This window comes from Balaenoptera musculus, chromosome 16, assembly GCF_009873245.2.
Source record: "Balaenoptera musculus isolate JJ_BM4_2016_0621 chromosome 16, mBalMus1.pri.v3, whole genome shotgun sequence".
NCBI classification, from domain to species: Eukaryota; Metazoa; Chordata; class Mammalia; order Artiodactyla; family Balaenopteridae; genus Balaenoptera; species Balaenoptera musculus.
The window spans coordinates 30,637,327-30,703,737 of record NC_045800.1 but is presented as its reverse complement, the minus strand read 5'-3'; the positions used below and the strand labels follow the sequence as shown (position 1 = coordinate 30,703,737).

Here is a 66,411-nt window from a genome sequence, read left to right as displayed (position 1 = left end):
TCCGAAATGTCTGGCGCCTAGTCTGGGAAAACTGTAAGGCTAGAACTGCTGATTGGAGTGCTTCATTGGCTTCCCAAAATGACCTGGAGCATGGTGGCCTCAGAACAGCCAGCCTTCTTTCCTGATGGCTCAGGGCTGCCTGAGTTCTGGTGAACAAGGAAGAAGCTGCATTGTCTTTGTTGACATAACTTAGAAGTCACAGTATCATTTCTGCCACTCCCTTAGTTATGATCAGCTCACAAGCCTGCCCGGAGTCAAGGGAAGGGGACTCTCTTGATGACAGGAGAATCAAAGAATTTGCAGCCGTTTTTTAAAAACCACCATAGAAGAGAACTTAGGACTCAGAGCCCGGCAGTTAGGCTCAAACCCGACTTGCTTAGTTACGGTGCTGTTGTAAGAGAAGACTGCCGCCGGAGAGGCAGGCTCCCAAAGCATTTCAACTCCACTGAAGATTCTTGTTGCTTCTCTTGATCTCCGCATACCATGATGTTGGCTATTTTGGCATCTTTCCTGATGGGTCAGGAGAAGGTTCTCTTGGCTCTCTAGTGGCTCCTGTGAACTTTGATCTTTCTGGGCCATGGCAGCAGAGAAAGAACCAGAGTCGGGGAAAATCTCCATGATTCACCACATCCTTAAGAGGCTCCAGTGGTAATGGGAGGTTAGAGACCCAAATAGTAGTGGAGGGGAGACCACATTTGCTTTTTTTGCTGTGCGGTTTGAGTGGGTCAGGTCTTGTAAAGAGTCTTTTGTGACACTGGGGAAAGTTCACGGTTAAAGTAGAGACCTAAGGGGAAAGTTCACAGTTAAAGTGGATTCGGGGACTTTAAGGCAGCTGTAGCATTTCTAATGGTCTGGAAATCTAAATTTAGTTCCTAACTTAATGTGTCTGAATCTCATTTTCTTCAACTGTCAAGTGGAGCTAATGAACGACTTGTCTCACAAGGTTTTGAGGGCTAAGGAGGTGATTCAGGTTGGACACTCAGCACAGAACATCATCTGATGGGGACCCAGTGCCCAGACCAGCCCTTGGCGTCTACTCCTCTTGCTTTAAAGCTCCCGCTGTGGGTGGAGTGGAGAGATGGTGGGGGCCCTTTCCTGGGGCCTCTTTGCATAGCTGGGTGAGAAATGGAAACAACGTACACAGGCTCCCCAAGTTCAGAACTGGGGGCCTGTGACAACCCCCCCACTCTCGGGACCTCTTGCCTGGCCCCGACCTCTGACCATTGCCACCAGATTGGGACCATTCTCTTTGCCGCCATTCAGGGGCAGTCTTCTGAGGTCCTGCCGCCTCCCAGACCAAGACTGAAGTCCAGATTTACATAGTAGGTAAAAGCCTGGATCCAGAAATCAAATATCTGAATTCCATTGTCCACTAGTTGCTTGACACTGGATAAGTCACATAACCTCCCTGTACCTCCGTTTCCTCATTTTCAAGCAGAGGTGGTTTAACAGCTCCGACCTCACAGGGCTGTTGGGGAAGAGTAAATGAGACGAGTAGCGCGCCTGGCCCATGGGGAGTGCTCTCCAGGTGTGATTCCTGTTGGGCCACTTCCACTTTTATCCGAGGCTGACGGGCAGTGGTGGAACTGACTCAAGCCATCCTGGCTCGGGTGTCCATCCTCACAGGTGAGGCCCCTTCTTTCACCTGTGAACGTGGTCCGCTGGGGTCTGCACATCCCCACCACAGGTCCCAGCAGGAGGCAGCCCCTCGAGGGTGTGGTCTCAGGGCCACCTCCCTTGGGCACCCACAGTCACTTAGCCTTAGGGGCGCAGCCTTGCCAGTCAGCGTCCTGGGTGGCTTCACACAAAGATTGGCCTCAGGGGGTACCTCTGATTCCGGATCTGGTCCTGGCCAGCTTCCACTGGGGAGGAGGGCTGAGCTGTGTCAGAGTCGAACGCCTTCACTACTGGTCCAGGCGCAGCCCGCGGCCCCTTGCCTCTGCCTCTGCCCAAAGGTGCCCAGAGCTCAGGCTGCCTCACTGCCTCATGTCTCCTGCAAAGGCCTAGGCACTCCTTGGGAGCTGGATTAACAAGTTCAAAGCCCCTCAGCGTCCCGCCTAGCTCCATTCAGAGGGGGCCCCACCCACTACTCCGGTAGCCCCTGTTCCCACAGTCTGGCGGGAGCCACGTTGGGCGCAAGCCTGGAGGCCCACGGGTGAGAGTGGGTGTCCTGGCCTGGCTCACAGAGCTCCTGTAGAGCCCCCTGCCCTGCAGCTGCAGGGAACAGGAGTCTGGGTGCCATCCCAGTGGTGTCACAAAGAGAACACTGACTGGATTGTGAGTCAGGACACCTAAGTTCTAAACTTGGCAATCATATCATCAACCAGCTGTGTGACCTAAGGCAAGTCACATACCCTCTCTGGGCCTCTGTTACCCCCTCCATAAAATGAGAAGCCTCAAGCAAATACTCGTTAAGTCCTCTTCCAGCTTAGGCATGCTTTTGTAGCATAATGCCAGGTACATAGTAGGTGTTCAGGAAATGTTTTCTAGTAATTTAACTATAAGATTCAAGGCAGGATTCTCCAGGTCCCTGTACCCATCTATTTTCTTACTGTGCATTTTACCTTTGCTGTTAGCTGATTTGGGTCAAGTGCCAGCTCAGGGCTTGGGACATAAAAGGTGTTAAACCACTGTGAGTTGAGTCTATATATGCAGTATGTTTACAGTAGCCCAGACACTGAGAACAGAATGGAATCTGACTGTGAACAGTAAGAGCTGATCGTGGGATCTCAGGGTGGGCTACACCTTCCTCCTTATTACAGGTTGCCTCCCCCTCTGGGCATATCAAATGTCATTGCATTGGGGCTCACAGTATCTATCTAGTGCCACTACTTGTTCCCTAAACAATCTAGACCCGTTTTTGCTCACACTGTTCCCTCTGCCTAGAACACCTGCCAGGGGCTGGGATTTACCCCACTTATAAGCTAAAAAGCTAGCCAGCTGTCGTTTCATAAATGCTGGCAGAAGACACAGGATTCCTGAGTCAGAGACAAAGGATTGACCGCTGTTGCCACAGCAAGCAGCATTAGCACCATTGTTACACCTCTTTCCCTTGTTCTCAAGTTTCACGGGGGCACCACAGAGGGGCCCAGGTGGATGTTAGACATGCAGCAGGTTTGCGTCACAGCTGCGGAGCACTGAGCTTGGAAAACCCACCACAGTCCCCTCCTACCTCACCACTTTTATCATAAGCAATAAGTGAGTCTGCTCTGTGTCTGGGAGAAGATGTTCCCTCATCCCTCAAAGTTGCTGGCTGCAAACAGAACACTGAGAAATGGTTGCGGAAAGAACGGTCTTGGCCTTGCATTCTTGGCATACTCAGTGATAACATCCAGGGATGCTCAGGACCTGCCTGATGGGGGACTGCCTCGTCCAAGACACCTATCTCCCACCTCTGCTTGTCAAAACTCTATCCATCCTCAAATGACACTTCGTTTTTGAATCTTTCCTCAGCCCTCCTATCACAATACTCTTTCCCTTTTGTATTTTCCTTATAATTCTCATCCATGCCTCTTTTTTGTGTCCACAACTGTCCCTCCCCTACCAGCAGAGTGCAAACACTTTGAGGGCAAGCATTGGTCCTCTTCATTCCTGCATTCCACACCCAGATTGCATCCAGCAGGTGCTTAGACCATACTTGTTGAGTTGGAGGTATCAAGATCTTTGTGCATGGTTATGCTTTTGCGGAGTCTGTGGACCATCTTTTGGAATGTCTTCAAGATTCCAGAGGCTAAAAATATCTCAAAGCCGCCAAGGGCGCTTCCTTATAAGGAGTAGGATTTGCCTTGTGAAGCCAAAAGTTTGTGTCCACCAGGTGGCGCCCCACCCCAACTCTCCTGATGCCTTATTTATTTATTTATTCTTTATTTTTTATTTATTTAATTTATTTATTTTTGGCTGCGTTGGGCTTTCGTTGCTGCACGGGCTTTCTCTAGTTGCGGCGAGCAGGGGCTACTCTTCGTTGCGGTGTGCGGGCTTCTCATTGCGGTGGCTTCTTTTGCTGCGGAGCACGGGCTCTAGGTGTGCGGGCTTCAGTAGTTGTGGCACATGGGCTCAGTATTTGCAGCTGGCGGGCTGTAGAGCACAGGCTCAGTAGTTGTGGCACACGGGCTTAGTTGCTCCGCGGCATGTGGGATCTTCCCGGATCAGGGCTTGAACCTGTGTCCCCTGCGTTGGCAGGCAGATTCTTAACCACTGTGCCACCAGGGAAGCCCCAGATGCCTTTTTAGAAGAGGGAAGGATTCTCTTGTCTGCCTCTAAATGTTTGTTGGCTTAGGTCCCCCACTTACAGAGGTAGTTTGTGTGGCATAATTCCCTGTCATCAGTGCAGCACCCAGATTCAGCGCCCAGCTGCGCATCCTAGCCCCAACCACACTCGAGACTGGCACCCTGAAGACATTGAGGATGTCTCTCCAGGGGTTGCTCAGGGATGCTGAAGGAACAGCCCTGAAATTGGGATTGGAAGACCTAGGTTTGAGTCCCCACACTGACACTTAGTAGCTGTGCTTCTTTGGGCAAGTCATGTAACCTTTCTGGGTCCCTGTGAGAGTAGCTGAGAATTCAATATGCGAAAGTATATAAAAGCGTATTGAATGTGGACCTGGAGTCAGCCACACCCAGGCTCCTATTTAAACTGTCACCCACCAGTTGTGTGAGCATGGTCCACTTCCTTACCCCTCTAAGCCTTGGTTTCCCCATCAGTGAATCAGAGTTAATACCAGTTATTTTAAAGAGTTGGTATAAGGATTAGGTAGAACAATAAAGTGCTCACTTTATATAAAGTGTATAGTAAGGATTCAATTCATAATAATCACATATATATTATGTATCCTTAGCCCCTCAAATGGTGCCTAGCACTTCCTAGGTGCTTAATATCTATTTGCTGAATGAAAAGATTTCACAGACGAGGAAACTGAGGTACAGACCCCCCCAGGTCCCAGCACCAGGGAGTGGCGAAGCAGTGAGAAGTAGCCAGGCAGTCTGCCTCCAGGGTTTACACCCTGAGCCTTTACGCCATGCTGTGCTGTCTTACCAAAAAATGCGGGTGGTATACACCACCATTTGTTCACTTAAAATATGCATTCAGAGTTTTCTCGGGTACCCATAGGTGGGGCTGAGTTGGCAGTGGGAGGCATTAGCTCCCTGAGAAGCCATGTAGTTTTTCCTCCCTCAAGGGGAGCCAGGGGCCAGCTGCCTCATCCCATGACCAAGATACGAGAAAGGAGCTCCGTAGGGTAGGATAAGCTGGGGGTCTGATGCATGCACAGTCCCCAGGACAACAGGGGTCCTCTCACTTCCGCTGCTGTCCCTGCAGCCACCCAGTCTTCCACTCCACAGACATTTACTGAGTCTCTTACGTGCCAGGCACAGGCAAAGATGGATAAGACTTGATAACCAATGGTTATGATGTAGCTGACTCAACTACTACAGAGGGAACCTCCAAGGGGGACCTAGAAGAGCCAGCAGTCAACAGCCTGGGAGGCTAAACCAAGGGGGAGGAGCATTTAAACTGGGCATTGAAGGATAAGTAGGAATTTGCCAGACGAATGGGGTCTGGGAATGAAGGGCATTCTGAGCCTATTTGGCAACCTTAAGAGGTTTGGTGGGGTTGGCATGCTGGGTGCAAGAATGGGTAAGAAAAGGAAGTGGAAAACCAGGAAATTGGAAGTCGGTTGGGGCCAGATTGTGAAACATCCCCATAGAAGAGATAGAACCCTATTCTGTGGTCAGTAGGGGAAGCAGTGTATATACAACCAGGTCTGTGTTTTAGAAGGATGCCACAGTGCACAAAGGTTGGATCAGAAGGGGAGGGAAGAGAGACCAGCAGCAGTTACCAGTTTCGTGGTCTTAATCTCTCTACGCTCCGTTTTTCTCCTCCGCAAGATGAGGAAAATAATTGTATGTATCTCGGGGGTTCTTTGAGGCTTAAATGAGAATTCCTGCAAAGCACAGTAATAGCAATAATGTAAAGCACTGTTGGGCTTTGCTGTCTCTTAGAGCTGGGTTTGTGTCCTGGTCATGCTGGGAAGCCTATTTTTAGTATGCTCGATGGCAAAGAAGTTTGGAAAAAAGAGATTGAACTAATAAGACTTCGCTTTGTGGCACGGGAGGGGCAGTGGGGCCTGGAGCAGGTGATGGTCCCTTTCACTGACAGGAGAACTCAGATGGCTGCGACAAAGTCTGAGCCCAGCTTTGGACAGAATAAGTTTGGGGTGGGCCCTGGCAGGATATGATATTCGGATGTCCAGGTGAGAAGAGATGGCAGCTTAAGCCTGGCACTGCTCTCCTCCAGGGCCAAGGAAGGGCCGGGAGGCCCCAGAGAACTATTAGGACAGGAGGGAGGAGAAAGAAAAAGGCCCAGCCTAAGACTGAGGGGACGCTCCACCTCCAGAAGACCGCTCTCCGCTTCGAGGCTGGACCGGAGCCAGGGAGCCAGGGCAGGCAGGGCGGGCAGATGTGGTAAACTTGGCCCAGTCGGACGGAGCGGAAGACCCGCGGCCGGCTGGGGTGCCCTCCGCCCTGCCCCGAGGGGGAAGGAATCTGAGCTGGGAGTTTGGCGCCGACGGGAAGGGGGGCACCAGGGTGGTGAGCGAGGCCCAAAGAGAGAAGGCAGGAAGCCTGGAGGAGCGAGTGGGGGTGGAGAAGGAGGAGGGGAAGGGAGAGGGCGGGCAGGAGGGGTGGAGAGAGAGAAACGGAGAAAGAGAGGAGGGCTGCGGGGAGGAGAGAGGGGAGGAGAGAGGGGAGGTAGAGTGGGGAGAAGGGGAGAGGAAGAGAGGAGGACTCGGAGGGGAGCGAGGAGGCCGCGGCGGGCTCAGGGGCACGTCGGCCGGGCCACCCCCGCGAGCCAGACGTCGCCATTCCGCTGCTCGGGGCGCCGCCGCCGCCGCCACCGCGCCCGGGGGCCATGCTCCCGCCGCCCCCGCGCCAGCCCCCGCCCCAGGCGCGGGCGGCCCGCGGCGCGGTGAGCCTGCAGCGGGCCTTTCTGCGCGGCCCGCTGGGCGTGCTGCGGCTGCTGCAGCTGCTGGCCGGCGCCGCCTTCTGGATCACCATCGCCACAAGCAGGTACCAGGGCCCGGTGCACTTCGCGCTCTTCGTGTCCGTGCTCTTCTGGCTGCTGACCCTGGGCCTCTACTTCCTCACGCTGCTGGGCAAGCACGAGCTGGTGCCCGTGCTGGGCTCGCGCTGGCTGGTTGTCAACGTGGCGCACGACCTGCTGGCGGCCGCGCTCTACGGCGCCGCGATGGGCATCATGATCAGCCAGACGCAGAGCCACAGCTACTGCAACCTCAAGGATTACCAGATGTCCTGCGCCTACCACGCCTTCCTGGCGGCCGCCGTCTGCGGCGGCCTCTGCCTCGGCCTCTACCTGCTCTCGGCGCTCTACGGCTGCTGCCGCCACCACCAGGGCGAGCAGGAGGTGGCGTGAGGTCGCTGCGCCGCGGGGCGGGGGACCCGTCCTTCCTGCCGCCGCCGCCCCGCGCCCGTGCGCCCCGGCTCCCTCCCCTCGCCCTGCGTTCCCGCCGCCGCCAGCGCCCCGGCGCCCGGATCGCAGTTCCCGTCCGACGGCTTCGCCGCCGTCCAGAGTCCGGACAGCTGCGCCGTCTCCTGGGACCAGGGCAGGGCCGCATCCGAGGGGCGGACGCACTCTTTCAGTCGGGCCGCCCCGAGGCGAAGCCTCGCTGTTCCTCTTCCCCTTCCCGGCCGAGAGCGAGACGTGGACAGGCGCCGCGTAGATCCGGGGGAGGCTCCCAAATTGGAACCAGTCTACTGGCGGCGCCACTGCCCCCTCCCTCCCGCTCCGCGTTCGGAAGAGCACCCCCTTGCCCTGGCCCCTCTTCCAGCCCCGAGTGCTGAAAAAGGCAGGCATGACGCCGCGGGCGTAGCTGGGGACGGGCCTCCACTGGTCCTGGGATGAGCGACGGGTGTGGTTTTAGTTTGGGATTGTGCGGGCATCCTGCGCAGTCCTTCCGGGCCATCCCTCGGTGCTTTGATGTCTTTGCGCTGGGGCCCACCTGCAAAGGTGAGGATGGATAGGGGGCTGTACCCTTGCACCTTTGGAGTCTTCTTTCTCCTCCTCCTGTTCCGCCTTTGTCCTCGCGGTTCACGGAGGCCAGTTCCTAACGCCCACTATCTTCCCTAGCCTCGCCTTCCCAGCCTTCCTCTCACAGGTTTCTGTTCCGTCCCCACCTCCCAATATCTTTTTTGCATTAGGGATACCACACCAGCGTCAAGGAATGTTAGGCGAACCCCACCCCCTTCTTTTTGCAGATGGAGACTCAGAGCTTGCTCTTGCGAACAGCCAGAAAAAGATTAGAACCCGGTCTTTGGACTCCCAGTCTAGCATTGTTTACTTTAAAGCATTGGTTGTTCCCAGGAATCCGGACTCTGGAGCTACCCTCTAATAGAGGGTTTCAAGGCCAAAAGGGTTTGTCTAAGATGCTTTCTCCCCTTCTTGAAGATTCACAATGCTCATTAGCATATGAAAGGCTCTGAGAAGTCCTGCTCTAAAAGAAGCCCAAGTAACTCAGTTTACAGTGTTAACTGCCTCTGGACCTGGACCAGTTTTTTCCACCTAAGGTTCCAAGCAGCCGTGTGTCGTCCTGGCTCTCATTTATCACGAAGGGTCCCGACCCATTGGCTGTGGTCTGTTTGAAGACAAGGGGCACTCCTTCTCTTTCCCAGGGAATTTCTATAGCAGAAGGAGGCCCCGCACCCCCTTCATTAAAGAGAAGATAGCCGGCCCTGCCAGGCCAGCGAGAGCCTGGGGAAACTGTGGATTGAACATTCCTTTACATTGTTTGGGAAATGAAGCCAAGGTTATCCTGATGGTTTCCTGGTTTCCCAGTCAAAAGGAACATCACCTGTAAGAGATGCTGGCATTGACCATGAGCAACTGGCAGGGGTGGGTCGCACCAAACAGAGAAGAAAACTCGGGATCTGGGATGAACAGCTGGCCCAGCCTCGGTAAGGTAAGATGCCTCTTGGCTTTCTGGAGAGGTCATAGGCCTTTGAATAAAAAAACCCAGAGCCCGCTCCTTTTCTAAAAGTTAAAGGGTTTTTATTCAGGAGCAAGTTGAAGGGGTGACAGTAATAACCACAATGTCCAAAGGGTTATGACAACAATTCAACCTTTTTGCTAAATCCTTCAAAAGTCTGCTCTTTGAAAAAGTTCAACCCTCTCTGGATTAGAAACTAGAATAGGGGAGGCCAGAATACGTTTTTGTGAGCGTGTTTGTAGAGTTTAGTAGGAAAAGTCTTAGGTTTCTCTGTTGTAGTGGTGAAGATCTGGGTGGGGATGTGGAGCGCTTTTGTGAGTTTTACATAGTCACCATCTTTGCATCTTTGTGCCCGGCACTGCTCAAAGCACTTATGTATTCATTTCATTCTCTCAACAACCCTATTGAGCTGGGTTCTATATTATTTCCGTATTCTGTATGAGGAAAATGAGTCACAGAGAGGTTAAGTGACTTACCTAGAGTCTCCCAGTTGGTGAGTGGTGAGTGGTGGAGCTCAGATTTGAACCCTGGCAGTCTGACCTCTTCAGAACCAGGCTGTGCTATATACAGTAGGGGGTCAATACATGTTAGATACTGTTAACATGGTTATCTTTATTTATTTATTTATTTTCATATTTTTGGCCACACCACGTGGCTTGTGGGATCTTAGTTCCCCGACCAGGGATTGAACCCACACCCTTGGCAGTGAAAGCGCAGAGTCCTAACCACTGGACCGCCAGGGAATCCCCATGGTTATCTTTGGAAAAAAAAATTTTTTTAATTGTGGTAAAATATTCATAACATACAATTGACCATCGAAACTGTCTTTAAAGGGTACAGTTCGATGGCATTAAATACATTCACATTGCTGTACAGCGATCAGCACCATCCATCTCCAGAACTTTTTCATCTTGCAAAACTGAAACACTGTATCCATTAAAATTATGGTTATTTGTGTTATTGTTGTTGCTATTGTTTTCTGTCCTCCGGGAAATCCTAGAACACTGAGCCCTTCAGCGTCTCAGTTAGACTGGGGTCCTGCTGCCATGCTCCAGGCAGGGTACCTGTTTCCTCAGCGCCCACCACTGGTGCCAGCCAGAGCCTGGGGGTGGTCTTTGCTGGGATACTGGGGGTGTCTTGCAAGCCCAGCAACTTTGGTTCTTCTGTTGCAGGTTTCCATGTTGCTGAGGCCATGGAGACTCCCAGAGCCAGTCATTCTGACCTCTCCCAGGGCCCACTTCCCTGGGCCAGCAGAGGGTTTCAGTGTCTTCACTGGCCATTTAGGGAGGTGGGGAAAGGGAACAATCTTTGCCCAGCAGCTCCTTTTCCACATCATTCAGTGGAAGAGCCAAGATGGTGAAGGTTCATTTTGCCTTAACATAGAGAAGTTCCTATTCTGCTTGCGTTATGATTTGGGCACAAGCTTCCAGATACCTGGAACTGAGCCGTGCACCCCTGAACCCTAAACAATGGCTTTTGAGCTCCAGCATGTGTTCTTTTCTCTTTTTTAGATCATCACATAAGCTGCATCCTCAGCTCAGATCCAGCCCTTTGAGGACCTCTTCTTAGCCCCCAGCCCATAGTGCTTTGTCTGTGGTTAGCTGACCTTACTCAGGAGCAGACGTCTCCTTGGCCTTCATGGTACCTTATACAGCCACATGTGCCTGAAACATTCCAGAGCTCACTGGCTCATCTAGATGTGCCTTCCCACTTGGCCTCCCGCGGCTTCTCCAGATGTGAGAAGGACATGAAGACGGCTCCCACACCCATCCTCTCCTCCCCCTCGGGGCTCTGTGCCATGGGAGTGGCTACCTGAGCTGGCCCGGAACTTTTGGATACTGGAGGCAGTCTCCTTGGCCTCCCTCTATGGACTCCAGGACTCGATCCAACCTGACACTGCTGTGGGCTGCCCCCAGCCCAAAAGTCTGGGACCACTTGTGGGCCCAGGAGAGGATTTCTCCAGTATTCTACAAAGGCCAAAGAGAGGGTGTGCATGGGAGGGTGAGGGAGGGTAGGGAGAGGGGACCGATGTGCCTCATTCAGTAGTTTAGTGGTGATTACTAATATGCTTTTCTGAATAAAGTTTGTTTGTCTGATCTGGGTGCATGTGTCTTCTCTCCTGCCCCCTGCAGTAACCCTCTGTGTCAGGTCCCCTAGCCTCCCTCCATCTTCTCATTTTGCCACACTTGTCTGCCTCCCCGACTTCCCCTTCTTTCTGGGAGGGAAAGAAAAATGAGGTCATAGATTTCCAGTACAGTTAGGGCAGGACACAGGAATCAGGAAGAAAACTGCCTGTGTCTGTCCCTGACTGAGGCTGGAGGGAATTCCAGAAGCTCCCACCCCGGCTCTCAATGGGCCCTCTGTTTGGGAAGTTCCACTGCCTGATGGGTAGGCACAGAATGACTGTGTTCTCGGAGCCAGAGGGTCCTGTTCTGGTCCAAGCCCATCATATTACAGAAGGGGAAATGAACACCAGGGTGGAGTGGCAACTTGCTTAATGTCACAGAGCTGACTGGGGCCAGAGTGGGGTCTCCTGGAGCCCAGGCTCTGGTTCTTTCCTGCAGATCATTGTTCTGGTGTTGCCTTCTAGACACACCCAATCTGGTCTCCCTTCTCTGCCTTCCAGCCTCAGCCTGCTGACTGAGGTACCCTGGAAAGGGCTGGAGGGCAGTTAACAGGCTTCTTGTCGGCTCCTCCCTCCTGTGACCTGGGCCTGAAGTCCACAGCCAGGACATAGAGTTCTACTGGCAGATCTCAAAACCCACCTAGAACGGCTCCAGGCAGAGATCTGATGCTGTATGTGCTCCACACCCACTCTCTTCAAAGCACGCTCCTCAAATACAGCACAAACTCTCTCTCTCTCTCATCCTCCTCTTCATGGTTTGCATTTCCAGGGTGGAGGAGAATGCCACCAGCTGCCCAAGATCCTCCCTTTCTCCCCTCTTCCCTCTGTGTCAATTAGTGAATATCACACGAAATAAAAAGTGGTCTTTATGCAAAGGCTGGTAAGCCACCTGCTCTACTTTAGCTCGGTGGAACATTTGCAATTGAAAATGTGCTTTTACTTGCATTACCTTATTTGATCTTGTCACCAGTCTTAGAGGTTGGCATTGTCACCCCCATTCAATAGAAGAAATAGAGCCCCAGAGAGGAGAAGGCCTTATCCATGGTCACAGAGCTGGCAAGTGGCAGGACTGGGCCTGGAAAGTAGATGTTCTCTTACTATCCTCAGCAGCCAGTTGCTAAGCCCTGTGGGCCTCTGGGCAGGCTCTGAGGTAGAGGTGGAGTTTGGTTTTCCCTCCTAGAGACCAGGTGTTCAGGAATGGTCTAATCTGACATTTCCTGTTGAATGCTGGGGGCACTTTGAAATAAGACACTGCTCCTTGGGGACATAACTGAGCCCATTTGGGTCTGGGGAATCCGAGGGATTTGTTCATTTCTATCTATTTTTCTGCTTTTCTAGGGATGGGAGTGGGATGGTCATTGGTGAGGAAGGAGAATTAAGAATTCCTTTTCAGGCATAAAAAGGAAAGGGCAGGGATATGGGAGAAAGGTCTCGTTAGCACTATTTATATTTTTATTGTTTTTGTTTGTTACAATTGTTATTTGTAGAATAAAATAGCAATATATACCCATTAAATTTTTTTACCTGTACAGAAGTGTACAAAGTAAAAAGAGAAGTCATTCGATCATCCTAACCTCACACCTGAGCAATAAGCCATTGTTCACTATTAAGCCTTCTTCCTTAATTTTTATAACTAATGAAATATCTGGATGCTCACCCACATACACACATATACATTCAGACTCTTCTACAACTTGCTTTTAAAATTTAGCAATAATATAGTTCTAAACACTTTCTAATGTTCTATAATATAATAATATAGCTCTAGTCCTTTTTATTTTATTTTATTATTTTTTTGGAGAAAGAGTTCCACTACCATAGTGGGAATTTTTATTTTATTTTATTATTTTTTAAAAATTTATGTATTTTATTTATTTATTTTTGGCTGCGTTGGGTCTTTGCTGCTGCTCGCGGGCTTTCTCTAGTTGCAGAGAGCAGGGGCTACCCTTCTCTTTGTCGCGGTGCGCGAGCTTCTCATTGCGGTGGCTTACACAGGCTTTAGGCGTGCGGGCTTCAGTAGTTGTGGCGCACGGGCTTAGTTTCTCCACGGCATGGGGGATCTTCCCGGACCAGGGATCGAACCGATGTCCCCTGCATTGGCAGGTGGATGCTTAACCACTGCACCACCAGGGAAGTCCCTCTAGCCCTTTTTAAATGTTCATATAAACAGAGACTGAAAGAATTTTGTGGGCTTTCTGGAGCCTTTATAACTTTCTCACTTTGGCTAACTCCCTTGGTTGCTTTCTATAGAGATCATAGTAAAAACTGGCCCTTTTTTTACAGATGAGGAATAGAGGCTTAGGATGGGGAGTGGCGCTCCGGGGTCTGTGCTCCTTCTACCCCCAGAGTGCCAAGAGTAGCAAGGAGGGGAGGGAGCAGAGGGGCGGCTGTATCTGGCATCACAGCCAGCCTTGGGGAGAGGAGCACCAGGGACTAGGGTTAGTGGGGGCAGCTGGAGAGAGGTGAGGAGAGCCTGACACTCTCTGGACCCTGTGGAGCAAAGGAGAGGTATGCTGGGGAGGTGGCCAGAACCCAAAGAGGGCACCTGGGCATAGCCAGCAGGAGGGCAAGGGCCACCACACCAACCTCATCAGCCTGTGGAAATTCCAGCTGGGCTCTTAATCTGAAAGCCCTTTTGCCCTCCCTGTTCCATGACCCCATTCCTTTTTGGTTTTTCCCCATTATTTATTTATTTATATATTTATTTTTATTGGGGTATCATTGTTTTACAATGTTGTGTTAGTTTCTACTGTACAGCGAAGTGGAGTTCCCTGTGCTATACAGCAGGTTCTCATCATTTTATACATATTAGTGTATATATGTATGACCCCATTCCTTTTGAACTGGGTGGCTATTTGGGATCTTGTAGGCACCAAGGCTGTGGTGTTCCTTCCCCAGCACTGAGGTGAGGGCCAGCTCCCAGAGGCAGTCCCTCTGCAGCTTGATAGCTGCATCTCCCTGGGGGTGGGAGGTAGGCTGTCCTTGCTGCCATCTCCAGGAGTCCTGAAGGGGGCTCTCTGCTGCCACAGGTAAAGTACTTCTGAGACAAAGTTGGGAAGAGGGGGGAAAGGGAACAAATATTTGGAAGTGTTGGTAATGAGCCAAGAATATGATGGATGCCTTATGTAACGTCCTTATCATTCTCACAAGCCCGTGCATAAACCCCTATTTAACAGACATGGAGACAGGTTCAGAAGGGTAAACTGATTTCCCCAGGGCACTTGACTAAGTAGCAGAAACAAGATTCAAACTCAGGTCTAAGCTACCATGCTCTGCTGTTTCAGAGGATTTCCCAGAAGTCTGTTTCTTCCAGCCATCCAGAGACTTCACCCAGATCTACGCTAGATTTTGTAATAAATATATCTTAAGCTAAGGCAGGAAGGAAAGTTTATTATATTATTACAGATCTGAATTATCTCAGCTTCTTTCTTCCTGGTTTAAAAAGAAGTTGGATAATTACCTTCAGGTTTGATCAGCTCACTGTGCTGAGGTCACTCTCCTGCTCCCTAGAGACAGTCCCTCTGTCTGCCGGATGTAAGAAGCATTTGTGAAACTGCTCCTCCACCCTGCCCTTCTCCCTCTTGAGACCCAGTGCCATAGGTGTGGCCGTCTGATCTGACTCTGAACTTTTGGATACTGAACTCTGTCTTTTGCAATCTTGCCCTGATTCTGTGTTGGAATGACAATCTCACCAGCCATGGAATGAAGCCTCTATTGGTCTTTCTTGTGTCCACATTTGAGTTTTCTTGAAAAGATGCACAGAGGTGTTAAAAATTATTGTCACTTTCCTGAAGGTCAGGACCTCCTTCTTCCCTACGGAATCTGAGGTCCATCTTTGCTCTCCTTTTTATTCCCTTTGGCAGTTCCCGGGCTGTGCCTCTGTGCTCCAAGAAGTTCTGCCTCCTTTCAACCTGAAAGGACTCACTGTTCTCATCTTGTTTCCTGGGGCTCCAGTCCATCTGGAGAGACGAACTGACCGTGAGTTTTCAGGTGTCAGTAGTGGGACATTCACAGACTCCCCTCTTTATGTGTTTGCAAGATCTTCCATGATTTCATTCAAGTCAAAATTATTCCAGGAACACAGGGCGTTGCCAGGAACAGTTACTTGCTCGGCTTCCCTAGCTGTTTCATATCTGGGCATTTCACAACATGTCTTTCCTCACATCCTGGTAAACTCTGTTGTATTTTTCAGCTTCTCAGCATCTTCTCCCAGCCATCCCTAGGAACTAGTGAACTTGCTGAGTTTGTTTTTCCTTTTAAGTTAAATTGGTGAACTACCTCAGTGAGCTTAACCTAGTGGGCCAGAAGGCTGAGGTGATGGGGTCTTTGTGTAGTGACTGTGATAGTGATGATAAAAATGATGATATTATTGTTGATAATGGCATTAATACTAATAAAGATTACACGTGTCCCAATCTCTTGTACTCACAGCTTGCAAAAATATTTTTACATTCATTATTTCATCTCATCCTTATATGAAAAGATAAACAGCATAGATAATAACCACATTTTGTAGATGAGGCTCAGAGAGGTGAAGTGTTTGCCTATCTATCTATGTATCTATCTATCTATCTATATTTATACATATACACACACAAAGATTTATTAGGGTATACTTCTATGTTAAACCACACATGGTTTAAATGTACACTTTGGGGACTTCCCTGGCGGTCCATTGGTTAAGGCTCTGTGCTCCCACTGCAGGGGGGATGGGTTCGATTCCTGGTCGGGGAACAAAGGTCCCGCATGCCACAGGACATAACCAAAAAAAAAAAAAAAAAAAAAAAAATGTACACTTTGATGAGTTTTGACGTATGTGTACACTTGTGAAGCCATCACAATTAAGACTGTGGACATATCCATTGTGCCCCAATGCTTTTTTGTGCCCCCTTGTAATTTCTTTTTCCGTTTTCCATCTCCCCACCCCAGGCAACTACTGATGCTTCCCATGACTATAGATTAGTTTATGTAAGTGGAATGTACAGTATGTGGTTTTTTTTTCACCCCCATCAGAGGGGGCAGTGTCTGGCCTCTTTTACTCAATAATTTTGAGATTCACTCATGTTGTTGTTGTACCAATAGTTCATTCATTTTTATCTATTGCTGAGTATTATTCCATCGTATGGATATACTATAATTTGTTTATCCATTCACCTGTTGATGGACATTTGTGTTGTTTCAACTTTTTGGTTCCTGCAAATAAAGCTGCTGTGAACATTCATGCACAAATATTTGTGTGGACATACACTTTCATTTTTCTTTGTTAAATACCTAGCAGTGGAGTGGCTTAGCTGTGTGGTAGGTGTATTCTTTTGCTATTTTTATTGGCTATGTTCCAGATGAAATTTGTTTATTTGTGTGTGTGCTCTTGCCTGACATTTGTATCATGGATGGTAATTTTGGACTCAGAATAAATTGGAAAGTTTTCCATCTTGTTCTGTTCTCTGGAATAGTTTAACTATATCATTTTACTGATGGGTTTAATAAAATTGTCTACAAAATAACCTGGTCCTGATGCCTGTTAGGAAGCTTTTTTTGTTTTATTGGTTTGTTTTTAGGCAAGCTGTGCGCCTTGTGGGATCTCAGTTCCCCGATGAGGGATTGAACCGGGGCCATGGAAGTGAAAGCCTGGAGTCCTATCCACTAGGCCACAAGGGAACTCCCTTTTAGGAAGTTTTTTGGTTAATTCTCTCAGTTTCGTTAATGGTAATTGGTCTATGCAGGGTTTTTTGTGGCTCACCTACTGCCTTTCCATTTGTGGCATTTTTATTCAAGTTGTCTCTCCCATTAATTCTCTCATCTAATTCTCCAATTTAGAATGAGAACTTTTTGAGGGAAGAATTCCAGGCTATTCTTCTCTATATTTCCATGAAAGGCACATAATAAGTAGTTATTTGGTGGAATGAATGAATATTGGGGTTTAGCTGCTGTAACAAACACACCTCAACATTTCAGCGGCTTAATATAACAAAAGTCTATTTGTTGTTCACATACAAATCTATTCCTGCCTCACATAGTTGTCCATTGTGGATATTCCAGGTCAGTGGGAGGTTTCCACGATGTGATGATTCAGGGACTTAGGCTCCTCCCACTTTGTGGCCTGGCCATCCCCTCTGCTTTGAGCTGGCATTTGGGAGAAAAGCGGGAGGAGTAGATTTCCGACATTTAAATGCTTTGGACTAGAAGTGACTCTCATCACTCACTTCTTTTGGGGAGTCACATGACCTAAAAATCTACATGCAAGGAGGCTGGAAGGTGTAGTCCATGGTGGGGCAATGGCTGCCCGGCTACAACTCTATACCCTGGAAGAGGGAAAAGGACTTTTGGGTGGACAGTTAACTGCTTCTTTCCTGGGAGGCCACAGGTTTTATTGCTGAGGTTTTCATTGCCTTGCTCTTCGAGACGTTTTTTGCCCCTGTGTTTGATGAATGGTTGTTTTCATGGCTGCCAAGAGCTGTTGAGTAAGAGTATAACAGCAGACATTCATTTCCTTGCTGTGTTTGTCCAACAACTCACTGTGTCACAGCTGGAAAACTCATTACTCATGAGGACTTCTTTCCCAGGTACAAAAACATAAAGATGTTATTTACTGAACACTTTTCAGACCAATGGCAGTGAGTTATTAATCCAAAAATATACCCAAATATTAAGTTTAAATACTAGAGTAAACCCAAATATTAAAGAGAATCTAAAAATACATATCAGTCAAATGTTTCTTTCATTTATTCATTCATTTAAAAAAATTGAAACAGTTCCTGTAAGATAAAATTTCATGCAGAAATTCTCCGTTTTAGAGTATACAATTCAGTGGTTTTAGTATATTCACAAAGTTGTGCAACTATCACCACTATCCAATTCCAGAACGTTTCCATCACCCCATAAAGAAACGCTGTACCTATTAGTCACTCCCAATTCCTTCCTCCCCACAGTCCCTGGCAGCCACTAATCAATCTACTTTCTGTCTCTATGGACTCGCCTATTCTGGACATTTAGTGTAAATGGAATCATACAATATGTGGTCTTTTGTGTCTACATAGCATAATGTTTTCAAGGTTCATCTATGTTGTAGCATGTATCAATACTTCGTTCCTTTTTATGATAAAAATTAATATTCCACTGAATGGATATATCACATTTTCTTTATCCATCATTCCTCCGTTTAAAATTTTTAAAAATTGTGGCAAAATACACATAACATAAAATTTACCATCTTAACCATTTAAAAAAATAAGTTTATTTAGTTATTTATTTAGGCTGCGTTGAGTCTTCGTTGCTGCACGCAGGCTTTCTCTAGTTGCAGCGAGCAGAGGCTACTCTCCGTTGCAGTGCCCTGGCTTCTCATTGTGGTGGCTTCTCTTGTTGTGGAGCACGGGCTCTAGGCGCGCGGCCTTCGGTAGTTGTGGCTCGCGGGCTCAGTAGTTGTGGCTCGCAGGCTCTAGAGCTCAGGCTCAGTAGTTGTGGCGCACGGGCTTCATTGCTCCACAGCATGTGGGGTCTTCCTGGACCAGGGATCAAACCTGTGTCCCCTGCATTGGCAGGCAGATTCTTAACCACTGCACCACCAGGGAAGTCCCCATCTTAACCATTTTTTAAATGTACAGTTCATTGGTATTAAATATGTTCACGCTGTTGGGCAACCATCTTCAGAACTCTTCTCATCTTGCAAAACTGAAAGTCTGTACTCATTAAATAATAAATCCCCATTCCCCCTCCCTCCAGCCCCTGACAACCACTATTCAATACTTTCTGTCTCTATGAATTTGACTGCTCTAGATACCTCATATAAGTGTAATCATACAGTATTTGTCTTTTTGTGACTGGCTTATTTCACTCAGCATCAATGTCCTCAAGGTTCATTCATGTTGTAGCATGTGTCAGAATTTCCTTATTTTTTAAGTAAAAATAGCCCATTGTGTATGTATACACCACATTTTGTTTATCCATTCATCATCATGATGAATGATGATCCATTCATCATCATTAATGGACACTTGGGTTGCTTCCACCTTTTGTGATTAAAACTGCTGTGAACATGGGTATACAAATATCTCTTCGAGACCCTGCTTTCAAGTCTTTTGGGTATATGCCCAGAAGTGGCATTGCTGGATCATATGGTGATTCTGTTTAATTTTTTTAGGAACTGCCATATTGTTTTCCATAGAGTGTGCACCATTTACATTCCCACCAACAGCACACAAGGTTCTTGTTTCTCCACATCCGCACCAACACTTGTTATTTTCTGTTTTACTCATTTATTTTAAAACAAGCATTCATTGAGTACCTACTATGCCAGCGCTGTGCTATATACTTGGCAGAAACTGGGACTGGCAAGATGTTAAGTCACAGTCCCCCGCTCTCAGGAATTCAGGACACAATGAGGGAAATAGTCATGTTCAAGAGAAAGATTGAGGGGCTTCCCTGGTGGCGCAGTGGTTGAGAATCTGCCTGCTAATGCAGGGGACATGGGTTCGAGCCCTGGTCTGGGAAGATCCCACATGCCGCGGAGCAACTAGGCCCGTTAGCCACAACTACTGAGCCTGCGCGTCTGGAGCTTGTGCTCCGCAACAAGAGAGGCCGCGATAGTGAGAGGCCCGCACACCGCGATGAAGAGTGGCCCCCGCTCGCCGCAACTAGAGAAAGCCCTCGCACAGAAACGAAGACCCAACACAGCCAAAAATAAATAAATAAATTTAAAAAAAATCAGCTATACTTCAATTTAAAAAAAAAAAGAGAAAGATTGAAATGCAAGGTGAGGGACTTCCCTGGCGGTCCAGTGGTTAAGACTCCGAGTTTCCACTGCAGGGGGGCATAGGAACTAAGATCCTGCATGCTGCGCGGCAAAAAAAAAAAAAAAAAAGAAAGAAAGAAAGAAAGAAAGAAAAAAGAAATGCAAGGTGATAGGTGCTTAATAGAGATGAAAGAGTTCTGTGTAAACACAGAGGAGGAAGTGAGGATTTATTTGGGGAAGTCTTTACAAAGAACCTGATATTCAAGCTGGATGTTAAAAGGTGAGCAGGGGGAGATGAGGTGGAAGGAAGGCTAATCTAAGCCGACAGAGCAGCACATAGCAGCCAGCCTCCAAGATGGCCTCCAGGATGGCCCTGATAATTCTCACCTCCTGGTAGTTATGCTGTTGTATAATCTTCCCATTATGCGTTGGAATGTTGACTAGTTCGGACCCGTAAAACCAACAGGATATTGTGAAAGTGACAGTGTGTGACTTCTGCGGATATGGCATAGAAGACCTTGTAGCTTCCTGCCTTGCTCCCTCTTGGATCTCCGCTCTGGGGGAAGTCAGCCTCCATGTCGCGAGGACACTCAAGATGCCTTCTGGAGAGTCCCAGGTGGAGAGGAACCGAAACACCTTGCCAGCCTGTCAGCACAAGAGCCAGCACCAACCGGTCTGCTGTGTGAGGAAGCCAATCCTCCAGCCCCATCAAGCCTTCAGATGACAGCAGCCCTGGCCAGCATCTGAGTACAACCTCACAAAAACCCCTGGGCCAAAACCACCCACCAAGCTGCTTGCAGTTTCCTGCAAAAACCACCCAAAAGCCAAATAATACATATTTATTATTGTTTTCAGCCACTAAGTTTTTTGTTTTTGTTTTTTTGCGGTTCTGATAAGCCAGTAAGTTTTGAAATAATTGTTACACAGCAAGAGGTAACTAATGCAGCTAGAAGCATGAGAAGAGCTGGTATATGCAAGAAATGGTGGCATGAGAGACCACCGCCAGAAACCCCAAGTTTAGAGAGGCTTCTGAACAAGTCTGTGTAAGAGTGGGTGAGAGCGCCATCTGGTGGAGAAAGCTGTGCTTAGACAGTCCCTTCTCTTCCTGCTCATATTTTTCCAGCTTGTTCTACCTAACATTTCTTGCTAATATTTCTCCAAGAGCCCCAGTGAAATTCAATTATGTGGGCCATATACACCCTTGCTTATAGATTCAAAGACTAACCTCCGAAAAATGTCATGTTAAGGTATTAATTATCCTCTTTTTCTATTTTATTTTCTCCCTTGTCTCTCCCACCTATCAGCTATCCAGGGGAAAACATCAGTGGCACCAGGATCTGAGGCAAGAAGTGAAGACTCAGAATGCTGGAGAAGGGAAAGGAGGAACCAGGAGAACTTGATTATGAAAAATCAGAGTCAGGTCCCAGAAAGCAGACTCCAGTTGACCAGTCTCTAGTTACCAGGAGAAGCCTTTGTTCATCGATGGGCCATGACTGTTGTCCCTTTCTGGTCTTTAGAGCCTTTTTGTATCCTCCAGTGTTTTCCTCAAATAATGTCTAGGAGTTCTGGAATGATATCCCTCAATTCTATAGCTGCCAGGAAAGAGAACCAATAAAACTACTAGCTACAGTCAGCCTGAGGCCAATGGTCCAGGCAGACCTAAGAAGGAGGGATTGCAAAGAAAGTGAAATCTACCTTTGGAGTAAATTACTGAAGGTGGAATTACAGGTAAAGATACTGAAGAAAAAACATTCTTCTTTCTCTGCTTCTCCTAGCCTCATCTTAAAGGAGAGGCAGAGTCCATCAGACAAGCCTGGCCCAGCCACAAAGCCAGGCCTATTCCTCTAAAAAGCAAGGGGATTTCTGAATATGGTTTAGTGGTGAGTGGCTGATTTGTATCTGTCTACCTTCTGGCTGTTTGGAGGGGGAAGTGATTACTTCCGGCTGGGGCAATCAGGGAAGGAGTGCAGACATTTGACTCCTGCCTAGATGAATGGGTTGGATTTGGACCCAAGCACAAGTGGGAGAAGGGCATTCCTCCCGGAGCTCACAGCACAAGCAATGTAAGGAGACCAGAATGCAAGGGGCACTTGAAGGTAACAATGGAGGAGTTCAGTTGGCTGAAGTTAAGAGGCTCCTGTAGGGGAGTAGCATGGGATGAGGCCAGTAAATGCAGACTAAGGTGGTGATGGTATGGTTGGGGGAACCAGGGTCAGATGACACACGAGGTTAAAATCCCAGCTCACAGTTGCATACTAGCTGACAGACACTGAAGTTCCTTGACAAATCTCAGATTCCTCATCTGTGAAATGGCGATAACCCTAATAGCGTTGTTGGAGGAGGACTAGCTAAGATAATGCCTACAGAGAGCTTAGTCCAGTGTCTAGCGCCTGGTAAGCCCTCCGTAAATAAATGTTAGTGTTATTATTAATGCAAAGGCATCGGATGCATGCTTTAAGGGCGATTAACCGGGCAACACAGTGAGAAGTGGGTTGAATTGGGAAGGGCTTGCTCAGGACCCTGTACACAGTAGCTACTCAGGAAACGCTGAACGGAATTGCATTCTCTGCTAGGCATCGGGCATGCCGGGATATGGTTTCTGCCTTTTGTAAGCTCATGGTCCCCAGGGGGTGAGGTAAGTGCCAAATTTGGTGGGGGGAGGATGCAGACGTAAATTCTTCAGATTAGCTTCTCTCCAACTGTTCCCTGCCGGAATCCAAAACGACGTGGGGGCAGCGAAGGGTGGGGTTCCCTGAGCTCCCAGGGTTTAGCGAACCACTGTCGGGCAGGACTACAGTTGAGCCCAGGATCCTGGCTGAGAAAGAAAAGGCGCGCAGGCGCAGTGCGGACGAGGGCGCTCACCTGTCCTAGAGCGGGCGGAGCTAAACCCGGGAGTCCGGCCGGAGGCGGGGCGGGAGCGATGACGTCAAGGGCACGCCGCCGCCGAGCAGTCGCGTCCCGGAAGCGGCGGCCGGGGAGGCGGCGGAGGTTCTCAGTACTGCGACTTCAGAGTGGCCTTGGGAAGAGGCGCGTCGTGGTGGGGGCGGGCCTGAGGAAACGCGCCGGGGTCCAGTGGCCCTATCAGTGCCTCCTGGCCGTCCCCGCCCCTTCCCCACCGTCGCAGCGACAGCGTAGGTGAGGTGCCACCCCCCCCTCCCCGCCACCACCACCCTGGTGTGTCCGCCGACTGTGCGGAGTTGGGCGCCAGAACGCCGCGGGGGCCGCCACCTGCTGGCCCAGCGACCTTGGGTGTGGCCTTCTGTGGTTTGGGTCTCAGGGCCCTGTCCGGCTCCCTGGGCTGCAGAGGTGATGGTCCGGCCTCTGCCGGCGCAGACCTGCTTCACCCCTTCCTGGGCTCTTACCTCGCGCCCGCCTTGGGTCCTTTCGTCCTAGCTCCGCCTGAGGGGGTCTCTGGTTTCTGGTGGCCCCTTTGTTACCCTCCCCTTCAAACACCCTCCTCCCCCCGTCGTCCCAGATCGCAGCCCCTTGCCTGGAACTGGCTTTTGTTGCTGTGGGCCAAGGGTCTGCCTCTTTATTTACTGCTTAGCGTTTGGGTCAGACTTTGAAATTAGCAGAGACGGTGAGAGTTCTGTGGCTATCCCCATCAGAGAAGAGAGAAGGGAATGGGGTTTTATGGAAGGTGGTGACTGCCCCGTTGGGTTCAAGGGGGAAAAGGGGCGGGTAATGGGCAGGGATGCTTCAGGAGGTTGTTGAGAACAGAAGGGAGAGGGAAAGTTTAGAGGATGCAGCAGGGTGGAAGAAAGCTCTGAGGTCCTGGAGGGTGGGCAATTAATTCACTCACTCAGCGAGCATTTATTACATTCCCATTGTGTGCGGAAACAGTGGTGAATGGAAGATGTAGCCTTTGACCTGCTGGAACTCAAAGTTAAGAGGGGCAGACTGGCAAGAAAGAAGGGAGTTTTGCTTTGGTGTGATAAATGCTGTTGGGGTGAGTACATGATCCTTTGGGAGCATTGGGGAGGCTCTCCCAGTCCAGACTGGAGGTGTTGGCAAAGACTTCTCAGAGCAAAGGAGTGGTGTTTAAGCTGATACCTGAATGATGAGTAGGAATTAACTAAGTAAAGAGTGGGAGAAAAATATTTCAGGACATCGTTTTACTTGAGACCCCAGGCTGCCTCTCACCAGCAACCATGTGTGCTTGGTCTTTATGGTTTATACTCTTGATGGGTCTGTGCGGAAAAGAACATTAGATGGAGAGTCAGAAGAGCAGGATTTTATACAGTTGACCCTTGAACAACGCAGGGGTTAGGAGCGCTCTCTGTGAAGTCAAAAATTAGAGTATGACTTAGAGTACACCCTCCCTCCACGCGGTTCCTCCGTATCCGCCGTTGGGCATCCGAGGATTCAACCAACTGCAGATTGTGTAGAACTGTAGTATTTACTGTTGGAAAAAATCTGCATATAAGTGGAACCGTGAAGTTCAAACCCATGTTGTTCAAGGGTCAGCTCTATCTGGGTCATTCACTTCACCTTGCTGAATGTGTCTTCCTCTGTGAAATAGGCTTTCCACCTGTAGCCCTGCCTACCTCACAGGTTTATTATGGCACCACATGAAATGCAAGTAGAAGTGTGCTGGGCATTGGAAGTGCAATGCAAATGTCAGGAATTCTTATGGTTACAGGATGCAGACCTCAGAGCGAGAGGGGTGTGGGCCAGAGGTGAGCCCCAGCATGGTCCCCGAAGCTCCCCTGGAGTCTCCAACTGCTCCTGCCAAGTCCCCGGCGTTTGATCTTTTCAACGTGGTTCTTTCCTACAAGAGGCTGGAGATCTACCTGGAACCTCTGAAGGATGCAGGTGATGGTGTCCGGTATTTGCTCAGGTACAGATTTTATTTAGGTTTGCTCTAACCTGCTGCGCCTTCTGCCTTCCTGCTTTGTAGTTGCGCTGGGCACTTAGGCAGTGGCTGGGTTATCCTTTCTGCGCTGGTGAGGAGCAGTTCTGGGAGGTCCTTTGGGCCTCTGGGCTTATTCTAGACCCTGTGTCTCAGGCCCAGCCCAGGAGAGGCAGGCACTGGGAACCATCTGGCCTTTCACCAGGGTTTCTTCTTTGTGGCTGAATAAGCTCATACCTCAGGACTGCTAGCTAGCCTTGACCATTGGGCCTTCTATATCCGGAGCAGGCTTTTTTTACCTTCTCTCCCAACATTAGCATAATTCATATTAAAATTAGGATGCAAATAACTACGAATAAGCAGGTACTATTTTCACTAATCCTTTAGGATTATGGCTCTCAAATTTTTTTGTTCCTGTTCTGCTTTGATTTTCATCCTTGGTAATTTTCTTTTTTCTCCTTTCAGCTCACTTTATTTCTTATGCTAAAGTATTTAAAATTATAGATACATACCATTCTGCTCCCTAAACACATTATTTAGTTTGTCTCTATATAATAATGACTTTTTAAAAAAAAATAAGGTAACATCATACCTAACACAATTAACAATGATTCCTTGATGTCACCCTATACCCAGTTCATATTCAGATTTTCTCAGTTGTCCCAAGAATGTCATTTACCATTGTTTTGGTCAAATCAGGCTCCGATCCAGCACCATGCATTCTGTGTGGTTATTATGTCTCTTAGGTCTTTCTCAATCAAATGGTCTCTTTCACGACACTGACTTGCTGGAGAATTTCCTACCTAGATTTGTCTGGTAGCTGCTTCTTCCTGGTGCAGACTGGAAGTTAAACTTAAAGGTTGGATTTGATTTGAGTAAAAAAAAAATTTTTTTTTTTTTTTTTGTGCAAAGGTTATGTGTTCCTAATACTGCATTGTAACGGGAGTCACATAAAACCAGCTTGTCCTAAAGAGCAGATGTTCTTCATCTAGAGCCTGTGGGTGGGGCTCTCGGGGTCAGTGAATCTCCTGAACCTGCATGTAAAGTTGTGTGGGCACACGTGTGTGTATTTCTAGGGAGAAGCTTCTAGTTTTCATCAGATTCTTTTAAAGGCCTTCAACCATCTCAGATGCCTGAGAGACACAGATAGGAGACAAGGGCGGGTAGGGTTGGGTTAACCTCTCAGGGTGCTCTGGAGTATTCATTCTTACCTCAGTCTGGAAATAGTGGGAGGTTTATTTTTAACTCTGACGAAGGCCCTGAGTTTTTCTTGTTCACCCCAGAACCCCTTTAATTGATGGCATCATCCCGAGAGGTGAGCTGGTCTGTGCTCCAGAGCAGTGTTCTCTACATTTAGATGACTGTGCTGTTGATGTAAGGGGTAGGGAGATGGTGTAAGGAGGGGCTCGCTTTATAATCCCACCAGACCAACTTGCTGAAATGAATTGTGGTCTTCCTTAGGGGAGTGTGTGGGCTCTGGAAAGCACGGGGCTGTGCTCTCTGGCGTTTTCTACTGTGTGTGTGTGTGTGTGTGTGTGTGTGTGTGTGTGTGTGTGTGTATGCGCGCACGCACGCATGCACCTGTGCGTGCAGATGTATGTGTGTATGTATATACCTGTGTATGTATGTGTGTGTGTGTGTTTTGCCTTTTCGTGGCAAAGCACGAAAGTTAAATATATCCTGCCCTTCTCCTTTTCCAGCACTGGTCTCTTAGTGCTTCTTGGCACTAACGTATTAGGATTTTTCCATTTAATGAAATTAGAAATCTGAGGATGTGGTGGGATTGAGGAAGCTGGACGGAGGAGGAGCATCGGGACTCAAAAGCCCCCAGGAGCTCATGGTCTCTGAGCCGCTGGGAGATGGAGCACTGGTCTGTGAAAGCGGCTGTCAGATTAGTTTGTGTGTTTGGTTGTTCTTTTCTTAGTAAAGAGGATTTGACTTTGCAGAGGGATCTAATCTTGAGCTTCTTTTTTTTTTTTTTTTTTTTTTTTTTTTTTTTTGGCCGCGTTGGGTCTTTGTTGCCGCGTGTGGGCTTTCTCTAGTTGCGGTGAGCGGGTCTGCTCTTCGTCCTCAGGCTACAGGCTCATGGGGTTCAGCAGTTGTGGCTCGCGGGCTGTAGAGCACAGGCTCAGTAGTTGTGGCGCACAGGCTTAGTTGCTCCGCGGCATGTGGGATCTTCCTGGACCAGGGCTCGAACCTGTGTCCCCTGCATTGGCAGACGGATTCTTAACCACTGCACCACCATGGAAGCCCCTAATCTTGAGCTCCTATGAGGTCTGAAGCCTGGAGCTACAGTAGATTTTTGAAAGACTTCTCTCTTCTGGGATCAGCTACTCCAGTAGGTGGGTCTCCATGACCAAAGTGTCGGTAAAGACATCAGATAGAATGGGAGAGGCGGGAATTCCCTCGCCGTCCAGTGGTTAGGACTCTGCGCTTCTACTGTAGGAGGTGCAGGTTCGATCCCCGGTCAGGGAACTAAGATCCCGCATGCCACGTGGCATGGCCAAAAAATAAACAGATCTTTAAAAAAAAAAAGAGAGAGAGAGAGGCTTTAAAATGAAAGCGATCTCAGTGGCTGTGTGAAATTTTTATTTCTGAGATGGGATTGGCCTTAGACCTGACTTTTAATTTGCTTTTAGCCCGGTAGCAGCCACTAGATGGGTCTGAGGCCTAATTAGGGTGGTGTAGTTGGAGTGTATGGAATTTTAAGACAAAGGCAGAGAGAGGTCATTTCACTCCCTTACTCATAACTCTTCTTAAAAAAAAGCACCCCATAAATTAGTTAACCTCATTTAGTAACTGTGAAATATCCCAATTAGAGCAAAAGAAAATGCATTGAAGTTCTGAATACATTTCAACTTACCTGTTGATTTTTCTATTTGACTCTCTCCTCTGAGGGCCCACCTTATATCCACTGACACTGCTCTTTAGAATGTAGGTGTCAGTGGCTTCGTGATTACGTCTGTGCTCCCTTTGCCCTGTTAAATGTCCTTTATTAAGGACTAAGCCAGCAGCGTTGCTCGTCCTCAGCAACCTGTCTCTGATTTTCTTTCCTCCGTCTTTGGGGGCTTCTGCGTTGCCATTTGGTGGTGGTTGGAGCTGGGTCTGTGTTTTCTTCTAAAAGTTCCAGTTCACTTTGGGCGTGTTTGCTGAGGGAATGCCAACCCTGGTTTTGTCTTCATTTTTTATATGTTGAAATGAAATCTTTATTATTTTCTTTCCTTTGGAATTAATGTATGTTTAAAACAAACTCTCAAAGTCACAGAAATAAGAGAAAGTCGCAAATAAGGTCAAAGAAATCCTTTACATTTTGTTCTCTCAATTTCCGTATTAGATGGGTCTTGTGCAGTAAGCATGTGTTCTTACGAAATTGTAAAAAAAGAATACGTTACATATCAACTCTGTCTCAATAAATACAAAGAATAAAGGAAAACTCTTAAAGAAGAATGTCATCGGCACTTCTTAAAGAGAATAGAACCTTACAAAACACAGGTTAAACAGGGTTATAACATTAACAGATAATTTCATAAATTCTTCCTCCTCCTGGGAAAAGGTTCTACAGGTCTTCAGGTTCTGAGAGGATGCCCTTTCTCACCCCGGGGCCTAAGCTGTGACCTCAGCTCCTCTCCCGGTCGCCTGTCCAAGTGAGAGACCCACTTTTCATTTCTCCCTGACCCTCTGAGCTCCAGGGCCTCCTCTTGCTCCTGGTTTTGAAGACCCGCCTGTGTGCCCATCTCCCCTTCCCGGCTGGAAGGGCAGCGGTCTTCAGTAACCAGGACTCTCTGTGTTGTAGGTGGCAGACACCATTGTGTTCCCTGTTGACCTGCCTGGGCCTCAACATCTTGTTCCTCACCTTGAATGAGGGTAAGAACCAGGGGCCGGGGGTTTTTTGTGAATGAATGTGGGGAGGAGTTCTGAGAAGCGGCCCACGTGAGGGAGCCGCCTGTCTCGCCATGGAGTTGGCCTCCCTCTGTGTCTGCTCGATGTCAGAACACAGGCTCCTGAGAGACCCACCCTGGGCTAGAATCCTGGCTGGGCCACTGGTGTGACCTCGGAAGTTCTTTAACCTGTCCATTAAGGCCTAATTTTCCTCATCTCTGAAGGGAGGGCACGAGCCACCTGCTGTGTGCTGTGTGCTAGTGTAGTGATTTTTAATATTTTAAAAAAAGGGTCTGGGGCTACAGCAGTGACCAGATGGGGGAAAGTCCCAGCTCTTAGGAGCCTACATTCACGGAGGAGCCAATGACCGTATCTGTAATCTGCCATGAGGTGATAAGTTCTATGAGGAAAACCAAAGCTGGGTTAAGGGGCTGGAGGCCGGGTGGGGAGGTTCTGTTTCATACCGGGTGGTTGGGGGAGGTCTTTTGGGCAGAGACCCGGAGCAGGTGAGGGAGCGAGCACGTGGACATCTGGACGGGCAGAGGCTCCTGGTCCTGCTCTCTGCTTATCTGCAGTCTTGTTGCTCCCATAGGTGCATGGTACTCAGTGGGTGCCCTGATGATTTCAGTGCCCGCCCTGCTGGGCTACCTTCAGGAGGTCTGCCGGGCACGGCTGCCCGAGTCTGAGCTGATGCGGAGGAAGTATCACAGCGTGAGGCAGGAGGACCTGCAGAGAGTTCGCCTGTCTCGCCCTGAGGCCGTAGCTGAGGTGAAGAGCTTGTGAGTATGGAAGGGGCCGGGGAGGTGAGGGACAGGGACAGTACCAGCTGCCACCACACCGAGTGCTTGCTGGGCACCAGACATCGTAGTGGGCAAACCATGGATGTTATTTCCTTTCATCTTTTTAACAGTTCTGGGAGGTAGCTACTATGATTGTCCTCCATTTATGGATGAGGAAAAAGGCAATTGACCAAGCTGGGATGGGAATCCAGATCTAGCTGATTTCACAGTTTAGGGTCTTGACTGAGCGCGCGCGCGCGCACACACACACACGCACGCACGCACGCACGCACGCACGCACGCACGCACGCACGCACACACACACGCACGCACGCCACTGCCTGGGTTCAAATCTCAGTTCTGCCATTTAATCGCTGTGACATTGGGCAAGTTACTCAGGTTCCTCATCTGTTAAATGGGATAATTATAGGCCTCCCTCACAGGTGGTTGTGAAAATTAAATGAGTGTCTGGTACCCAGGAAGTGTTCAGTAAGTATTAGTCATCATCACTACGCTGTGGAGGAACTTCCCTAAATATGACAGAGCTGGTACTTCTGAGGAAGCATCTTAAGACTGTTGGATAACATTAATCGTAACAACTTCAGTGGCTCTCTTGACATACAGCAGGGGTTCTCATCCCTTCCTGGGCAGCAAAGGCCTCTGTGGAGCTCCAAAGGAAACTTATAAACCAGTGGAGGGCTGGGCCCCACCCCGGAAATTCTGAGTCAGTTATCTGGAGTGGGGCCTGGGTATCTGCAGTTTTTCAGAAAACCTTTTCACTTTGAAATGATTTTAAACTTACAGAAGATTTCCAAGAGTATTACAAAGAACTCCCACATGCCCTTTACCCAGATAGAACAATTATTAACATTTTGCCACGTTGGCTTCATCTAGCTCTCTACACTAAGACATTATTTTTTTTCTTTCTGAACCATTTGAAAGTAAGTTACAAACATCTTGCCTATTTACCCCAAATACTTCAGCATGCATTTTCTAAGAACAAGGACATTCTCTTCTATTTGCAAAGTCCTGTAATCAAAATTAGGAAATTTAACATTGATAACATTAGCATTAGTACTATTATCTAATAATTGTTCATGATCAAATTTTGCCATTTGTATTAATAAGGTCTTTTATATAAATTTCTCCTGATCTAGGCTCCAATCCAGACTCGTGCATGACATTTAGTTTTTATGTCTCTTTAGTCTCCTGTGACCTGGAATAGTTCCTTTGTCTTTGTTTCTCATGACTTGACATTTTAAAATAGAACATGTTTATTATTTTGTAGAATTTCTCTGCATTTGTGGTAGTTTGGTTCCTCATGATTAGATTCAGATTTTGCATTTTTGGCAGGAATGTGACAAGTGACGTTGTCATTGTTTCATATCAAGAGGTACATGATGTCACTGTCTGTTATGGGAGATACTAACTTTGGTCACCTTGGTGCAGGTTTCTCCACTGTACAGTGACCATTCATTTTACCCTCTGGAGTTAGTAATCTGAGGGGGGATACTTTGAGACTTCGTAAACATCTTGTTCCTCATCAAATATACACCCACTACACTGAAATCCATTGATAGGTCTTACTTTCATCAATTTATTACTATGATGGTTGCAAAGGTGATTTTCTTCTTTTTTTCCTTTTTTTTTTTTTTTTGCAAAGGTGATTTTCTAATTGTCATTATTACCTGACATTCTATAAGAAAGAGCTTTTCCTTATTATCAGTATGAACGTAGGAGTTTTAAATTTTATTCAATGGGTTATAATTTATTATTGTCATTGTTAATTTTGATCTCAGTCCTAGATTTGGCAATGGAGCTCTTTTGAACTGGCCCCTGTGTTCTTTCAATATGTCCCCATCATTTTTGAGTGCTTCCTTATTCTGTGGTATAACAGAATGTTCAAATTCATCTTGCACATTCCTTGCCCTGTTCTAGAATCAACCATTTCTCCGAGGAGCACTTCAGAAACCAAGATCTGGGTTCTCATTTCACAAGCATGTGCTCTTTGCTTTTGGGGGGCATCCATTTAAAAAAACTCTTCAGGTCAGTCTACCTTACATCCCAGGTGGAGACACATTGCTCTACATCCTGACATTTACCCTCACAGCTCCAGTGCATCTGGGAGGTGGGTACCCTGCTCCTCATATTATAGAGGAAAACTGCATCCTTGGAAAAGTTAAGTAGCCAGCCCAACATCAACATCTAGGAAGAGACCAAAGCAGGGACCTTGGCAAGGGTTCAAAAAAGGGGGCTGAAGTGTACGAAGTTTCCCCAAACTCTCCGACCCCTCCCGGTGAGGCAGGGCGTATAGCTTGCACAAGCCCCCTATGTTGTGTCTGCAGCTTGATCCAGCTGGAGGCCTTCCTGAGCCGCCTGTGCTGCACTTGTGAAGCTGCCTACCGCGTGCTGCACTGGGAGAACCCCACCGTGTCCTCACAGTGAGTGCCCATCCGCTCCCACCACCGCTGCCCTGAGGACCCCAGGCAAAGCCAGCTGCCTCGAGAGGGCTCCTGTTGCCCTAGCTCAGGGGAAAAGAGCCCACTAGGCTCTTGTGTGCAGACCTGTACGTAGGCTTGTGTGCTTGAATGCGCTGCTTCTGTTTAGACACGTTCTTTTAGGTGTGGTCATAATATTTAAAATAATAGAAAAATAACTCACCATGTAATCTCCCACCCTGATATAGCAGCCAGTCTCATGTTTGGATTGCCTTGTAGAGTTTGTCACATGCACATGCTCTCTATAGCTCATAGTGTATGTGAGAACCCTTTTTTTTTCACTTATTGTTATCATATAACTGGTTTTCCATGTTGCTACATAGCTTTTGGAATTACTTGTAATACCATATTAATATAGATGGTGATTATACTATAATTTATGGAACCATTCTGTGATATATTTAGTCAGTTTCTACTTTTTTTTTTTTTTTTAGTTTCTACTTTTTATTACTAACCCTGTAGTGCACATTTTTATGGGTATAGCTTTAATCTTTTGAAATTTTTTTTTTTCTTAGACTACTAGGATGGAACTATTGAATCAAATGAAATGAATGTTTTTAAGGCTCTTTGTATATGAATAATAATGACAACTAATACTTGTTTAACCTTCCCCTGGTGCCAGGCACTGTGCTCAAGGCTTTCCATGGTACTGTCTCACTCTTGGTAGTAACCCTATGAGGAAGGTGCTATTTCAGTCCTCATTTTTTTTTTTTTTTTTGGCCGCACCACTCCACATGGGGGATCTTAGTTTCCCAACCAGGAATCGAACCCACGCCCCCTGCGTTGGAAGCGCGTATTCTCAACTACTGGACCACCAGGGAAGACTTAGTCCTCATTTTACATGTGAAGGAAGTAACACTCAGAGAGCCAAGGGACTTGCATAAGGTCACACAGCAAGAAGTGGCAGAGCGGGATTCAGATCCAAGTCTGTCTTATTCTAGACTTCAGAGTCTAGATCCTGAGGAGAGATGTGTGTTGGACCAGTTTAGGCGGCCCCGCCCGTGTCCGTTGTGACCTGTTGGTGGTTGTAAATCCTTCCTCCTCACTTTACTTTCCACTTGTTTGATTAGCAGATCTTGTCAGCTTATTAACTGTTCCCATAGCTGTTTCTTGCCCAGACCCCCATGTGGGTGTGCCCTAAACCAGTTTCCTTCTGGTCTTATGAATTTCTGATCCTGTGGTTCCTTCTCTGTCGATCCAGGTTCTATGGGGCTCTTCTGGGCACGGTTTGCATGCTGTATCTGCTGCCGCTGTGCTGGGTCTTTGCCCTTTTAAACAGCACACTCTTTCTGGGAAATGTGGAGTTCTTCCGAGGTAAGCCCCAGACAGCCTGACAGAGATGGGACCCGGCTCTGAGGGCTGGTTGGGCTCCCCGGTATCTCTACGGCTGATCGTCTGTTTTCTGTGCCTTCCACAAGGGGGCAGCACCACACTAGGGTCCTCCCTTGGAGAGTGGTGGGCTCTGCCTCTCAGATGTTCAGTGGGATACAGGGGAGGCTGCTACTAGGGGTCCCTTTCCCTTCCCCAGACAGATGAATCACTGCTCACATGATATGGTGGCTTCTGGGAGATGAGGGAGGGATGTTTTCGCAGTGTTGCCATCCGCCTCCCAGGATGCAGCCCCCCAGGAATTGCTGCCTCATCTCTGTGTGATCCCAGAGTACCTGTCTGCCGTCTGGCTTCTAAAGCACTGAAACAGTCTGGAGAGGCCTTGAGCCGTAGAAGCCTGGGCCTGTACATATGTTGGGGTGATTGCTATACTTGTTTTCCTCCCTGTGGTTGGAAATTAATTATAGAAGCCATGATTTATCGGGCACTTACTACATTTAATCTCTCTTTAACAGTCTCATGGGGTAGGTATTGGTACATCTGTCTTGTTTCTGAGGCTTGGGTTAGGTGACTTGTTCAGAGTTAGGAGGGCGACTGTTTCCTGCTGCCGAGAGTGGGTGCTGGAGGAGGCGGCCAGCTGGCTGCAGTAGTGGGTACCCCCAGAGCACTGCTCATTCCATCCTGATTCTGCCTCCCACCCTGTTCTCCTTGCTCTGGGTAGTGGTGTCTGAGTATAGGGCATCTCTGCAGCGGCGGATGAACCCCAAGCAGGAAGAGAGTGCCTTTGAGAGCCTGCCACTGTTGGATGCCGGGGGGAAGGGCGCTCTGCCGGACTGCACACCTGCACCTGCCCCCACGCCCACAGAGGTGAGTGCCCCTAACCACCCGGGCAGAGCCTGCTGCGGGCAAGCTGCCCAGCCTCCCTGTTACCAGCTTGTTCATACCAAATAACTCCTGGGCTGGCCTCTGTAGTTCCTGCGCCTTCCCAGACCCATCTCCTCTGAAGTGCTTAATGGTAATGACTATAGTTAACTAGTAACAAGAGCTACGCTGTGCTTTATTGAGTGTTTACTCTGCTGTTCCAAGTACTTTATAGACATTAACCCCAGGAGGTGTAGGTTATTTCTGAGAATGAGATTATTCTCCTTTGTAGAAGAGAAGGCTGAGGCACAGAGTGGTTGTCCAGGGGCAGTGGGCTCAGGACTCAGATCCATGCCCTGTGGTTCTAGAGCCTGTGCTCTCAACCACAGTGCTCTCCAGCCACTGTACGTCCTTTTGTGGCCTTGGTCCCATCTCCCTGTCCTGCTAGGTTAGAGACTGCTCTCTTTCCCCTGACTTCTTCCTTTCTGGCAGTTGTGCCATTTCCTCTGAGGCGTGAACTGTTGTTTTTCTTTTCTTCTTTTTTTTAAAAAATTAATTAATTTATTTTCTGGCTGTGTTGGGTCTTCGTTGCTGTGCGCGGGCTTTCTCTAGTTGCGGCGAGCAGGGGCCACTCTCTGTTGCGGTGCGCGGGCTTCTCATCGCGGTGGCTTCTCTTTGTTGCAAAGCACAGACTCCAGGCACGCGGGCTGCAGTAGTTGTGGCATGCAGGCTCAGTAGTTATGGCACACGGGCTCTAGAGTGCAGGCTCAGCAGTTGTGGCACACGGGCTTAGTTGCACCACGGCATGTGGAATCTTCCCGGACCAGGGCTCGAACCCATGTTCCCTGAATTGGCAGGCGGATTCCTAACCACTGCGCCACCAGGGAAGTCCCTCTTTTTTTTTTTTTAATAATTTTTTTTTTCTAATTTTTGGCTGTGTTGGGTCTTCGTTGCTGTGCGCAGGCTTTCTCTACTTGTGGTGAGCGGGGGCTACTCTTTGTTGCGGTGCGCGGGCTTCTCATTGCGGTGGCTTCTTGTTGCAGAGCACGGGCTCTAGGCGCGCAGGCTGAGTAGTTGTGGCTCACGGGCTCTAGAGCGCAGGCTCAGTAGTTGCGACCCTGCATTGGCAGGTGGATTCTTAACCACTGCGCCATCAGGGAAGTCCCTTGAACCATTGTTTTGAGAAATCTGGATGCTGGCTCCGGGGAGGTGGCCTCTACCTTGGGGGCAGGGCTACCATCTCTCTGACTGTAATAGAGTCTCTCTCCCCAGGACCTCACGCCAGGCAGTGTGGAGGAGGCTGAGGAGGCCGAGCCTGATGAGGAGTTTAAAGATGCAATCGAGGTGGGTGGCCTTCCCCGGCACCCTCAGCTGACCAGGTCAGAAGTTGGGTGGTCCTGGAGCCATGTGGCTTCTCACATTCCAAGTCTGGGTTTTTAAAGTTCTCTTATGTCCAAGTGAGAAGCTGAAACTTGCTCTGAGCTAAAACTCACTGGTTCAAAGGGTGCCACTGAACCTCCACCCATCCTTTTGCTGACCTAGGCATCTGTCCTGGGTGCCCAGGGCAGGAATGGCTCTGGAAGCCTCTGGAAAACGCCCTGCTGGGGGAGGTGGGTCATTTACTGCCTTGGCTGGAGACTGTGGGCTTGGTGCCTTAGATGTGGGGAAGGCAGATTTGGAGGAGGGCACTGCTGGGGTCTCTGCCTGCTCTTCTGAAGGATGAGGTCCGTAAGATGTCCCTTTGACGGGTGAGGATGGGAGGTTGGAGAAAGCAGTTGCATGGCCAAGTGCTAAGTCAGAGAGAGTTAGACAGTCTTCCTGGTTTTAGGATAGTGGTTCACACTGATAGTTTTCAGAAGTGTTTTATTTGGCATGCAAAGCTTTAAATTAATTTTTTGAGCCAATATTTAAAAATGGAGAGATTGCAGTGGAAACTCTAGATATTCAGTTTTTCTAAAAACTCAGAAGCTCTGGGAGCCCTGAGTCTGTAGCAGTCAATGTAGCCGAGGAGTGACTGTCTCCTTTAGAGAAGTCACATAGTCCTCACCACTTCCTGTCATCCCTGGTCACGGAGTCCTAGTGGCAGTTGCCATTTTTGTCACGTTTGCACTATGGCGTTTCTTTTTTTTTTAAATATATATTTAAAAAATTTTATTTTATTCTTTTTTTTTTTTTTTTTTTTTAGCTGTATTGGGTCCTCGCCGCTGCGCGTGGGCCCTCTCCAGCCGAGGCAAGCGGGGGCCATTCCTCACCACGGTGCACGGACCTCTCACTGCGGTGGCCTCTCCCGTTGCGGAGCATTGGCTCTAGGCGCGCGGCCCCCAGCAGTTGCGGCACGTGGGCTCAGCAGTTGTGGCTCGCGGGCTCTAGGTGCGCAGGCTCAGTAGTTGTGGCGCACGGGCTCAGTTGCTCCGCGGCATGTGGGATCCTCCCGGACCAGGGCTTGAACCCGTGTCCCCTGCGTTGGCAGGCGGACTCCCAACCACTGTGACACCAGGGAAGCCCTATGGCTTTTCTTATAGTAGGAAATCACTTCTCTTTATGTCTCTCTGTAAAGTGGGGGATACAAGAAATGGCAGTTTTGTGAGTTTTCACCAGGCCTATGATTTACACCCAGCCTGCTTTACTATTACATTAGCCTCGTCCATGTGGGCATTTACATTTTCAACTGCTGAGATTTCTCTAAGACTTGAAGCGGCTGTGGACTCTGAGTCTTGGTAGTGATGGTAGGGAATATATATAGCAGGGGCTTTCAAGCAGGTTTGTTCATGACCTACAGTAAGGAGCACATTTTACATCTTGACCCAGTTCACACTTACGTCTGTGAAATATGAAAAACTTAAATGAAACAAAAGTTTCCTGAAAAATACATTGTAAGGGATATTTTCTTTCCTGTTCAATTCTGTTCTATTAAGATAATGACCAAATTAATTTCACCCAGTTTGAAAAACAGTAATACACAGCTTCCCCCAAGCTTATTTGATGTTGGGGTCCTTTTACAGGGGCCTCTGTTAGCGTCACCCTTTGGGACGTGCTCAGATGAACTCAGCGTAGCACTTCTGTGCTTCCTTTCCTTTGGGGGCCCCCCTCCCTGCAGCTTCCTTCTTGCTATCTTCTCTCTGTTTTCTCTCCTTCTCCCCCCGCACCTTGGGAGGCAGGAGACCCACTTGGTGGTGCTGGTAAGTAGCAGCCTTGGTGAGGTGGGCAGGGGCTGGCGGGATGGGGGGAAGGGTGGCCGAGCCGTTGGTCGCCACGCCTCTCAGGGTCCGCCATGCACGCAGATCCCGGAGCCCTGCCACGAGGTGGGCAGAACTGGAAGCAGCTTTTCCCACAGGAGGATGACGAGGGGGCCCCGTGCCCGGCAGAGGATGAGCTGGTCCTGCAGGACAACGGGTTCCTGAGCAAGAATGAGGTGCTGCGCAACAAGGTGTCGAGGCTCACAGAGCGGCTCCGCAAGCGGTACCCGACCAACAACTTCGGTACGGCCCAGGGGAGGGCTGGCTGGGGGGTGCCCCGGCCATGGGGCCAGAGGTGCTGGGTTATGAGGAGAGCAAGGAGTAAAGCTGTGTCCACAGGACCCTGGGGAGGTAGCACATGCACAGAGGGACTGAGAGGGAGGGAACGTGGGTTCCTTCTTGTGTCTCTGTCCTTATTAAATCTTGCGGGAAGATGAGGAATTCAGTTCCAGAAGCGCCACTCCGGGACTGCAGAGAGGTGTGGTCCTGAGGCAGGCAGAGCTGCGGTGGGCAGTGGAGCATAATGGCTGGGAACTGAGTGTGGAGTCTGAGCGCCTGGTGCAAACTCCAGCGCTGCTGGATGTCCTTGAGCAAATTATTTAACTTCCCCGTGCCTCAGTTTCCCCTTTGTAAAAGGTGGATAATACAAGTTCTTACCTCACAGGGTTGTTGTAGGTCTCAAACAAGATAATGCTCATTAAGTGCTGGCACGTTCACAGTAAGTGCTTTGTAAGGGGCACTGTTAACATGATAGGCCCTGGTCCATCCCGCAGGTGCCTAGGAGCCTGACTGGATCTTTCCAGTCCGATTGGAAGCAAGTTGAAGGAAACAGTGTCTTCCCCTGGGGATGATGGAGCCCTGATGTTTCTTCTCCCCAGCCAAGCTGGTAGATTGGCTAGTCCTTATTTTACTGGGCATGCAGGTGCACCCAGGAAGGTAGCTTTGGAGAAGGGTGGACTTGACTGTTAGCACAGCTCGGAGACCTGGCTCCGATCAGGAGAGTGGGAGTCGAGCCGAGCCATTTTGATGAAGTTATAGCTGAAGCCTGGAGAGCCGGTGACTTGGGAGTCACCCTGGTCCTGAAGTAGACCCTTGCTTCTGCCTGCTGTCAGCTGACAGGAGGAGGATGGGCTGGCTGCTCTGACAGCTCTGGTGGGAGTGAGTTCAGGGTGCTGTGCCCTGGGAGAAGCCCCTGGGGTTTATCTTGAGGCATTTGACCCCGGGCGCTCAGGGCCTACCTTCCTGCCCCTGCAGCAACCAGGGCACTTGTTTCCTGAGCGTTAGACCTCCTGGACATGCTGTTTCTTTCTGCTCTGTGAATGTCCCCAGTCATTCAAGATCCCTTCCTTTTATTTGTGATGATCGCTGACTGCTGCCGAGTGCTCTGTGTTCAGTGCGCTTTCTTGTACACTGTCTCATTTAGTCCTTAGAAGCAGCCAGGTTCCGGAAGTCCCAAGTGACATTACACAAGACTTAATACTCTTGTTCTGGCAAATTATACTTTTATATCTATGAATTTTAAGTAAAGCCCCTTAGATGTTCCCATTTGGTGGGTGAGTAACCTGAGGTTGAAAAGATTGATTTGCCCAGAGTCTTCAGCCAGCACATGGTCGAGTTGTGACTCAAATCCAGGTCATCTGATTTGACTCCCATGTTCTTTCTTTTTTAAATTTATTTAATTTATTTATTTTTGGTTGCGTTGGGTCTTCGTTGCTGCACGCGGGCTTTCTCTAGTTGCGGTGAGCGGGGGCTACTCTTCGTTGCAGTGCACGTGCTTCTCATTGCGGTGGCTTCTCTTGTTGCGGAGCAAGGGCTCTAGGCGCATGGGCTTTAGTAGTTGTAGCGCACGGGCTTAGTTGCTCCGCGGCATGTGGGATCTTCCCGGACCAGGGCTCGAACCTGTGTCCCGTGCATTGGCAGGCGGATTCTTAGCCACTGCGCCACCAAGGAAGTCCTCATGTTCTTTCTAACTCATCATCCTCCCTTTGCCCTGGTGTCTGAAGTGCCCTGGTTTTATGCCTATCCTGTTTCTATATTTGGCTTTTGGTTCAGATAATCCCAACCAGGATGGGTGAAGGCTTGTCAGGTTCCCACAAGGATGGCAAAGGCAGAAAATGCTTCTTTTCCTAAGACCCCCTTAGCCCTCCATTCTTCAAGACTGCTTGCTGTCCCTCCCTTGAGATATTCTTAAGCTCTGGGCCGTGAGGGCAAGTGTAGCAGCTCTGTCTTGGGTCTGCCTCCCACAGGCCGGGGTGAGTGAGCTGCTCTGGGGGCCGTTCCGTTCTGGCTGCGAGTGGATGAAGGGGATGCACGGGAGGAATGAAGGCAGGCTGCGCATGAGCTTCTCCATGAACTCCGAGTGAGGGAGTCCTAGTGGGAAGGGCCCCCTCTATCCTGGAGGCTCCGTGACCATTGCCTTGGCAGGTCTGTGTGGTCTTAGGCTCCTTCCTGCTCTCTCTGCCCCCGTGGCATCCTCACATGGTGAGTTAGGACCTTGGCTGAAAATAGGGGCAAGAAGAGTTGGTCGGTGTCGGAAGGGATCGGGGTGCCCTCCTCCTCCACATGCCTGCCTGAGCTGGCGTCGGCACACAGAGCCCTCCCTGGCTCCAGATCTGTGCGTGGTACGGGGCTGTTTCACTAGACCACGTGGCTGCCTTGGGGCGGTTGGCCCTGGTACTCCATCCATTTGAGAGGGGCCAGAGTGTCAGTCTTTGAGCAGCTCCTTTCCCCTGTCCCATGCCCCTTGCTAAGGAGAGCCAGAGGTGGGCGGCCTTGACCTAATTCATAGTGTGGGGGACAGAGTCTTGGAGCAGCCTGTTTCCTGGGTTGGCATCACCAGCCAGCGGGGCGCTATGCTCTTCTCTCTTTTCCTCTGCCAGGGTCACGGGCTGACAGACAGCAACAGCAACAGCATCTACCTTAAGCCCATTGGTGTCAGATTTCTCCTGCTCTAGCTAGGGTCCCCTCTCCTTGAATGCAGGGCGTGTCCTTTAGCAAGAGCTGCAGGGGATTCTGGGTGGACAGAGAAAGGGACCACATCGTTTTGGGCCTTTGTGTGAAGGTGAGGCCTGGTGCTGTGTACCTGGCCAGACAGGTGGTCCAAGAGGCCCAGCAGTGCGCCCTGAAGCTGATAATTCCTGTGGTTAGATCACAGGAGGCCTTTGGGCCCCAAGTCTGGAAACCTCCTTCAGTAATCTTGTCCCCTCTCAGGTTTTTCTGGGACCCTAGCCGGCTCTCTTCTGGGCCCACAGCCCTTGGTTGGCCTCTCTGGTCCCCTTTTGTGAGCCACCCTCCTGCCTAGTATGGACCCCTGCCTTTTCTCCCCTGGCTCAGTACCCCCCATCTGCATGGAGATTTCTGTGTTGAATTATAGTCAGTATTCTTGGCGGCAGCCCTTGCAACTTTCCTTGTTCTCATAAGTTTTTGCTTCTGCTTCTGGAGCTCACTGAAGTCATAAGGGCCCAGTGTGGCTTTTCCTCTCCTTCTCCATCCTTTTGATTTTTTTCACTCACCTGCATGTGCCCCCTTCATCAGACTGTGTCCTTGTTGCAGCCCACCTTTTCCTTCTTTAATTTTCCTGGAAGCATGGGTGGGTGGTGAGCACAGCTTCTATTAAACCCCTTTGCCTTGATGTCGCCTCGAAAAGAATGGTCGGGGGAATTCCTTGGTGGTTCAGTGGTTAGGGTTCCGCACTTCCACTGCAGGGGGCACGGGTTTGATCCCTGTTCGGGGAACTAGGATCCTGCATGCTGCGTGGCGTGGCCAGAAAAGAAAAAAAGATTGGTCCTCTCTTCCCCATCTTTCATCTCTTCTTACACCTCCCTTGCTTCCTGCCAGCTGTTTTCTAAGCTGCTACTGACTTCTCCGCTTGAAACCGTGTCTGAAACCTTGTTGACTCATTGTGTCTGGTGGTTTAGGCAGGATCTCTTTCCCGGCTGTATGTCGCCCCGTCCGCCCACCACTCTTAGTGCCTGCACCTCTTGCCCTGTGCATCTTTTTGGAAGGTGCCTGGTTCTGAGCTTCTCTTCTGGAATCTTCAGATGACAGAAAGCAGGAGTCTGGTGTTTTAGGAGACATTTCTCTCTTTAGCCGTGGGCAGAGTACTTGTAAGGAGACACTTTGGAAGGGGTTGTGTCAGGCAGGTTTCATTAGAGATCGTTGGAGCCACCTTCTCTGAGGGATGCCTGTTGTCGAGTCCCTGCCAACTTGGTGTGATTTCCAGGGGGTAGATTCTGCTGGATGTTCTTTGATTTGGGCTGGACCTACAGGTGGGGGTCTCTAAGCCCCAGGTGGGAGCAGGGACAGCAGCTGTGTATAGTCCGGGACATCGATTCTCGGTGGCCATCGGTTTTTCCTTCTTAGTTTGAATCCCTCCTTCTGGCTCTGGATCTGGACTTTGCACTCTGCTCCCAGCCAAGGAGTCTGGGCTGGGCTGGCGCCCTGAGTGTCCCCATTTAGAAGAGTCAGGAGAAGGCGAGAGTTGCAAGGCCTGGGCTGGGTCAAAGCTGAGCTGCTGCCTCTGTTTCCCAGGGAGCTGTACGGGCTGCTCGGCCACCTTCTCAGTGCTGAAGAAGAGGGTAAGTCTTCTCGAGGGTGTGTTTGCTGGGGACTTGGGACGAGATGTAGGGGAGTAGCTCGAGGTCACAGATGAAGTCTGACTGCTTGGGCCACATTGGGCCTGGGGTCTGGTCTGAGGTTTGCTCAGATGAGTGGGTCTCCACTTGCCCCATGTGCCCATGGCTTCACCAGCCTTCTCGTGGGATGTCCCATCTGGTCTCAGTCCTGCCCCGCTAGGGCACCTCCCCACTCCCATAGTTGTCCCAGGTTCTCTGGGTGGGGCCAGCTGGTGGAAAGGAGCTCCGGGGGCAGGCGATCCAAGACTGACCCTGGCTCTTGTCTGCAGCGGAACTGCAGTAACTGTGGAAACAGCTTCTGCTCTCGGTGCTGTTCCTTCAAGGTACCCAGGTCCTCCATGGGGGCCACAGGTGAGTGGTGCAGGCTGGGGGTCCGGGCAGCGGGAGGGCGCGCCTGCCTCCCACCTCCTCTGGGGGCTGCTGTGTGTGGGCAGGGAGCCAGGGGTCAGCGAGAGGTCCAGGGAACTGGGGATCTCCTCCATCTCCCTTTAACAAAGGAAAAACGAAAACATCTGATGCACGGACAGGAGTATATATATATAACGCATCTGAATCGTGAAGCGCAGTAATGAATACCTCTGAGCGCTCACTAAAGCTAGAAAATAGAGCATGAGCGGCACCACCAAGGCTCCCCAGTGCCACGCCTGCCGTCCCCAGGGAGACCACTGTCCTGAATTCCATTCTCTTTCTCATTGCCTTGGTAATGCTTTTAACTAAATAAAAAAAATAATTTCTTTTCCTTCTATAAAAGCTATACCTACTCATTGTAAACAAAACAAAACAAAAAGCCAAAGAAAGGAAAACATTCCTAATCTCTCCCAGAGAGAACTGTTAGGCGTGGACCCTTCCCGGTCATTAAGGCCGTCGCACATGGGATAAATACACATGCATGTTCTAGAAAAAAATGGGAGCATGTATTACATACTGCTTTGCACTACGTTACAATGTTAAATTGAGTGTCTTTTTTTCATTCTTCTGGTCATGCTAGTAACATATGCTTATTCTAGAAGATTTGGAAATTACAGAAGAAGAAGGAAGAGAAAAATAATCTTGTAGTCTTACCACCCAGAGATAATAACCACTGTTAAAACATTCTGGAAAATTTTCTTCTGGTATTTTATTTAAAAAACATTTTTAAAGGTATTCTTTTGGTGCTAAAATAATTTCTAATGCATAGAACATCTGGGTGAGGCCTGCTGTTGGTATGGTCACCCCCAAAGCCCCCAGTTCCCATGGAAAGAGAATTCTCTGAGGGCAGGCTAGTGAGCTGGGACAGCGAGCTTGTAGGCTGGGTGATGGGTGGTCTGTGTGGGGCTTCGGGGGGTGGGGAGGCGGTTCTAGTATTTGGGGCCATGAGCCAGAGGGCATGAGGAAGCATCTCACCAAGTTCTTCCTCCTTTTCAGCCCCTGAAGCCCAGAGAGAGACTGTGTTTGTGTGTGCCTCGTGTAACCAGACTTTGAGCAAGTGAGAAGAGGGCCCAGGGTCCAAGCGGGCGCCTGTCCCTGGGGCCAGCAGTAGACCCCTCTCTCCCCACCCTTAGCCCCATGTGGCATGTGCTGGGCAAATGTGGCCTGAATGCTAGGTAGGCTTCCCCTTCCTGCCCTCGCTGACTCCAGCCGGGTTCTGGAGCTGTTCTTTACTCCTGCGGATGGCCAGTAGTGGTTGCTCTCAAACAAGGACTGGAGTGTTTGCCCTGCTCTGCTCTGGGCTGTTAGTGGACTCAGGGCTGGGCAGGGAATATGAGTTAGAGGGCAGCAGTGAGCCAGGCCTGGTCTCGCCTGGGATCAGGGTGTCCCTGCAGGCCTGGGAATTCTAGAAGCCTGGAGGTCAGAGATTGGGAAAAGAGATTCTTCCCCTGCTGGGTATTGGGCCAAGCCCTTGCCCTTTGAGAGCCTGCAGAAGGGCTTGCACGTGTCCCAATTCTGTTCGAATGTCCCTTCAGGCATCAGGACCTCATCCTTTCCCCACCAGAGGGTGTGGCGAGGGCTATCAAGACCAAAAGTACTTCTAGAAACAGGGTTGAAGTTCCCAAATTCCCCCAGAGGAGGACATGTCTGGGAGGGCCTGGCAGAATCCTTCAGTGTTAAGCAGAGCAAAACGGGCACCCCAGCAGCTCAGAGGGCCTCAGCCCCACCTTGCAGGGACCTTGACTTACAGAATCTCAGCCCACATGTTATTCTGGTGTTTTCAGCTCTGCCGGGTAGATGCTGGGCACTCAGATCACTCCTGCTTCCCGTGTTCAGAGCCTTGGGCACCCCTTCTCTGGCCTAGAGCTACGGTTCCCCTCCCTGGCCCCTTGTCCCATGGAGTGTGAGACCAGGAAGCAGAGCAGAGGTCCTGAAGCCCTCAACCTCTGGGGGCCTGAGAAGTGTAGGATCTCGCTGGGCTGGGTCTCAGATTCCAGGGCTGTTCTCCAGCAGGACAGCAGTTATGGGATAAGGCCACTTGGGGTCCCTATCCCCTCTCCAACAATTTCACGTTCACTCTGGGCTCTTAGGGGCACAGTGTCTCTCCCTAAGCCATGAGCAGGCTCGGGCACCCCTTCCTTCCCCAGGAGCTTCCCTGCCTTTTTGAAGTATTTATTTATTTATTGCATGGTTCCCGGGAACATGTGGCACAAGGAATGGGATAAAGAGGATGGGGGCTTCTCCTACCCTAGGATGCTTCCCTGAACTCATGGGCTGCCTGGGACTCAGAACCCTGGGAGGCGGAGACGTTTCTATACCCTAAGCAGGGACACAAGGTGGCAGGCTGGGGAGACAAGGATCATCCTAGGCTAGCTTTCTCTCCAGGCCAACCAGTCTAGGAGCCAGGGGACTTCTCCAGGCCAAGTGGGGGCAAGTCCCTGGGGAACCAGGCAGGCCTTGGTAGACCCCCTTCCTTGGGCTCCTTTGTCCTGTGGAGATATGAGAGTTAAGTGCTTGTGCTTTATTTACACTGGAGAGGAACTAAAAGGATGTCTGTGTATATGGAGAATTGTCAATAAAAAGGCCTCAAGCTTCCTATGTTTTCGTCCTGGTCCTTGCATGCCCCCTCTCCCTGAGGCTGGAGAGCCAGGTCCCCCCCAGCACTGGCTGAGTTTGCAGGCCTGGGCTGTGTCTGCAAGACGGGGCGGAGGGGCTGCGGAGGCTGAAGTTGGGGTGTGACCTGGGGTTGGGGGAGGAAAGCTGTGCTTTGCGCAGGAGGGGCTCAGTGAGATGCCTGTTGGATTGACTTGAGGCGGCGTCTTGTGACTGTGACCACATTGTGAGGGCTGGGGGTTGGGCTGGGGACCAGAACTTGGTAAATACTAAGCAGTGCAGGCTTTAGAATGGAAAGATTTTAGCTAATCCTTCTGAGAAAGCAGAAAAGGATCAGCCCTGGGGGAGGCTGAGAACCAGCCGGAAACAGGATTGGCTGTGAGATGGGAAGTAGAAGCAGTTCTCTGGGAGCTGGGGTTTGGGGCGTGTTTACTGGGTGCCAGGCGCTGTGATACGTGCTTTACACACATTATTTCATTTAATCCTCAAGATGGCCCTAAGAGGTAGGCACTTTTTCTCCCCATTTTACAGGGGAGGAAATTGAGGCCCAGGGGAGTTGAGCAGTGGCTGCAAAAGGCTTGGCATGGCCAACTTTGCAGACCACACACAGCTGGACTTGAGCGGTGTCTTCAAGACCTTGGGCCTGAGGCAGTAAAGGCGGGTGGAGAGACTCTGCCTTGGAGTCGAGGTCAGGTTGCAGCCACATCCTCATGACCCCATGCACGTGCAACTCAGACTGCGGTGCCTGAGGGGTCCTCACAGCACACTGAGGCCTCGGTCTGGTAACTTCCCCTAGGACGAGGGAGCCCCAGCAGGGGGCCGCAAGAGACAGGGACGCAGCCAGAACCTTGTCTAGCAGTTTTTACAGAAGAGCATGTTCACTTTAAAAAGTACCAAAGTGGCAAATAAAAGTACCAAAGCGACCTCAGTAGCCTGGTAGTCCAGAGGAACAGTAGAGATGCTGGAGGAGTGGAAAATAGGGCCTTTGAGCAAAAGGGGACAGCAGTGGTAGCACAGGCCCAGGAAGGCGGTTCTTCTCGTGGAGGGCGTGTGTCACAGTAGGTCAGTTGGAGGGATGCTCAGAGATAACCCAGTCCAGCCCCTCACTGTGGGAGCCACACCATACCCATTTGAAGATGCGGGTTCCCCACAGCATGGGAGGATGGAACCAGAAGGGACTTCCCTTAGAGCAGGAGCAGCCTGCACTAGCCAGAGAGCATCCCGGTGACAGTAGAGGCGGGTGCTGCGATGGACCGGCTCCACACTTGGCCCTGTTCTACCATTGGCTGCAGCCACACTGGAGTTGCTGCAGGGGCCTTGCCCCCAAGCCTTTCTGTGCTACTTTCCTCATCTGTAAAGTGGGTAGATAGTGATTTCTATCTCGTGTGGCTGCTGTGAGGATTAAATGAGATAGTCCACTCCAGGTGGGAAGCGAGGTGCCTGGCACATAGTAAATGCTCAATAAACACTAACTCGTTTCTCTCATTCTGGCCATCTTTAGGAATATCAAAACAACTCTGCCCTGCATGGCTTAGAACAGCAATTTTTTTTTAAACTAGAGAATAATCATAGATTATTTTCAGGAAAGAATGAAGCCAGAGTATAGTTTGAAAAAGCAGAGTCAATATTTTATGTTGGGAAAATGAAAACAATGTCTAATGGTGAAATACAGACTATAGCACAAGTAGCTTTCAGGACATGGGATTCAGGGTGTGAGAAACATGGTTTTCATCATCTGGAGTCAGTGGCCTCATAGAAGGAAAGCCACCTCCTTGTCCCCTTGAGGTGCGTGTGAGGGCCTCAGAGCATGCCAGTGATGGACATCTTCAAAGTGCAGGTGCCACTGGGAAAATGGAGCCGTGGAGGGTTTTACTAGGAGTAGATTGTGCCTTCCCGCTGCCTGGGGTCCACAGCCTGGAGAGGACCAAAGGTGGGATGGCCTGGAAAGCAGATTGTCCATTGTAGAATTGGATGCCTGGTTTAAAAGATGCTTTCCAGTTTGTTCTCAGGGACCCAGTGAGGGGACAGTAGCCAGGTCTGCGACAGCCCTGGGACCTGCTGGGCAGACCTGGATGGATGGCCAGCTCCCACAGCCTGGCTTGGGTTAAGGGTTCTGGCCATCTTTTCAGGGGTTGCTAGTGGTGGGGAGCAGCCTCCAGTGAGCCTTGGCAGACCTTGAACTGGCCGTGGTTTGTGGGGTCTTCGGGATTTGAGGTCGTTGGTCACCTGGCTCTCTGAGCTGAAGCCAAATGAAGTGCCATTTTCATCCCTTTGTCTCCATGGAACCTTCGAGGCCCTGGCTCCAGCATCTATCCTGCAGCTGGTGGCTCTAAGATCATAATACCTACGTTTATTGAGCACTTGTACTGGGCAGTATGCTGAGTGTGTCATCTCATTTAAACCTCGTGACAGTCCCCAAAGCTAGGTTCTGTTATTAACTCCATTTCACCGATGAGTAAGTGGAGGCCTAGGGAGGTTAAGTAACCTGCCCCAGGTCACACAGCTAGTAAGCCATGGAGCCGCAATGTGAGCTGTGCCACAGGTGCTTGTCGATGCCTCAGAGAAACTGGTCACCATAGCAGTCCTGGCTGTCACCTCCCTTCTGTTCTGCCTTGTTCCCACTAGCTCCAGGAGGTTCTGAGCCATTGAGCTAACAGGAGGGCCTGCCCACCACCAGCCCTAGTGAAGTGGGCTCAGCCTCCAGGGGAACAGAGGCAGCCTTGTGGCAGGAGCTCCCCCAGCTCCCAGCACCGCCCCATCTCCTTGGCTGGGTCTGTTTCAACACCCTAGAGTAGCACATTCCATTCTCTGGCACAGCTTGGGGCTGGAGGTTCTGGATTCCCCTGGCCCCAGCAGAGCCTGCTGTCTGGGCTGGGACACTGGGTCCCAGCCACACACATTCCAGCAGCAGCCACCCCCCACGTTGGATTTCCCAAGGAGTGAACTTTAGCCAGGATTACAGCCGACTAAACAGTTGTGGGATGTGAGCTTCCTTTGTGGGACCCGAGAGGCTGGATGCTGATGGGGCTGAGAGAGGAGGAGGGGCGAAGGGGGTGGGCTGCCCTGGGATTTGGGAGAAAAGCCGTGGTTCAAGGATGGCTCTTCTGCTGCTCTCAGGGTCCTTGGAGTGAGATCTGAGCAGGGTCCCCAAAAATCTTCCTGTGAGGCAGGGTAGCAGATGCGTGGCTGCTTGTACACAATCCTGCCCACCTGTCCTCGGCTTTGCCCCCTGCAGGCAGTAGTACAGGGGTTAAGAGCATGGGGTCAAATCCTAACCACACCAGTAAGTACAGCTCTGTGTCCTTCAACGAGTTCATTAACCTTTCTGAACCTCAGTCTCCTCACCATTAAAATGGGCATAATAATAGTACCTACCTCAGGAGGCTTAAATTAAAATGCCAAAGTGCTTGAATATTTATATATTAATGGGCTTGATATATACTGAATGCTACTATGGTATTATATGTCTTCTCTCTTCTATTGCCCTACATACTACCTGGGGATGTATTTTCTGATGCAAAACCACAAATGTGAATTCTCTCCCTCTTCTGGAAGTAACAATTGTGGCCTTTAGATAAGATGTTCCTGTCTTTTCCTTGCCTTCCTGCCAGTAGCATTTCTTAGTTGATTAACAAATCAATTAGGAATTTAATAAGCACTTATTTTGTGCAGGCACTGTGCTAGGTCAAGGCCTTTGGTTAATAAAAATACTAATTACAATTTAATGAGCATCTTCTAAATGCTGGGCATTGTTTCCAGGTATTTTTCATACATTTCCCTGCTTAACACTCAGCCACCCTGTGAAGTAGACATGATCACTCCATTTTCCAGCTAGGAAATGTCCCCAATGTCACATGGTCATTAAGTCACAGCATTGGAACCCAGAACTGGCCTCTTCTCACCCGATCCTGAGTGTCGTGGGCCTACCACAAATCCCTTCTGTTCTCTATCAGAACTCTCATTTTGTACCCAGCTGAAACACTTCCTCTGCTCCCTTGCAACTAGGACTGGCCATGTGACTTAGTTCTGGCTGGTGAGCGAGAAGTGGAAATCTACCAGGTGGGACTTGTTGGGAAATTACTGTTTTCCTGATCAAAAGGGCCAGAGGCAGCTGACGTGCCGCTTTTGCTCTTAGTCCTTTCCCGCCTTGCTCCCTGGAATGTGGCTGAGAAGTTGGGAGAAGGAGGCACCACCCCCTGGCAGAGCAGGAAGGCAGAATGAGCCTGGGACGTGGACCTCCCACCTCCAGACCTCCTGAGGGGGGAAGTCCCGCTGTTTCTGGAGGTTTCTGCTCCACGCAGTCGGATGCCATCATTCACTGATGCGCAGCGCAGATGCTCGCTGGGCAACACCCGCCGCCTGTCTCAGGCTGGCCAGGAGACAGTGTTCTGTGACTGAACTGAATGCAGGGAGCGCTCAGGCCTTGCAGGGCCTCCCTGGTCTTTGGTCCCAGGGAAGAGACTGCCGGGGGCTCTGACGGCAGGTGCTGGGGACAGAGCCAAGGTGCAGAGCAGGGCCTGACTCCTTCGTGGCGGTGGGTGAGGAGCGCCTTGCTGGGGCCTCGCAGGATGGGCTAAGGGAGCCCCTCCCCGCCCGCTCCCTCTCATGGGCTGCCAGCACCTGACAGAGGTCAGTATTGTGCTCCGGCCAGAAGCAGCCTGAGTCCTGTGTATTCAGTGAAGAAATAATCCCTGGTCTTGGTTGACCCTAGAAGTGCCCGTAAATATTTGGTCAGGGTAGGAGGCTGGGAGACAAGGGGCGGTTTCAGGGAGCCAGGTGGGCTGGGCAGGCTTTGGGCGAGCGTGGGAGGCAGCGGCTTCCTCAGAGGTGAGGAGAAACAAGCAGGCCTCGGCCGCCCCTGACCTGTGTGGGGCACCTGACTGCCAGGGAGGTGATTTATGGGCAGGCTGTCAGACCACCTGTTAGCCCACACTGGCCCCTTGTTTCTCTGTGGCAGCGTGCTCCTCTGAGAGCTGCGGAAGCAAGCCAGGGTTTTCCTCACCTCAAGAGAACGTGGCTCCATTGTTCTGGAGGATCAGCAGGCCTTGACTGGACTCGGCATCCCAGCTGTCCCCCAGTTGGTGAGGAAAGCCTCCTGGGGGTGTCCCCAGCCCCCTGCTCTGGGTACGTCTGCCCTGTCCCTCAGCATCTGCTGACGGTCCCCTCAGGACTCTTTCCAGGCACCACCCCTCCCAAACTCTGGACGTGTTACTGACAGCGGCCTGTCGCCTCCGTTTCAAGCCTTCTCCCCTCGCTGCCCCGTCCAGCTCAAGGTAGCAGCCTCCATCTGCACTGAGCTCGCTGAAGAAGCCCCCCTGAGGCATTATAGCTGGTCCCCTCCCCGCATGCAGGACCAGGACCCTTCCAGCCTGAGGTAACCGCAGCCCCTCGCCCTCCTGCCTTAGCTGTTGGCTTATCCGGATGGAGGTTCTCAGCCCTGGCTGCACACCGCCCCAGTGGGCATCTAGAAATGCTGATTTTGGACCACCCTCCAGAGGTTCAGATTTAATTGATTTAGAGTAGAGCCCAGTGTTTTGTAAAAGCTCCCTAGATGATTCGGAGGTTTATGTATTAAAATGCAGGTCTGGGGTGGGGCCTGAGCTTCTGTGGTCCTCACCAGCTCTGAGGTGATAATGATGCTCTGGTCCAGGGACCAGCTTGGAGTAGCACCTGTCCACACCGTCATCTCCTACACGTCCAGTGCCCAGGGGTGTTTGAGCTCTAGGGGTAGGAGTGACACATTTAGGACTCTGGCTCTTCGGAGTAGTTCCCTGTGGCCTGGCCTTTTGGGGGCTCCTCAGAGCAGGCACTGCCCATGTCAGGGAGATGCTGCAGGACTGTGGGAGCCTTCTGATGGTGGGAGAAGGCTGGGGAACTTGGCGTCTCTGTCCTTCCTCTGAGACAAAAGGACAGTCATCTCCATTGCTGAGTTAGTCTCGTCGTGAGGATGAGAAGGGTGACCCTCTCTATGTGTTCTCGGGGGATCCTGTGAAAACATGGGAATTGCTCTTTTTAGGCATTCCAAATATGTCTGTGTGGACAGTCCGTGGGTTACAAAAAGGCCTCTTTCGCGAAGTCCTTTCTGAACACCCCACCGAGGAACCAGCTGATAAAGAAATCACCTGGTTAAAACCAGTTTGTTTTCTTTGATTTAATTAAAAACTTAAAAAAAAATAGAAAACCAAACCCTACCTGCATCAGTCTAGTATCTATGGCCTCGCCGCAGTAGCAGTCATCAGGATAAAAGGGACATGCGGAGGCTGAGGAGTGAGCGTCTGGGAGCGGGGCTGGGCTGGGCTTCTCTCCGGCCCAGCGGGAAGGGAAACGGGCAGAGACTGGGAAGGTGGGGAGGCGTGGCTGGAGGGCACTGTGACCCTTTGCTTTCGGGGGGGGCTACAATGAGGACACGTGAAGGGGCCCTGGGGGCCAAGAACTGTCCCTCAAGTAGCTCAGCCTAATACCAAGACTTCCCTCTCCCAGGCGAGGCCCCACCACCAACAGAGGGGAGCCGACACCACCGGCTATTCTGGAAACCACCTCCTCAGGCTGCTTAGAGCTCTGTCTTCTCTCTGCCTACTTTCTCCCAACTGAGAAACCTCTGCTCCTATGGGAGGAAACCTTCAAGGAGCCCAGAACCCCTCGGTCAAGGACAGCCTGGCTCCATGTCCATCCCTTAGTGCCTGGGCTGGTAGCAGCTCTGCATGAACCACCCTCCGGCAGGGGCTGGGTCAGCCTGGGAGTAGGGGGAGGCCAGGTGGGCAGGAGGAGAGAGTGCGCCCCAGGGGCGGAGACAGAAGACAAGGCACAGCTGGCTGGGTGGGGCAGGGAGGAGTGCCCTTCAGTGGGGCTCCGCGGCCCCATAGAAGAAGGGGTAGTAGAGGGAGCAGGGGTAGGAGAACATGAACTTGACCGCGAACTTCATCTCCTTGTTCTTCTTGTCCCAGCGGTAGACGGCCATGAGCAGCAGCTGTCCGTCCACTTTGCGGCCCATGACCAGGAAGCTGCCGGCCAGGCTCTCCAGCTGTGGGCAGGGGCAGCCAGCGCCGTTCTTCATGTGCAGCACCAGCCTCTTGGTGTCCTTGCGCTTCAGGGGGCCCGGCTTGAGCAGCTTCTTCTTTTTCTGGGCTCCAATCAGCTTCCGGTCCGCGTTCTCTATCTTGATCTCTCTGATGCGCATTTTGACCACTGTGTGTCGGGGTGGACAGAGGGATGGCCTGAGAACCGTCACGTTTGCTCAGGACGCTGGTGGCCCCATGCTTGGTGCTCTGCCTGAAGCTCCAGGCCTGGGGCTTGGGGAGATGGAGCTTCTGCGTGTACACGCTAATATTTATGAAGCTCCCATCATGTGCTGGACTTGCACGGGCATTATCATGTTTCATCCTTGAGGTATGGTGGGGAAATGAGGTTTGGAGAGGTGGTGATGTGCCTGAATTCTAGAGCCTGGATTGAACTGAGGTCTGGCCTGTGCCTTTCCATGACACCAGGTGCAGGGTGGAGAGCTCTCCGTGGTGAGTGGAGCTGGGTGTGGGCTCCCCGGGGAAGGGAAATATTGGGGGTGGAGCTGACCAGTTGGAGGGAGGGTTTGGTGGAGGGGTGGTCCTTGTGACGGAGGAAGGCTGGATTTCATGATCTCTGGGGATGCTTCCAAACGGGATTGCTGGCTGCGTGTGTGTGTGTGTGTGTGTGTGTGTTTGTGTGTTGCAGGGGGTGGTGTTTGGAGCAGGGGGTGGTGTTTGGAGCAGTGGTGGGTCTAAATGCTAGACAGCCGGCTCTGGGCGGGGTGCCCTTCTCTGTCGCATGTGCTGATTTCCATGGGTAAGCACTCCCACCGTGACCCACTGAGTCACGGAGCGCAGGGTTGGGAAGCGCTGCATACAACCAGCTCTTGCTGAGCGAACCCACCGCTGTAATCTGTGTGCGACTGTGTAGTGTGGGTGGGAGTGTGGAGTGTGGTGCTGTGTGTTTTTGTGTGTGAGAGAATGTCTGTGGTGTGTGTAGGAGTGTGAGTGTGTGGGGTAGTGGAGGAGGTGGTTGAAGGCCAGAGAGCCTAATGGAGTTGGTGGCGGTCACTTAGGCCAGCGTCCTCCTTCTGCAGGCCTCTGGGTCCCCATCTCCGGGAGCAGCCAGGGAGAAGCCAGAGAATAACTTTGGCCGCCCAGGGAAGGACAGTGTTATAAAATCTCTTTCCTTCTCCCCCACCCCCTCTTTCTCTCTCGGACACGCACACACCTTGCAGTAGTAGTGTCCTCTTTCCAAACAGACTGATGACATCAAAGACCTGCTGCAGGAAGGATTTCATTGCTTTCTCTTTTTCATAGACAGAGGAGGCTAAGACACAAAAGGGGAGCCGACCTGGCCAAGACCACATGCTGGGCTGCGTGGTCCGCACAGGAGCCAAGTCCTGACTGCCCCAGGAATGGGGAGGCTCCAGGATGAAGCTGTGGGACGGGTGACCACAGCTCCCCTGGCCAGAGGTGCATCAGGTACTAGGCAGAGGTGCCCAGGGACGAGGGGGTTGCACTTCCATCCTGGAGCCCATCTCTCCCCTCTGCTGCCCCCATCCATCTCTGGGCCAAGCCTTCTTCCCCTAAAGAGAATCCAGCCCTGGAGGCCCCTCTGTAGACAGTGTCAAGGGAGGGCTGCCGGAGCCCTGTCCAGGGATGGACCATGGCCTTGAGGGGCTTTTGAAGTCCCTGGGATGACCTGCAAAAAAGAGGTACATTTCTCTGGGGAGAGGGCAGTGGCCACGTGGGCTCTACACTCACCGAAGTCGCTGGAACACATCTGCTCCATGAGGCCATCAGCGCTGTGCTCCATCTCACACTGGGCACAGATCTTGGTCACTGAAGAGAGAAGCAGGGGTGGGGAGAGGGGATCAGAGTCCATAGAGCCACTTAGGGTTCAGGCTCCCCCACTGACCAGCCACCTCCACCTGCCAAGCCTCCACTTCCTCATCAGGAAACAGGATGATGATAATGATAATGCTCACTGGGTGGCTGTGAAGTTCAAAAGGTCGTGAAGGGACAAAACTGACCAGGTGGACACGATTGCCCCATGACCCTGGCAGCTGTGACCATGATGTGCACTGTCTTTTTCTAAATTTTGTCTCATTTAGTCCTCAGCCTATGAAGTAGGTATCATTATTCCTCTTATAAAGAAAAGGAAACCGAGGTCCAGAGTGGCTACCCAAGTCTACAAAGCTAGTGAGAACTGAGCTTAGAACTCAGGATTTGTGACTCCTAGATTAGTGCTAGGGTGGGAATGTTTGCGGGGTCTTTCTAGGAACCCAGGCTGCAGACAGGTGGGTAAATGAGTGACGCGGGCAGGGCAGGGACTGAGGTAAACTGAGGAGCACCCAGTTTAGCATTACCAGAACTTCCGATTTTTCAAGGGAAGCCAAAACTCTTTTCGTATGAAATATTCTCAGTTTTGTCTGTTGGCCACACAGATACCTCGGGCTGCCTCTGGTCCTACCACACAGCACCTGACCTCGCTCTCTGTCTCTGCCTCCTGGTGGGTGCCCCATCATGGGGGAGAGAGGGGCCCAAAGCGGGTGAGAGTGGGAGGGCAGAGCCAGGTGGGAATCCAAGCCTGGGATTTCCCTGCTTTCCAGGCTGTTAATGTTCGGGCTCCAAGAAAACCAGAATAAAGGAGCCATGCTAGGATCCCTGCTGGGGACTATGCTGTCTCTGCTTGAGCTGGGTCTTTCTCCCCTGCTTCCTGGTCCCATTACTAACCTGAGAATAGGGGGTTTCTCTTCTCTCAACACTCTTTGGTCACATGACCCCCACCCAGCCGCAACTCTCAGGTCCTGTGTGGGTGTGTAGGACTGGAGACTGCATGGGTGAGGTTAGCTTTGAGGGGTGGGTGGGGTGTGGTGGAGTCCAGTTGTTTCTGGGGGGCCGGGTCAAATGGAAAATGGGGGAGTGGTGCTGCCCCTTGGGAGAGTCCCAGAGCCAGGGGCTCCCTAGATTCTGGGTATTAGCCACCCAGGCAAAGCTGCCCTGCTTGGTGCCACTGTTTATTCTCCTGTCTGGTGCCCAGCCTGGGCTTACTCTGCCTGGAAGGAGTTTGGCAGACAGTGGGGGGAAGGGTGAGGGGGTGCACAGTGAAGGGGAGGCTGAGACCAGAGAGGAATTAGGGGTAATGGGATTGGGGGTGGTGGGTGGGAGGTGGCACTTAGGGTCTCATAAATTTTGGGAACCTGGGATTGCTTCCTATTTTACAGATGAGGAAACCAAGGCTCAAAGTTGAGCAACTTGCCCAAGGGCTCCTTGTCAGGGGCCGAGCCTGGCAATATGCTCACTTTTCTGCACTGAGCCTTACCCAAAGGTCTCCCAACCTGGGGGACTGGGGAAAGAGTGGGAGAATTTAGGGTTCCCAGGTACAGAAAATGGGGACAGGGTGGAAATCATAGCCCAGAGTGTGCTTAGCAATCCTGGGCATTTGTGGGCTGAGAGAGGTGATAAGGCATTTATTGGAGGCCTCAGGATGGGGGGATAGCATTGGGCTCCCCCAGGGATTCCAGAAGCTTGGGAAGGTGGGAGCTGCGAGGGAAGTGGGGGAGGTTTCAGGAACGGAGTTGGAATGGGGGAGAACCAGTGGGAATGTCCACAGCCGCAGGTGGGAAGGCTGGTAGGCTTCGGGGCGACATGCAGGGCTGAGCAAAGACGTGTGTGTGGCACCTCTGGGGGCTTGAAGAGCTGTGCTAAGGGGTTGCTAAGCGGCATCTATCCCGTCGGAGCGCGCGGGGCGCTGGGGGTTGGGGGTAGGGAGGCGGCGGCGGCGGCGGCAGCGCTACCTGGAGGCGCGGTGGCGGGCAAGTGCCCGAACTGCACAGCGATGCAGAGGTCGTTGTCCAGGGGGAACTTGTGGCAGTGCAGCATCTCGGGCCAGGGAAAGCCATAGGCCTCCATGAGCGGCGCACAGCCGGCGCGCACGGCCTCGCACAGCGAGCGGCAAGGGTAGATGGGCCGGTCGAGGCAGACGGGCGCGAAGAGCGAGCAGAGGAAGACCTGCGTGTCCGAGTGGCAGCGCTTGGCGAGCAGCGGCAGCCAGCTGCTCGCCTGCTGCTTCACCTCGGCCAGGCTCTCGTGCTCCAGCAGGTTGGGCAGCCGCATGCGCTTGTAGCCCACGGTGTGGCAGAGCGGCAGGTCGGCGGGGATGTCGAGGCACTGGGGCGGCTTGGAGTACGAGCGCCCGTGCAGCGGCTCGGTCTGCCAGCCGTAGTAGTCGTACTCTTCGCCGCGCCCCGGCGCCCCGTGCAGCGCCCCCAGCAGCAGCGCCAGCGCGGCCGCCCGCGCGCCCCCCGCCGCCGCCCGCATGGCTGCACAGGTCCCCGATGCTCCCCTGCCGCTGAGGTCGCCCAAGTGGGTGGCAGCCTCGTCCCGCGCCCGCGCGCACAGAGTGATCCTGGCGCCTCCCACCTTGAAGCTCCAGCCCTGGCCTCGCCGCGCGCCCCAGCCAATCTCCGGCCGCCCGGCCCCCGCCCCAAGGCGGGGAGGCAGGGGGGCGCCCCCCCTGCCCCTCCTGCCCCGGGGCCTGCGCGTCCCGCTCAGCGCCGGCTCGTGCGCCCCTCTCCCGCTCGCCCACTCCCCTGCCACTGACCCAGCCTCGCCTTGCGCCTCTCCCCGGGGCTCCCTCACTTCCCTAGGCTTTTTCCTCGCCCCTCGCCTTCTCCATCCTTCCTCCTTATCTCTCTCCGCCACAGCCTCTCCTGTTCCTTTTCTCACTCACTTCACTTGGTTATCTCTCCGTCTCGGCCCTTACCACTCTGCTCTGTTTTCTCTTCCCTGACACCTCGGTTCTCCCTTCTCTCGGCAGGAGGCTCCTGGCTTCCCACACCCTCCTGGTCCAGGCAGGCAAGTTCTTCACTCCCAGTCCTCACGCATTTATTGAGCTCCTGCTTGGTGCCGGGCAGCGTGCTGACTGCTGGGGAATCAGAGAGGGATATGATCCAGAACCCACCTCTGGGACATCACAGCTTAGTGGGGGCAAAGATAATCATACCTACTATTTAGTGAGCGCTTATTAAGTGCTTCAGACGCTGCACAGCACTTCACAACCTTATCAACCATTTCCAGTGATAGCTAACACTTATTGGGTGCTTCCTATGTGTCAAGTCTGTTCTGAGCATATTGCATAAACTACCTCATTTAATTCTCATAATAATGCTATAAGGTGGGCAGATACTATTACTATCCTCACTTTACAGATAAAGGCACTGAGACAAAAAGGTTAAGTAAAGATTGGTGCCAGGACTTGAACCCAGGAAGTCTGATTCCAGAGTCAGAGCCCAGATATGACCAGGAGGTCTGGATTCTGAGTCTGCAGGCTTAATGACTATGGTGGCGGGGTGCTCAGAGAGGTGAAGTAACTGGCCCTTGGTCACATTGCTAATAGATGAAGGAGCCATGATTTGAGTCCAGGTGTTGGGTTCCAAAGGCCAGGGTTTAACTACTCTGCCCTAAGATAAATTCCAGCCTAGGGTAGGAAGCGCTAAGGGAGGAGACTGTACCTCCTCTGGGAGCCCAGAGAAGGAAGGAATTGAGGAGGATATCCAGGGGGACATCAGAGAGGAGGCAGCTTTCAGGAACCCCATGTCTGGGGTCTTTTCCTTGTCTGGACCCTGCCTTTCATTGGCTTTCCTGTGGGAGGAGCTTTGGACAAGAGGCTTGTTGGGGGGGGCTCCTTCCTGAGAACCTAGCTGGAGAACTGACCCCCCAGCCTTTGGTGGGGAGTGTACCCTGGGGAGGTATCTTGTAGGAGGGTTTGGGGTGCTATGGGGGGCAGGAGTTCTGGGGCACTTGCCCCCTCCACTCTTGCCCTAACATCCTCCCCATCCCCATCCTCCTGAATGTTTCCAAGGCTCCCATCTTCCCATGGATCTATCCTTGCAGTGGTAGTGGAGAGGGGTGAAGGATCACTTCTCTTAATATTCAGCAGACACACAGGAAGCACTTACTGTGTGCAAGGCTCGAGGTGTGTATCCCACAGATGGGGCTACAGAAATACAAAAGACATAGGCCCTGCTTCATCTGATCCAGTCGTGAGAAAAAGACACAAGGCAGGGCAGAGGAGGCAGAAGAAAATTAAGCAGACAGAGCCCTAGGGTGGGACAGGATGTTCTTTTGATGTCCAGGATGACCTAGTTGGGTCTGGGGAGAACAAGCTTTCCTGCCCCTTCTCCCTCTCCCAACCCCAGCGTGAAGAGATTCTGGGGATGACCACTCAGAAGGTGAAGGACCACTCCCTGCAGGGCCAGACAGTGTAGTAATGGTGCAAGAGCCTGGACTCTGCAGACGGAAAGAGCCAGGTTCAAATCCAAGTGTATACTCTCTGAGTGACCTTGGGCAAATACTTAGCCATTCTGACCCTTCATTTCTTTGTTTGTAAAATAGAACCGCCTCAGCAGTTATTGTGAGGGGCAAACAAGATGGTGCATGGAAAGAAAGCCTCCCGCACAATGCCAGCACATAGTAGATACCTAGGAATGTTAGATTGCCAAGGGATGTGTGACTTTAGGGTATAAATGTGTGTGTTCTGAAAGCTCCCTTGGACACCTTGGCCCTGGCTCTGGTTTGGGACTCAGAGCAGCAGTTCCGTTCCCTGCACTCCAGCCTACCCCTCACCACCCCCTCTGCGCTTGGCAGGGCTTCTGCACTCCAGGGGAGGTGTGGTTTCGGTCCTTGGCAGGGGGTGTTGGAGCTCCCAGGTGGTTGTACAAGGTGCTGGCTCCCTGTGTAGCTGGTCTCCTGTGCTGTTCTTGGCATCCCAGTGCCTGGCCTGGACAGAGTGAGGCATTGTTCCTGCTGCTGCTTATGTAAGAACTACACATGGTCTGAGAGCTGGGGGAGTCTGTACCTGGCAGTTCCAGGGGCTCCGAAGAGCAGAGGGGCCAGGCTAGAAACTTCCTGGAAGAGGAGGATGGGTAGGCTTTACCCGGCAACTCTGCCTTGGGGACCCACGAGGCGCCCTGACATGGGGCCCATGATGAGATTGAGGAGGGAAGCCCTTCACAGGAAAGGAACCCAGGTGGGGGGCTGCACCCTGGGGTAGCTGTTCAGGGACGCTCTCCCCCTGTGGCCAGAGAAAGGAGGAAGCTGCGCTCTGATGTCGTATCCCTTTCTGATGAGGCTGTCCCAGGGCCTAGGCAGCTGGGTGGGACACCTGACATGCTGGGCATCTGTCCATCTTGGAGCGTCTGCTGTCTGTCCAGGCACACGTTTCCCCCAGCTGATGGAGGGAACCACTTGTTCAAAATGTGTATTCATGGTTTGTTGTAAGCAAAGTTCTACACAGAGAACTCTTAGATTAAACTTGCTACTTATTGGGAATTCCCTGGCAGTCCGGTGGTTAGGACTCCGTGCCAAGATCCCGCAAGCCATGCGGTGCGGCCAAAAAAAAAAAATTGCTAATTATGTTATCAAATCCTACATTTTTCTACTTCTTTAGTGCCTGCTTCAGTGGTTCTCCTTGTGGTCAGGGTTCCCTTGAGGGTCCCCAAGTGGCTTTCAGGGAGTCCACAAGATCAAAATTGTACGTAATTTGAAGATCCACTCAAGGTACAAGATAGACCAATGGATTTTAAGGATTTTACTCTGTTGAGTAAGAAAAGTTTATTGATGTGGATTCAGATTCTACATTACAACCAACATTTAAGGAATTGTCACCTGTCAATTTTTTTGTAGTATCAGTTTGATAGCCATAATATCTAAAAAGGCTATTAAAATACTCTCTTTTCCAATTACATTTCTCTGTAAAGCCAAATTTTCTCCATATATGTCAACCAGAACAACATGTAACAACAGATGGAATGCAGGAGATATAAGAATCTGACTGTCTTCTATTAAACTAGACATGAAAGAGATTGCAAAAATGTAAAACAGGGCTTCCCTGGTGGCGCAGTGGTTAAGAATCCACCTGCCAGTGCAGGGGACATGGGTTCGAGCCCTGGTCCGGGAAGATCCCACATGCTGCGGAGCATCTAAATCCGTGCGCCACAACAACTGAGCCTGCGCTCTAGAGCCTGTGAGCCACAACTACTGAGCCCATGTGCCACAACTACTGAAGCCCGCGTGCCTAGAGCCTGTGCTCCACAGCAAGAGAAGCCACCGCAGTGAGAAGCCCGCACACCGCAACTAGAGAAAGCCTGTGCAGCAATGAAGATCCAACGCAGCCAAAAAAAAAAGGTGAAACAGTGCCACTCTTCTCACTAAATTTTTTTTTTCACTAAATTTTTTTGTTTTGTAAAATGTAATTACTTTTCACAAAAATTTGTTATTTATGTTGACATATAATGGGATTGTTGCAGTTATTTGAAATGAATTAATATATAAATTTTTTCTCAGTTTTCATTTTAACCATTGTAGATGTTGATATAAATGGTAGATATCTATATAAACAAAAGTTCTTTGATTTAATCTAAAACCTCAATAATTTTTAAGGGTGTAAAGAGGTCCTGAGACCAAAAAGTTTAAGAACCACTGGCTTACTTCCTCTGTTCATTTCTGATAGAGGTGTATAAAATCTACTTTGTGAGGTTTGCTAATTTTTCCTTTTTTTTTTTTTTCTTTTGATTCAATTTTGCTTTATATACTTTGAAGCTGTGTTGTTAGGAGCATAAAGTTTCTTTTTTTAAAAAAAAATTATTTATTTATTTATTTATTTTTGGCTGCATTGGGTCTTCGTTGCTGCTTGCGGGCTTTCTCTAGTTGCCGTGAGCGGGGGCTACTTGGCTACGCTTTGTTGCGGTGCGCAGGCTTCTCACTGCGGTGGCTTCTCTTGTTGCAGAGCACAGGCTCTAGGTGTGTGGGCTTCAGTAGTTGTGGCACACGGACTTAGTTGTTCCGCAGCATGTGGGATCCTCTCGGACCAGAGATCAAACCCGTGTCCCCTACGTTGGCAGGCAGATTCTTAACCACTGCTCTACCAGGGAAGTCCCTGGAGCATAAAGTTTTGTGATTATTGTATGTTCTGGTTGGATTGTAATTTTTATCTGTATGAAATAGCCTTCTTTGTTCCTTTTAATCTTTAGTCTTGGGAAAAATGATTCCATGAACTAACATTTAGCTAACGCCTGCTATGGGCCAGGCATACACAAGTAAGAGTCTCAGTCCCAGCCCATGTGGAGCACGTAGACACACGAAGGCAGTGAAGTGTAGCAGGAGGAGCCAGGGCTTTGAGTCAGACTGACTGGTGGTGAATTCTGACCACATCCTAGTTGTGTGTCTTTGGACATATGTCTATTGAACTTTAGACCTGTGTTTATTCATTTGTAAAATGTGGTTAGTAACGTTTATTTACTGGGTGGTAGTGAAGATTTACTAGATAAAGGATGAGAGAAGCACCTGGCAGAGTGCCTGGCGTCCAGTAGCTCTGTGATCAGAGCTATAACAGAGCCAGGAGCCAAGAGATCTGCCCCATTCGTGCCTCTACAAAGCCTCTGGGAGAGGCAGTGTGTAGCAGTGGGGAGTGCACCATGCTTGGATTCTGAAGATCTGAGTTGTATGTTTTCAACTTAATAGCAAGTCCTTCCCACACCCTGAGTCTCAGTTTACTCATCTGCGGACATGAGGAGTAATGCATCTCTGCCCTGCATTCTCCATGGGGCTGTCTTGAGGATAATGAAAAGGAAGGGAGCTGGGATGATGATGGAGGTGAGGCTGTGAGAAGCCTTGGCTTGAGGTGGGACCTCTTCTATCCCTGGCTGTGAGGAGGTCCTGCTAGCACAGGCTTGCCTGCCTCCTGGAGGGCTGGGATGCCCGAAGAGGTGAGAAAGAATCTTGTCCTTATTCCAGAGCCTCCTGGAGTTATCTGCCTTTTACAGTCTCAGTGTTCCTCTGCTGGGACACCTGTTTTCGTAGCAGCTGCTGCTGAGTGCTCAGCAAAAAGCCCAGGGTGAGTGGTCTGTGAGGTTAAGAGAACTATTAGTGCTAGCAGGGACCCATTTCTATTGTCCCCCAGCATCCTCCCATCCCCCACCACTTTCTATAAGAGGAAACTAGAACTTGACGTTCCTGACTTCCAGTCCAGTGCTCTTCCTACCACACCTACAGCACTGCTTTACTTTCCAGCATTTTAGTTTTGTCGATTGCAAAGTCAACATCTGTCCCATAGGCCCCCAGCTGCGCCGAGCCTTCCTGCTGCACAACGTGTGCTGTGGGCAGCAGTTCAAGAAGGCCTGTTCAGGATCTCTGGGTGCCCTGGTGGCAGTGGGGGCCTGGTCCTGGAGGGGCTGGGCTCACTGTCACTGAATCGAGTGGCCAGGGAGGTGACGTAGTCCTCCCTTCTATGAGCCTGGACACCAGCAGGCTCTCCATTTGTCCTGAATCTCATGTGGCTCTGCAAAAAAAGCAGAGGCCAGTCTTGTCTTGGGCCTGGGTCTTGGTCTAGTCTAAGAATGACTGTCTGAAGTACAAAAGGAAGTGGGGTGGAGGGTGGGCACGGCTGGTGGTCTCTGGACAGGGCTGGGATGGAGAGAAGGCTGAGTAATGCTCTCCTCTTCTCTCTGGGTCCCCTGCACACCTGGGAGCCCTGAGCTGTGGCTGGTGGCCAGCCCAGCTAGAAGCACATCAGAGACGCAGCCAAATATTTGGGTTAAGACCACAAACTCTGGGGATTTCTCTGGCAGTCCAGTGGTTAAGACGTCGCGCTTCCACCGCAGGGGACACAGGTTCGATCCCTGGTTGGGGAACTAAGATCCCGGATGCTGTCGGCATGGCCAAATATTTAAAAAAAAGAGGAAGAAGAAGAAAAAAAAGACCACGAACTCTGGAGCAAGACTGGATTCTAATTTCATCAATGCTACTTGACCTTGGGCGAGTTATTTAACCTTTCTGTGCTTCAGTTTCCTCATCTGTAAAATGAGGATAATAACAATAGTGCCTTATAGGGTTATTGGGAGGATTAGAGTTCATTTAAAAATTGCTTAGAATGGTGCACAGAGGAGAGCTTTCTATATAATTGTTAGTTAAAACTATTGAACATTGGCATGACAGTGGTCTTTAGAGACTGTCACCAGATTCTGTGGCTCCTTGCTCCTAAATTTCTCGTAAATACACCTGTGCTGTCCCTTTCTCACTGCTCCTCCTCCTCAATGCTGTCCTTCCTCACTGCTTGGGGCTGCCCTCTGGTCTTGTTTTCCACTCTGCAGGAGCGAATCATCTCAAACTGCAAACATGGTAGCCTCACCCTTCAGCTCGAGACCCTCAGTTGCTCTGATTGCTCTTAGCATAAGTTCCTCCCAAGGCTCCAGGTAGGCCAGGCCTTCTGGCTGGGCGCCCTCGTAGAACCCCAGACCTCCCTATGCAGCCCTCATCTCCTGCTCATCATCTCACTAGGTTGATTTTTTTCCATTTCTGGCTTCCCAGTAGGCTGAGGGTTCCACAGAGGCAAGACCTGTCTTGTCCATCTCCGTTCCTCTGGCTCCTAGCATACTGCCAGTCACGTAGTAGATGCACAATACATGTTGCATGAGTGAGTGACTGACTGGACAGATGAATGCTTGGTGGAAGGAGGCGGCAGAAGAAAGGAGTCTTTGGAGCCAGATGGGCTCAGGTGGGAGCCAGCTTCCTTAAACCTTTCTTGGTCTCTGTTGGAATTCTTGGGAGGCCCAGGGAAGATCAGGAGGGCTATAGGGTGACTGAGGGGAGAGCTGGTGAGGACTGAGTGGAGTAAGTTGAGTAGCATGAGATGCTTGCAGAGGGACTTGGGGTGATGGACAAGCCCCCTAAGCTCATGTAGACTTCCCCTGCTCCCTCCTTCCCCCTACTCTCTTGAACGCTTGTTTAGGGCATCCTAGGTGCCTGGCATAATGCTCTGTGCTTTCCCATACGTTACCTCATTTAATTATTCCAATAGCACTGTGAGGGAGGCATTATCATCCTCATTTAATATGAGAAAATTGAGACTCAGAGAAGTTTAGTAACTTGCCCAGAGTCACACAGCCAAAAAGCAGAGCCAGGACTTGAACCCAGGATTTCCCCCTGTGGCTTGTGGATTCCTGTCCGCATGTGAGAATGTCTGGAGGGAGTTCTACCCTGTCTAGCACTGACCCAAACTGCCTTGCAGGGGAGGGGGAGCCCTGGGGCCAGAGCAGAAACTTCAGTGGGACTCAGGTAATGAGGCTGCAGCAGGTTTGGCCCTGGTTGGCTCGGCCACTGCCTTCAGGGAGTATGAGGTCTAGAGGGGCAGCCAGCCAATGAACAAACACACAAGTATCTTCTAATCACAGCTAGAGTGGGTTCCTAGTTGGGAGGGGGGGTGGAGAGGTGCCCCAAAGCCTCTCGGTGGAGAAGAGAATGAGCACTGGACGCAGAATCAAAGGCATTTATGATTAGGCTTTTTCCTTTACTGCTTATGTGGGAACTTGGGTAAGACACAACTCCCGGTGCCTCAGTTTCCCCATCTGCAAAATGGGGACTTTCCTTTTGTAGATTTGTTGGTAGATTAAGATAAAGGGTTACCCTGAAGATGTGTAAAACTGCTCTAGTGTAAGTGCTGAAAGAGTTTTGTGCAATCACAGGAGGTAGGTGGTGCATGGCCCCCACTCTTAACCCTGGCTGTGGCTGCGTGGGGCCCTTGGGACCCCAGATTTATAAAATGTTTCAGCTGAAAGCTATTCTCTATTCTGCTGGTTCCTGACCACCCAGGGTCTGGGAAGGAGCTACTAAAGCTTCATAAGCTATTTGCCATGTTTCCCCAAATCAACATAGAATGGTGCATTTGCCCATAAATAAAAGAGCAGATTTCTTTGCTTTTGACTGGAATTACACACTCTCAGGATGGAACTCCTCTCACGCTGAACAGAAGTCAATTGGCAGTCCATGCCTCTTTGATTAATTTAAAAACCAGAGGCTGGGAGAGGGAAGTGAGTGGCCCTGTAAGGAGAACTATAGGTCAAAGAGGCCCCAGGGACCTTTGTGTTCCAAGTGCAAGGGAGGAAGTCAGGAAGCCCCCAGGAGGTCCTGGAGGGTAGGCTGTGGAGGGGAAACCCAGGGCAGGAGTGGTTGGGGTGAGGGCCGGCTGTTGGGGGAACCCTGGGCAAACAATGGCCTCATTAAGGAGAGGGTAATGGTGGGGAGAAGCCGGGCAGGGCCACGGCCAGTGAATCTCCTCTCCCCCACTCTAGCCAATGGAGCAATTGTCCTCTGCTGTGAGGGAGCTGGGGCCTTGGCCTGGGAACTGCTGGGCACTTGCCCCGAGGGCCACCGAGGTGGTCACAGCTTCTTTGCCTGGCCCCAGAATGGGTCTTCTGTGCTCGGATGCTGAGGGCTCCGGCTCTAGTGGGGCTACCTGGTCGTTTTTCTTCCAGCTGGCAGCGGTTCAGGGCATGGGTGCCCACACAAGGCTCTCTGGAAGGGGCCCCTGCTTCCGTCCTGCCCACTTCTGGGAAACTGAGGCCCCGGTTAGGTTTGTCTGAGACCTGGGCTCAGCCCACTTCTTTTGGCTCTCCAGTTCCCCACTCACCCGCTGTGCTGTGGCCTTGGATGGTCACTCGATGTCTTGGCTCTCAATTGTTTCAGCTGTAAAGCAGGGGGAGTTGGGCTAGAAGTGCTTCTCAGCTGGATGGATAGGCCGCCCCTGCCTGGGTTTGGTCATCAGGACCGCTGGGGCTGCTGCTGGCATTTACTGGGCAGGGGCCAAGGATGCTAAATTCCTGCATCGTCCAGCCCAGCCCTGCACGACCAAGAGTTGTCCTGCCGCAAAGGCCGGCAGAGCCCCTGTGGAGAAGCACTCACGGATCAACACTTTTCACCAGTGGTGTTTTTAAAGTAAGGTGATCCTGTTTTCAAATAATGTGGCTTGTGGGAACTCAGCAGATAAGACAGATGAGCGGGGTCGAGTGTGGTAAGGGCTAGGGTGGGCCAGAGCCCTACCCACCAAGCATTCCCGTCCCCAACAGTGGCCCCTGTCCAGTATGAACTCTCTCCGGGGGTGCATGCAGCCGACTGGGCCCTATTTGGCTGTTCTGATTGGTCAGACCTCTGTTCTGATTGGTTGGTGGCCACCCTCATTGGTCATCTCCTGAAATCAGTCAGTGTCTGCACTGTGCCACTTGTTACTCCTCACCCCTGCATATGCCCCATGGTTTTTTTTGTTTTTGTCTAATGATTGGAAGTATGATGGGCAGATGAGGTTTGGGGTTGACTTCCTGTGCCTGTGGATTGCCCCTGGCCTCCTGGACCTACCTTGACTAAGCCGGCTGACGTGGGCTGTCACAGGACACACCCCACAGCCAGGAGGGGAGAGACGTTCCCAAATTTGCAGTGTGAGGCCATCAGCTTGGAAGCTGGTTAAAATACCCATTCAGATTGCTGGGCCACCTGCAGATTCCAGTTCAGCATATGTCACTCTCAGGTGGTTCTGATGCAGTGGCGTGGGGACCAAGATGAGAAATGCTGGCCTCGGAGGGGGCCGTGCCCGCTCCCCACTTCCACCCTTCCTCCTGTTCATGGTTGCAGCCACTCTCC

At 50.8% G+C, this 66,411-nt stretch overlaps 3 protein-coding genes across 9 annotated transcripts; 2 read left to right on the top strand and 1 right to left on the bottom strand.

Moving 5' to 3' along the window:
- Nucleotides 1-6,753: 6,753 nt before the first annotated feature.
- MARVELD1 (MARVEL domain containing 1) lies at nucleotides 6,754-11,019 on the top strand. 4 transcript variants are annotated; one of them, XM_036829478.1, is made up of 3 exons: nucleotides 6,754-8,020; nucleotides 8,683-8,969; nucleotides 10,508-11,019. In XM_036829478.1, exon 1 carries the CDS (start codon nucleotides 6,905-6,907, stop codon nucleotides 7,424-7,426), a length of 522 nt encoding a protein of 173 aa, XP_036685373.1. In that variant the 5' UTR covers nucleotides 6,754-6,904; the 3' UTR covers nucleotides 7,427-8,020; nucleotides 8,683-8,969; nucleotides 10,508-11,019. The 4 variants fall into 4 exon arrangements, with proteins under 4 accessions (XP_036685373.1, XP_036685375.1, XP_036685374.1 ...); XM_036829480.1 differs by lacking the exon at nucleotides 8,683-8,969; XM_036829479.1 differs by having other exon boundaries at nucleotides 6,754-8,964.
- An 11,750-nt stretch (nucleotides 11,020-22,769) lies between these two features.
- On the top strand, nucleotides 22,770-44,923 carry ZFYVE27 (zinc finger FYVE-type containing 27). 4 transcript variants are annotated; one of them, XM_036827890.1, is made up of 13 exons: nucleotides 22,854-22,984; nucleotides 24,492-24,689; nucleotides 28,495-28,565; nucleotides 29,173-29,359; nucleotides 31,705-31,800; nucleotides 33,059-33,171; nucleotides 33,908-34,053; nucleotides 35,320-35,391; nucleotides 37,206-37,226; nucleotides 37,382-37,526; nucleotides 41,814-41,860; nucleotides 42,187-42,268; nucleotides 43,322-44,923. In XM_036827890.1, the coding sequence occupies exons 2-13, from the start codon at nucleotides 24,493-24,495 to the stop codon at nucleotides 43,384-43,386; spliced, it is 1,242 nt and encodes a 413-aa protein (XP_036683785.1). In that variant the 5' UTR covers nucleotides 22,854-22,984; nucleotide 24,492; the 3' UTR covers nucleotides 43,387-44,923. The 4 variants fall into 4 exon arrangements, 3 of the variants coding, with proteins under 3 accessions (XP_036683783.1, XP_036683785.1, XP_036683784.1); XM_036827889.1 differs by lacking the exon at nucleotides 43,322-44,923 and adding an exon at nucleotides 42,906-43,160; XM_036827888.1 differs by lacking the exon at nucleotides 37,206-37,226 and having other exon boundaries at nucleotides 22,770-22,984.
- Nucleotides 44,924-51,074: 6,151 nt separating this feature from the next.
- SFRP5 (secreted frizzled related protein 5) lies at nucleotides 51,075-56,335 on the bottom strand. The gene is made up of 3 exons (XM_036827891.1): nucleotides 55,740-56,335; nucleotides 53,704-53,781; nucleotides 51,075-52,123 (listed from the first exon to the last, which is right to left on the bottom strand). The coding sequence occupies exons 1-3, from the start codon at nucleotides 56,260-56,262 to the stop codon at nucleotides 51,777-51,779; spliced, it is 948 nt and encodes a 315-aa protein (XP_036683786.1). The 5' UTR covers nucleotides 56,263-56,335; the 3' UTR covers nucleotides 51,075-51,776.
- Nucleotides 56,336-66,411: the final 10,076 nt, after the last annotated feature.

Bases quoted from the DNA above. Each gene is read 5' to 3' on its own strand.
- SFRP5 (XM_036827891.1), bottom strand. From the start codon at position 56,262: ATGCGGGCGGCGGCGGGGGGCGCGCGGGCGGCCGCGCTGGCGCTGCTG. The intron at 53,782-55,739 runs GTAGCGCTGCCG...TTCTCTCTTCAG, and splicing joins GCCCGCCACCGCGCCTCCAG to TGACCAAGATCTGTGCCCAG. The intron at 52,124-53,703 runs GTGAGTGTAGAG...CCCGACACACAG, and splicing joins GATGTGTTCCAGCGACTTCG to TGGTCAAAATGCGCATCAGA.
- MARVELD1 (XM_036829480.1), top strand. From the start codon at position 6,905: ATGCTCCCGCCGCCCCCGCGCCAGCCCCCGCCCCAGGCGCGGGCGGCC.
- ZFYVE27 (XM_036827888.1), top strand. From the start codon at position 22,770: ATGACGTCAAGGGCACGCCGCCGCCGAGCAGTCGCGTCCCGGAAGCGG. The intron at 34,054-35,319 runs GTGAGTGCCCCT...CTCTCTCCCCAG, and splicing joins CTGCCCCCACGCCCACAGAG to GACCTCACGCCAGGCAGTGT. The intron at 35,392-37,381 runs GTGGGTGGCCTT...CTTTTCCCACAG, and splicing joins AGTTTAAAGATGCAATCGAG to GAGGATGACGAGGGGGCCCC.